Below are 70,419 nucleotides of genomic sequence, written 5' to 3' on the forward strand. Positions count from 1 at the left end.
AAATATATACTCCCTCCTTCCCAATATACGTTTCCTCTTTTGATTTTCGATACTGTTCACGGTAAGCAATTGACTACTAATTTACGACTAATATATAATATCAAACATAATCATGAGTGCTCTCGTTGGATTCGTATTTATCAGTAATTTAATACAGTGAAATTTTTATATTTAATACTAATACAGATTTAAAGATATTAACAATCAAAAGTGTGCATTGGCAAATATATACAACACAAAAAAGAAACGTTTTTAGGGACGAGGAAGTATAAAAAAAGCGGAAAAGAACAAAAGGAGATGATTAATAAACTGCCACGAGCCTCGTGAACGGCAGTAGCAATCTCAGCCCCACAAATATTAGGCCAAGATAGGCCTTGTATTCCACTCATGTTTATTTAAGATTTTTCTTCCCTCCTAGAAAATATATGCATAGCCCGTTCATCGGGACTCCCTCCATTTCGTATTATATATCTTAGTTTAATTAATGTATCATCAATTTTTATATTTTAATCATAAATTACACTTTTTTATCATAATAAATTCGTAGCCGTTATCCTTCGTATGCGTACTCGATAAATCTCACGGGTTCATGTAATAATATGCAAACACCAAGTAAATTACACTTTGTTTATAATTAAATATGATTCAAAACTTGTATCAATAGAAAAATATTTCATTCGTCCTAATTTATCTGTCATGTTTGATTTTTTGCGGTCAAATTGACAAAATTTTGACTGAAAATTTCATATATTATACAATCGAAAAAAATTATAAAAATTATATCATTAAAAAGTACACGTAATCTAATTCAATGTGTATTCTTCGGTTTTTCAAAATAATGAAAGATTGAAATTTAATTTATGGTCAAAGTGGAGTCAATTTGATCACAAAAAGTTAAATAGGACGGATAAATTGGGACGGAAGGAGTACCTAATACCCTTAAAATTGTATTTTTTAATATTTTAAAATAATATATAAATTTGTCTTAATTGTCAGTCAAAATGTAGTCTATCTGACTACATAATAATCAAAACAAGACCCATAATATGAGATGGAGGTAGTATATGTAAGAGGTATAATACAGATGTTAAGAAAAAAGTATAATTTAGTGGAAAAAAAGTAAGAAAAGTGGATAAAATGATGAAACCGATTAATATTTAATGTATAAAATGGATATAGTGGAAAGAGCAGTGAAAGAAAATAATGGATGTAAGTTAGTGTAATAATTTTTAATATTATTAAAGTTCACTATTTTTTGAAACACATACAGTTGAGAGAAACGTTAAAAAAACTGTATATAATTGAACGAAAATGTTATTCTCAAAAATTTTTTATTTCCAAAATAAAATAGTGTGTAATTACCAAATTATCCATATCTTAACTTTTTTACGTTTACTATTTGTGAAGGCATGAGGATAATTTGATTTTTTCACTCTTTTGCTGCTCTGAAAATGAAAAACTAACTCTAAAAATAATATTTTCCTTTTTATTTAACTCCAAATTTACATTGTGAAATATATTATTGCGTACGAACAATAATGGATTTATACCGTATATAACAAAATTTAATTATGTTGGATATCAGTTAATTTTTTTATTAATTAATTACACACGCATATGTTGGGAGTCAAATTCCTGAACTCACGGTATCAGTTTTCATATGATCAATTTTCAGGGTATCAGTTTTCACGGTTTCACGCATACGCTCCGATTATAAATGGAGCGGATATGAATTTAGGTTGATCTGATCCGTTAATAACCAGATCCGGTTTGTATATATATATATATATATATATATATAATATAAGTATTTTTTAATAATTCTAATTTTAAACGTATTATCATCGAGTGAAGTCCCATTATCTATATTTCGTTCGATTCAGTCTCTATAGTCTAGTCTATTTCCAGAATCCTACTTCTTTTACCTTTAAAAACCGCATAACACAAGTCTCAATTCACATAACCCTTTTATTTCCAAGTCAAGTCATATTATCTGTATTTCGATCGGTTCGATTTCTATAGTCTAGTCCATTTCTATAACTCAACAGTATGTTTGAATTAAAATACTGTACAACCCAATAGTATGTTTGTTTCAAAAAGCGAATTTTATTTCGTAATTTATCTTTAGACTTCGTTATATTCTACTTGTATTTTAATATTTTTCGAAATTATTAATTTTACATTTTTTTGTAATAATTTGAAGTTAAACAAAATATACATAAATGGAGCGGATATCCGATCCGAAATCCGTAATCCGAACGGATCCGAATATGGATCGCCTATAAAAAATCCGGAGCTGATCTGATCCGAATCCAGAAAAATAAATAGATATGGATATAAATTTAGACCGATCCGATCCCATCCAAACCCGATCCATTGACGGGCGTAATTAGGGGTATCATCTCAACATAATTCGGATTAACATATTCATGCATCAGAGAATCTTGGACGAGACGGTCCCAAGCAATACTACATTACTAGAACATACGTAGCCAGTTATAGCAACATTGTTGGTTAGAGCATCCAAAGCATATCCAAATGTGGGGCCTACTCACTCACAATGGTCCCAATAATTTGTTGATTTTTAATAATAGTGTGTGTGCATATTCACGAATCAATCACTGCACCGCATTAACCGTTCCTGGGTCGAAACTTCCCAACTTCCAAACAATTTGTCACGGTATCCTATCATTTAGATTCTCACTATCCACTTAACTATTGCCACCTCATTTTATTCTTATACTATCATCAATCCAATATATTTGGAGGGTTAAATTTGAGGAATAATCATATATCTACTTATTATTAAGCAAGGCTGTAATTTGAGACTGCTCGAGTTCTCGAGCTCGAGTTCGAACTCGAGTAAGTTCGACTGAGCAGCTCATATATAAACTTGATTAGCTCGATTAGAACTTCGAAAACTCGATTTCATTCAATTACTTATTAAAATTATTATAAATTCTAGATAGAAAAGGTACTAGGAAATCATGAAGGTCATTTTATGTGATGTTTTGAGTTAACGAATGAAATCGGTTTATTTCAAAAAGAATTATAAAAATATTTTTATATATCCTACGATATTGGCAGTAATTCGAGCCAAGCACCTCGAAATCGAACTCATTTAATTGAATTCGACTCGACATATATACGAATTCGATTAGAATCGAGTATCACCGAACTCGGTTAAAACAGTTCAGTTACTTATTTGAAAAGAATAGTATAAATGTAATTTTGCCTAATTATAACTTGATTAATCATTTGCCTATAAATGTAATTTTGCCTAATAACTTGATTAATCATTGCCTAAGCACCCCATGATTAAGTCAGATTCCCATTTTTTACAACACCACAATACATGCACTAGCCACAAAGCATAAAATTCAAATTTGGCCAACCTAAAATCAGAGTCAAAGTCAATAGGTCAAAGAGGTCTACCCCAAAGAAGCAACAACTACATGAACGACCAAACTCTCTCTGTCAAGAAAGAAAAAAAAAAGTGTTTAAAAAACATGCAGTGAAGCAACTCATATACGCCACTCTACGATGGCTAATTTAAGTCTTGGATGTTACTGATTTTTCATTTTCATGTGCAAGGAGGAGCCTAGCTACCCCTCACTAGTCGCGAATATGTGTGTAGGTTTGGTGTTTACCACGACATTAGTACCATGTGTTTTGAAAATTGAATCTGGCTTAAGAAATACTACCTCTGTTCCGGCAGGTTATATACGTTTATTATTTACACATATTTTGAACCTTTTATAAAATATAGTTTCATAATATTTTTTTATTTTTTTTAATAAAATAATATGGCATTAGTATTACCGGTATTCTTAAAATCGGTTAACTTGGACGATTATTTGAATGAGTACTCGGAAATCGAAGGCGAGCCGAATCAAATATAAGCGAACTCTGTTGATTACTCGAATACTAAAAATGAGTATTTCAAAAACCAATCGAGTCAAGTAAATATTGACTGTATATATGATCTTCGAGTTTTACAATATGAGGTATTACTAATTTAACAATTTGGTCCCAAATAGGGTTGCACAGAATTCCGGTCTGGACCTGTAATCCGGACCGAACCGGGTCTACCGGTCCAAGACCCGGACCTACCTGATCCGGTCCCCGGTCCTTATAATTGAAAAAATTATGTCTTCGGTCCGGTCCGGTCCAAGACTTGAAAAAATCCGGTCCAGACCAGAATGAAATTGAATTCATATATATAATTATTTTCCCTTTAATTCATGTCTTATAAGATCATATATAAATATTAAATATTCATCCATATCATATTTTATTGATCCAAATTAATAGATAATAAATTCATATAATAAAATAGATCGATACTACACTTTAAATTACTAAAATTCGTAATTCATGTAATAAAATATTGATATCCATACTCTTAAGATTTTATATTTACTTTTAAAATAATAAAATATGTATTTACTTTTAAATTTTTATTGACGTATCAAGTAACAAAAATTTTAATGTATACAAATTTGAAAAAAAAAATTAAAATAAAATTATATAAATAATTTTTTTATATAAATATTAATTAAACCAGTCCAAATCGGTCCGGTCCCGGTCCAATCCGGGTTTTTTCGGTCCGATCCTTAATTCTGAAAAAATTCAGTCTTCGGTCCAGTTTTGTCCGGTTTTTAACCTTTGTGCAGTCTTAATCCCAAGTCATATCAAAACCGATAATTAATATTATATTAAATAATAGAGAAAACTGGACCTAAGGACAACCTCAAGATCTAGCCTGAGGTTATAAGTATTTTGAGTACAATTTTAAATGTGTAATTTTACTTGTATTTACAAAAATACCTTTATAAGGAAATGGAAATCTAATTAACTCAGGTACGACCCTGAATACAATTTCAAGACACATCAATTCTTAAATAATATTATTTTCTAAACTCCGTATATTAGGCGTGATAGAATAATTCAAGTGATCGGAGATTATATATATCTCATCATTCATATACTATGTACTTGATTTAATTTTTATTCTCACTTCGTAATTATTTGTCACCGGAGACGGATCCAGGCATCCAGAGGGGTCCTGGCCCCCCCTGAAATTTGAATATAGTTACCTAGTTAGTAGTTTTAATATATAGCTCTTGCAGATTAGTTGGTTAGGTAATGTGTCTCTTACAATCAAGACGAGAGTTCAATTCCTCTTTACTGCCAGAATTTAGTTACTATTTTTGTTCTTAACATCTTATAGAGTTCTAGTTACTATTTTTTTTTCTGCTATTAAATCACAAAAAATGAAATGGAGATGAGATGGTGTTATGTTTTTAACGAGAGTTCGAATGTGATTAAAATTATCTACACTAAACTATAAATTTCAGGAAAAATTAATAAGTTTTTAAATTCAGAACGGTATTATTATATCGCAAATAAAATTTGAACCCCCTAAATATTATTTCTGCATCCGCCACTGTTTATCACAACAAATACGTATTGTATGGCATACAAATGTTATTATTTAAAAAATTTGTAGCAAGAGATGAGAACCCTATCTCAACAACAATAGGACACGCCGAAAAAACAAAATAGGATGCATGCAGAACACAGTGAAATGCCGAGGAACAAGAAACGTAAGCGCAATCTACGGCAGTGGGGTCCATCTTAGATTCCCGAATAAACCTAGCTCAGGTAATACCCAGCTTTGATGTGAAATTACCAAATGGTCCAACTTTCCCGCATTTCCAAGTCTCTTAACGCGTGCTCTGCGCGTCTATTCTCGTCCAATGTGTCGTATTTCACTTGCACACAACACATATGCTACCCAATTTTTCCTCAGTCCTGACAATTTTTTTATACTTTCTTTTTTAATGTAATATTCAATTCTTTATATTTTAAAATTTACCCAAAATAGTTAATGGGTCCACCACTTTCCCACTTTTTCTCCCTTTTCACGCTATTTTTACTTCACTATTTCCCTTTTATATATTAAAAATCAATGAGTTTCACCACTTCACTCACTTTTTTTTTCTCTTTTTCACTATTTTATATATATTTGTTAGTCTCTGTGTCCAAAACGGAGGGAGTATTAAATTAACTTTTTCAAAATTAGCGACATGGGCTTAAATTATAATTTTATTTTACCTATTGTAATGGTGTTCGAGTTGAAATTGCTCGAGTCCATTTACAATTCACGTTATTTTGTAATATTTATTTAAAGTAAATAAGTTAGTACTTTCACAATCAACTTCTACCGTAAGTGATTTTAGAGGTGGTTTGGTTGACATCTTAATACCCAAAAAGTATTATTTGACGGAGTTGTTTAATGATTACCGACATGACAATCAAACAATGTTATACTCCCTCTGTCCCATCCATTTCTTTACAGTTACTATTTTGGGCCGTCTCATACATTTCTTTACATTTCAAAAATAGTAAATTTTTAATAATATAAAACACTATTACACCCACTAACTTCCTCCACTCTCTCAAATCTATTATTAAATATTAATATGTCTCACTACTTTAACCACTTTTCATCATTTTTTATTAGTTTACCTACTTTTATATATATATATTGGTCTCCGTGCCCACCAGAGATGTAAATGTCCTGGTGGGATGGAGGGAGTATGCTTTTTAACTATTATAATTTTCATAAAAAATATAAATTATTTGATAAATAACTTCCTAATGTCAATTAAACAAGCACTTGTTTTGATATTTTGTTTTTTCCTTTAATGATTTTTTATTTTTATTTCCTAAATCATTACGGTGGCCGTGGCAGCCGCAAGTCAGCAACAAAGTCCATCAGATTCAGATCATCATAAAACAGCGATCACTTTATGTCCAACCATTCGTTACACGCGGCAACTCGATGCTGATCAACAAAAAGTTCTATATATCTACTTTATTTATTCTCACCGATAAATTATTCTATTTTAAAAAAATAACCCGATAAATCATAAATCGATAACTCAGCTAATTAGATAACAGATTACTAGATTATTTATGGAGTGGGTAGGGTATATTTATTTTATTTCGAACAGATAAATTTAATATAATTTTATAATATCAAGAGGTGTAAATAAGCTAAATTGTTCGTGAGTTATTCGAGTTCGGCTTGTAAATAATTCGAATTATTTTCGAGCTGAGCTCGAACTTTTTGATTTTTTAACCGAGTGTAGTTCGAACTTCAAATTATTCGGTTCGTAAGGTTAACGGACCTTATCGTGCCTCTGTTATTATTTTTATTTTAAATATATTACATATAACTATTTAATTTTTTTCATATTATTTATTTTTTATCGAATCGAAATCGAGCCGAACTTGAACCAAATCGATCATATTTCGAGTTTTTTTTACTATTCAGTGAAAATTAATTCGAGATTTCCATCCGAACTCGATCCTACCAAAAAATATGCGAGCCGAGTTTCGAACTTGTAATTGAAGTTTTGATTGAGTTTTAGCTCAAATTCGAGCCCGAACTATTTTAATCGAGTTCGAGCCGAGCCTGACCGACTCGGCTCGCCTCCATGTCACCCTAATTTATGTACACAAGAGCATCTTCAACCATCTTCACCTGTTAGCTAAAAAGTCTGGGTGGCACAATTATATACATATTATCTAAAAAATATAGTACTCCAGCCATGATACCTGTTAGCAACAAATTTACATATCATGTATCCCATCTTCTATATTTGTTGATCCCGTAGCCATTAGCTAAAAAATCAACGTTATCTGTCAATTTTTTTGTCTTATTTTAACCTAAATTTGCACATCAATACACACATATATTCATATTATATTTATATTTAATATATAATTATGTGATCAAATTTGTATTTCATATTTAATATTTTAACTTTATGTTATATTAAGTGTCAAGATATGATTTTCTTATTGACCAATTTTTACTAATTATTTTAATAAACATTACATATTTATAAAAATTATAATAAATCTAATATAATATAGTAAAATATAAATAGAAAATTTTATTATACATAAAAGTATATGTTTTTAACACATATAAATATTTTATTTTTTTTAAACATGTGAAATTTTCATATATATAAAATAATTAAAAAATACATATAACATACTATTGTTAAATTTACCTAATCAATATAGCTAATAACACTTGAGCAAATAACCTTACAAATTTAACAAAATTTTAGATGATGATGATTTAGCTAACAATTTTAGATATCATGGGAGCATCTCCACGGGTAACATTTAAAATTAGAGCTGTAAACGAACCGAGCTGTTCGTTAAGCTCGTCCGGTTCGTTCGAATTCGAGCTCGATAAGCTCGTCCGATAAGCTTATCGAACTCGAGTTCGAACAACATTTTCTGTCCGATAATCTTAGCGACCCGAACTTTTAAGGTGTTCGACTTGAGTTCGGTTCGTGTTCGGTTCGAGTTCGGTTTATTCGTTAAACTCGAGTTCGGTTCGAAAAAAAATAGTATATTTATAATATTATATGTATAAATAATATATATTATTAATAATATATATATTAAATATATTTTATAATTATTTTAAATAAATATTGTATTTATAAAAAATATATATAATTAATAGTTTGACCTTATTTTTTACTTAAAATAAAATTTAAAATTATTTTAAAAATAATACAAAAGATGTTCGCGAACAGTTCGTGTTCATTTGTGATCGGTTCGGTTCGATATGTTCGCGAACAGTTCGTGTTCGGTTCGAATATTACCGAACTCGAGTTCGGACAAGAAATCTTTTCCGATAAGCTTATCGAACAGTGTTCGATACGTTAAGATTTTGTCCGAGTTCGTTAAAAGTTTGTCCTAGTTCAGTTCGTTTACAGCTCTATTTAAAACTGTTAGCTAAAACATGGTTAGCTAAAGTTTTATTGAACCTATAAGCATTTTTATATTATAGATGATGGGTGAACAATCAATAAATGTGGCGTGATTATTTTTCGTTATCTAAATTTATATCTAACACGTTTTCTCATTGAAGTATTTCATTTTTTACATATTAGGTATAATAGTATTACACGTAGATATTATACCTAACATGTGCAGAGTGCTGGAGATGCTCGGAGTAAATTAAATTCTTGTTCCCAAAATATTGCTTTATCTCAGTGGTGCAGTGACCAAGTACGAGTAATATTTCTTTCTTAAAGCAGTTACACGCCTCCTGCAAAAATGGAGCAGTTCAAAAAAAAAAAAACTCATTTCATTTAAAGCTCATTCAAACACAATTACAAAAATATTCTAAATTAGTAAATTCCCAAAATATTAAACAAAAAACAAACTGGGCCCCACACTCAAAACATTTTGCTATATAAACACCCTCCCACCCTCATGCAATTCTCGCTCACTCAACAATCTCACACCCCCTCATCTCTTATAAAACCCTAATTTCTCCTCCCGCCGTTTTAATTTCCCGGCCATTTATCCGGCAACTCCCCACATTTCCGACCAATCTGCATGGTGGCGTTTGTACTCGTTTCCTAGATCTATACAGCACCCTCATTTTCTGTTTTGTTTGAAGTATTGAGATTTGTAATCCTGTTGTTCTGAACTAGGTGTGGGGATATTAGTGTGTGAATTTGGGCATTTAGGGTTTCGTTTCGGGTTTTTTCGGGTTTTTTCTGCCCTCTTTTGACGGGGGTAGCCGGGGCTCCGGCCTCGGCGGGTTTTAAAACCCCCATCTATTACACCAATTACACACAAACCCTAACAATTACACACACAAAACACATTTTACCCTAACCTATACATACAGATCTTTTGTATCTATATTCTATTCTTTCATTCTTTTTTATAATTTCACTCTAATTTTACAATATGCCTGCACTCGCGTGTTGTGTAGACGCCGCCGTAGCCCCGCCGCCTTTCACCGCCATGGACATCAGTTTTCCGTCGCCGGAAAAGCTTTTCTCCGATGAGATTCCGGCAGATTCGCATTGGTCTCCGTCCATGTCATCTGCTCTGTACCGGATTGACCGTTGGGGTGGGCCCTACTTCTCGGTGAATTCGTCCGGTAACGTTTCGATTCACCCGCACGGGCCGAATACGATGGCTCATCAGGAGATTGATTTGATGAAGATTGTGAAGAAAGTTTCGGATGCGAAAGCTGACGGGGGGCTGGGGTTGCAGCTTCCGGTTATAATTCGATTGCCTGATGTGTTGAAAAGCAGGGTGGAGTCATTGCAATTGGCTTTCGAGTTTGCGATTAATTCGCAAGGGTATGGTAGTCATTACCAGGGTGTTTATCCTGTGAAATGTAATCAGGACAAGTTTGTCGTTGATGATATTGTGAAATTTGGGGCTGGTTTTCGGTTTGGGCTCGAAGCTGGGTCGAAACCCGAGCTTTTGTTGGCTATGAGTTGTCTTTGTAAAGGAAGTTCTGAGGCATTTCTTGTTTGTAATGGATTTAAGGATGCTGAGTATATAACTCTTGCTTTGGTGGGGAGGAAGCTGAATTTCAATACTGTGATTGTGCTTGAATTGGAGGAGGAGGTTGATTTGGTGATTGATTTGAGCCGAAAGCTCGGGGTTAGGCCGGTTATTGGGATGAGGGCTAAGTTGAGGACGAAGCATGAGGGGCATTTTGGATCGACTTCGGGCGAGAAAGGTAAGTTTGGGCTTACTACTAGTCAAATATTGCGTGTTGTTAAGAAGTTAGATCAATGTGGAATGTTGGATTGTTTGCAATTGTTGCATTTTCATATTGGTTCTCAAATTCCTACTACGGCTTTGTTGGCTGATGGGGTAGGGGAAGCTGCTCAGGTTTATTGTGAATTAGTTCGCCTTGGTGCGAGAATGGGAGTTATTGATATTGGCGGGGGTTTGGGAATTGATTACGATGGTTCAAAATCGCCTAATTCAGATGTTTCGGTTGGTTATACTTTGGAGGAATATGCAGCAGCTGTTGTAAGGGCGGTTAGGTCTGCCTGTGACCGGAAGATGGTTAAGCATCCTGTGATATGTAGTGAAAGTGGGAGGGCAATTGTTTCTCATCATTCAATTCTGGTTTTCGAGGCTGTATCTGCCAGTAAGAATAATGTGCCTCAGATGACTTCGGGAGACCTTAACTACTTGATTGAGAGGCTCCCCGCGGATGCTATTGTTGATTACCAGAAGTTATCTGCAGCTGCCATGGGTGGTGACCATGAAACATGCTTACAGTATTCTGATCAACTGAAGCAGAAATGTGTTGAACAGTTCAAGGATGGGTCTTTTGATCTTGAACAACTTGCTGCTGTTGATGGATTGTGTGACTTGGTATACAAGGCAATTGGGGCTTCTGATCCTGTAAGGACCTATCATGTCAACTTGTCCGTTTTTACATCCATACCTGATTTCTGGGGTATTGGCCAGCTGTTTCCGATTATGCCTATTCATCGCCTTGAAGAAAAGCCGGTGGTGAAGGGTATATTGTCTGACTTAACCTGTGACAGTGATGGGAAGGTTGAGAAGTTTATTGGAGGTGAAGAGAGCTTGCCACTTCATGAAATTGGAGGTGGCGGAGGAAGTTACTACCTGGGGATGTTTCTTGGCGGTGCTTATGAGGAGGCGCTTGGGAGTATTCATAATCTGTTTGGTGGACCGAGTGTTGTCCGTGTCTCGCAGAGCGATGGTCCTCATAGTTTTGCAGTGACACGAGCTGTTCCCGGGCCTTCCAGCGCTGATGTTTTGCGGGTTATGCAGCATGAGCCAGAGATGATGTTTGAGGTACTCAAGCACCGTGCTGAGGAGTATGTGCTCGATGAGGGTGGCCATGGTTTGGACCATGATGCTATTACAAATGGGCTTGCATGTTCTTTCCATAACATGCCTTATCTTGTTAATTCCTCTTGCAGCTTGACTGCTGCAAATGGTAACGGCTACTATTCTTCTGATGTTGACAACTACAGCACAGTTACGGATTCCGATGCAGCTGAGGATGAGCAGTGGTCCTACTGCTGTGCTTGAGATTTGTCTTGGCATCAGCAAACTAGAAGCATCTCTTCCTATTTGGTAGTTTGTCCTGTGAGGTCGTCTGTTTTTAATTATGCACTTTTAGTTATCTCTGTTTGAGTTCATGAATAATAATGAACAATAATATGTAAGATTAGACAATCATTTGCATTTGCAAAAGAGACAAGTGGGAACTTGGTCGGATTACCCTATGTTCGGTATCGTAATCCCACTTTTCTGTAGTATTTCATCTACCTATAGTAACGTTTTTGTAGACTTCTTTAACTTGAACCAAATTTGACATATCTGTTTGTACTTTGCATTTACACACCTGCTTTCAATTTTGTTTGTATGGAATCCTTGAAAGACTTTCACTGAAAATTAGCTTTTAATTCGGCTAACCTGAAAATATACACGGTTCCCTTCAATTGCCTCCGTTCTAATGTAGCTTTTGGGGTCTGAAGGAAATTAACATTAGTTAGTGACTGTTTTCTAATTTATAATATGAATTACACATCTTGTTTATGGATTGTAAACAGCCATAGTTTTATTATATTAGTTTGCTTATCCTTGAGACCTAAGAAGTCTGCTGGTGCATCCGGGGAAGTTCTTGTTTTGGTAATTAGATATGGGGAAGTTCTTGTTTTGGTAATTAAAGGTGTCTGGAGGAGCCTATCTTGTGCTAACGTAGGTTTTTTTTTGCCAAGTTCTTGTAGGGTACTCGAGGTGTGGTACCCTTTTTTTTTGTTAAAGCAGCCTGATGAATATAGGTGCTTATTTGTGACTTCTGAGAAACACCAGGAATTGTGACTCTTGCACATCCAATGGTAGTGATACTCGTGAGAACACGGTAGTTACTGATAATTACAAAAGGGTATTGGTAGTCTATAATACAAAGTTAGTAATTTGTGGATTATTATTCTATTAATCATTAATATTTTTTCTGTTTGTATAATATTGTATAATGCATTTAGGAAGAGGTGGACAATTTTGTAACCTCCTATGAGAAATTCATAGAAGTGCACATCTCATTTGAGTATTATAACTGGAGACACTACTTTCCAAATTATCCAAGTTGATGACTTTAGTCTTTAGCCCTCTTTTAACTCTGCCCCCTGCTGCTTCTAAGAAGCTAGCTCTCTGTTGAATGAGAGCCATGCTGGCAGGGAAATCTAATACATGGTTGAAAATGGATTGATGACGGTGCATGATAATTTGTCATGGCACTTTCAGGACAACTTGCTAGGGGTGTACATCCTGTGGTTGTTACTTGACTGTTGTTGGTGGAATAAACCATATAAGACTAACATAGGATTCAATTGCTCCTAACTTTTAGTAGAATCAAAATTCCCCAGCTACACACAATATATGGTTCTCATTATCCTTTTAAGAGGCTGTGGTTTGACCCTGTTACTGATATCCTCATCAGGTATGACTCAGTAAACGATTAGGTTTAATAAAAAGATTCTTGTCACAGACATGAATAAATGATATTGATCAGTGTTTTCTTCATTTGGATTGAACTGATGTCATAATTGAATAAATACCCAGAGTTTGCTATCAGTAAGACACCGACTCATAGACCCTGAACTATCATTCTTCATGAGATTTTTTTGTCCTAACAATAGCATATTCATTGTGTTGATTAATTATTTACACTTTGCACTACACAATAGTGGTTTGTTTAATAGGAAGAAGTGTAATGGGGAATTTCATTTATGTTGAAAGTTTTGCCTTTAAATAAATAATCATTAACCTCTGTGCTCAGATAAACTCCTTTGATATATATAGTCAGTATATTGAAACTCTTTTTCTTACCGTGTTTTTAACATAATTCTTGTGCAATCATGTTTCTGGTTAATTCATTGGCGGACGGTTGGCTATGCAGTATGATAGTTTAAGCAATCCTCTCATCATATATAGAATTCCTACGTCTCTCTCTAACGTGGTTTTTTATGCAACATGAGCATTGGAGTATTTTTGGTTGTAGTCCAGATATGCTGCTTTTTTTTCTTGCTCATTAATCCTGTCAAGGATCAGGCTTACTAATTTGAAATTTAACATTTCGTATGCCATGTACATTGTTTTCAACTCGTAGGATTGGATTAATGCAGGGCTGCAGAAAGTCATATAGATGGAGGGGCAGAGGCCACTGTTTGAGATAATCCAGACTGTGAGACCAGAAAGGAATTTGCAGAGATTAAGCACTTCAATGGAAAAAAAGTGTTGAACGCAAAGAGGAATAAAAAGAAAGTGGAAATTTTTGTTGTTAACCTGCAGCTGATTATGGATCAAAACTATCTTTTGCAGGACATGAAGCTGATCCCCTTTAACTTGCACGGACACGTTGCTAAACAATCCTTCTTGGCATTCTAAAGTCTGCGGCAAGGTGAACAAAGCCTGTTGGGGCAATATACTTCGTAGCATGTTCGTGTTTAGGTGAACACAGTATGTGGTGGTTCTTCCAATGCACCTTCCATAACTACCCTGGTAATCTATATACATACCTGTGGAACATACTTGACTTGTTCTTATCTAACTAGTTGATTAGATCATTTTATTTTATTTTTATAGATAAGCGTTATGAATAGGTGCTTGGATTTCCATGTCTTTGGTTGACCCTATTGGCATATCACTTCAGTCGTCGATGTTATTTTGTGGAAAATACACTAGCTAGAATGATACTTCAGTACCTACGAATAGAAGGGTTGTGTACAAGTAATCAAGTTCCTTTCGTTTGTAGAACAATTAAATTACAGAACTTACCCTGGGGTGAGGTTTTGCAGAGTAAATATGAAGAAGATATAAGATGTCCTAACTTACATGATTGGGTATGCTCAGTGAACCTCTTTTCCTTTTTGCCTGCCTGGGAGTATGTCAGTAGTTGTAGTGAACATCTGATGATCTTGGAAGTTGATGGAAATATTTTTCGCTGATTAAATGTTGTATTACATGAGAACATGCTCAATATTCATTTTACTTTCCTGTTCTCGTGACCTCATTTCTGTTTCATTTGATCCTCTTTTACATTAACATGGTATTCAAGAACTGACTACTGTGCTGATTGGCAGGACAGTAGAAACTAAGATATGGATATATATCACATACTAATCCCAGTTTGATGTATCTTGGTTTGGTGCATCCACTTACTTGACTCTCATTTTAATGGTTTTCTTATTCGTCATTTCCCAGAAGAACATTCTTTTTATATATTTCTTCGCCATCCCCTGAAACCCTGAAATTTCCAGATCACGCTCATTCTCAAGCACAAGACGGATCCTGGCTCAGAAGGCGAGACATACAAGTTTAAGCGTATTCGAGTTTCCTCTATTTCCAGAGAAAGTAAGTGCAGAGAAAGGTTTTCTTCTTCCCATCACTCATGTATTGCAATATGCAGCATCTCTGGAGTATAGTTTCGTAAATAGTTTTTAATTTTTTTTTTTCTGAATAAAAATTTGATATTTGAATTTTAATATTCACCTTAAAATACGTGTCGAGTATTAAAAAAACTGTATACAATTGGATGAGAAGAGGGAGTAGCAAGTCTGCAATGACAGTACCCAGACTAATAATCTTTTGCTCTGTCCTACCTAAAATCTTAAATCAGATCGATCTAGTTATGTAATCCAATTAATTTTATTTTTCATATTCAGTTTACTTTGAAAAGTAGGCAAGAAATCGGAAACTTTGAGCATTTCTCGCATTTTAATTAGCAAAAAAAAAATTGGTGCTAGAATTTCGACCAAATTTTTTGATGGCCCGTTTGGAAAACTGGATTTCATTTGAAATTTTGAATTTGATCAAATATGCTGTTTGGAAATTTGGATTTGGATTTCATTTGAAATCCATGATATTCAAATATAAATATTAGTATAAACATGACAATTTGAAATGATAACTCAAATTCTGTCATTTGAAATCTCTCCTCTGAAAGTATTTTTGGAAAGTCTGATTCTAAAATAAAAACTTGATTGGACTGTGCAAGTTACACGGTATTACATTTTGTATTTATTTGATTCTAATCCTAAGGTTTGAATTTACCTTTTTTAATTAAACAAGAATATGTTAAATTTCGTATTTACGATAAAGTAAACTTTGATCGCTTCTCATCATAATTAAAAAATATATTTATCCTGACTATTGACATTCCGAAATCGAATTATGGACGTCTTTAAAATGATCACCAAAAATAGGATATGATTAACTTTGACGCTATTTAGATCACGTATTTTTACTGGTTTAATAAGAGTGTGAATGATGTTCTAATAAATTTTTATAATAAAATATCATTTACAATTCCGGGAAGGGATTGAAATTCCATTATTCAAACATCACTTTATAGTTGTTGGAAAATTGAATCACGTGAGGATTGAATTTTCCGAAAATAATAAAGAAAATTGACAAACAAAATAACAAGTTAAATAATAGTAGTGAGTATGGTTATAGAAAACGGTCGATTTTTAAAAATTGTCGATAAATTATTCTAACCGAGTTTCAATAAATTATTGATAAATTATCAAATTTTTAAAAATCGTCAAATAAATCGTAAATCAATACCTTAACCGAATGATTCCAATTTTTCCGATTTCTAAATTATCTAGTAAGTAATTATTGTTCGAAGAAAAACAAAATACCAGTTTTTGAACCAAAAAACGGGGCAAAGTGGTGGGCCAAGGCCTTAACATCTTCCTCTACATGGGCCTTCACACAAACCCAAAACGCATACGTGTCAACAAACCAGAAAACGTGTCCATTACGCACCCGGCGCACTTTAGCCCATTTCTTCTCTCCCAAACCAAACACACCCTTATATATATTCACATTCTTCACTAAAATTAAATTTTCACGCTTCGAATCTCCAAAAAGATTTAATCTTTACACTCCCCTCGTCAATTTAGGTAACCCCTTTTCATCAAAATTGAATCTTTTTTGTTTTCTTGCTATCTTTATGTTTAATTTTAATTATATATAGCATTGTTTTAAGAATTTAATTAGGTGGTTGTTCTTGATTTTGATCACTTAAAGTAATAGTTGTATTGGTATATTAGAATATAAATTTCGGGTGGGCGAGAATCGAACACAAAGACGTTTAATTTGTATATGTGTTTATTCTTAATGTACATTTGTTTAGTATGTTTATATACTATGTGTTATGCAAGTTAGGTGATTTACAATTTTACTATTGATATTAGTTATTTTGATCACTTAAGTAATTGTTGTATTGGTATATTAGCATTAGAATTTAAATTTCGGGTGAGCGAGAATCGAACCCAAATACATTTAATCTGTATATGTGTTTATTCTTAATGTACATTTGTTTAGTATGTTTATATACTATGTGTTATGCAAGTTAGGTGATTTGCAATTTTATTATTGATATTAGTTATTTTTGTTTGTGATTTGGGTTTTTTTGTTTTATGTAATGCAAGTTTGGTATACTTGTTTGAGTTTAGAGATTAATATTTTGTTTTTTGGGTATTAGGAGCTGCGGTGAGTGAATCAGGAGACAGTAATATGGTATGTTATTTTGTTGCTTATTAACCTTGTTTTATTGTTTTTGAATTGAGGTAGCTAGTAATTGTCGGGGTGTAGAGCTCTGTTTATTAGATCGTTATGATCCTAGGATGCTTTATGAATTCCCTAATGAATACTTGTGAACGTGTACTAGTTATTTTTGCTTAATGATTTATTAGTTTATCGCTTGATGGTTTAGCTATACTTGACCTGATTATATATATATATGTTGCAATGCTTAACCTTTCATTTGGTGCAACTGATGCTAGTCCTTAGTGATTAAAAAGAGAACTAATTGTAACGTTTGTTTGAGTCGTGTATGTGTAGATTCCTGTTCTTTTATTCTTTTTACGTGTACTACTTTTGTTCTAGTGAATTCTAGTTATGTGCTTGCTTTCCTAAAATGGTTTCATAAAGTTTTGCTAGTGTTGTTAACTTGGTTCTTAAAAGTGCGATTATGTGTTAAGCAAAGTTGAAGTGTATCACACGTGCTACTGCTGGGAAACCTGATAAAAAAAACGAGACAAAGAACCATTTTTTAGTATTCTTCTTGCGTGAAGCAAAGTTTTGTGGTTATGCCTCTTTCTTTGTAAATTGCATAAAAACTTTATAAATATGAAATCTAATTATATTTTTGTCTTTAACAATTTGTTATCTGTTTCCCTTTCTCTCATCACATGTTGTTTTGCAGTTTTTTGACGGTTATGGATATCATGGAACATCATTCGAACAAACATATAGATGCTATCCAGCATCATTTATTGATAAGGTAGAAGACTTTGTTGTTTTATTGAAACACCAATAATCTGCAAAAAAATTGCTAATTTATAAATATGTGATTTTTATTTCAAGGAAATTTACTTTTTCCTTCCTCGACCCTCTGTCTTCTTTTTCTTTTTTCTCTTGGAGTTTCCTGGATGGGAGGAGATTGGTAAGGTGGGGTATAATGGGCTTGGTGATGAAAGAAAAGAAGGAACCCTTAATATTTGTTGCCTGTTAATACACATTTGTGCAAAACCAATTGCATATTATGTATGTTATTACTTTGGATTCTAACACCGCCTTTCATTTCCATTCTTGCAGCCGCAGCTGGAAAACGGTGACAAAAGTGAGCTGGAAATTTTGTTTTTTTTTTAATTATATTTTATTCAATCCTAGCAAGCACTTAATATGTGGTTTTCCTTTTTAATTTTGTTTCAGTTATAATGCCGCCTTCAGCACTTGACCGACTTGGTTAGTGAAGTAGTTAGATCTTATTTCATGATCATCTTTTCTTTTACTCTAATCATCTCATGTTTCCTGAATGTAATATATTGATATAGTCTCTTAATGCAATTGTGCTTGTAAATTGCCAAATCCTGCAGCCTCCCTGCACATTGACTATCCTATGTTGTTCGAGCTTCAAAATGCTGCTGCTGATCGAGTTTCTCATTGTGGGGTCTTGGAGTTCATTGCAGAAGAAGGCATGATATATATGCCATACTGGGTAAGTATCCACCACTACTTTTTTCAATTGATCTGTGTATTTAAGTTACCAGTAAATCTTTGCCAGTAGACCTTCGGCATTGTCTATTTTTTACAACGAATACCTTAAATTTATTCCATGCAGATGATGGAAAATTTGCTCCTCCAAGAAGGAGATATTGTACGAATAAAAAATGCGACTCTTCCTAAGGGCACATATGTGAAATTGCAACCTCACACAAAAGACTTTCTGGACATTTCCAACCCGAAGGCCATGTATACATTCACCCTAATTTGGTTTTATCATGTTTATATGATTTACTTGTTTGTATTCCTATTGTAAAATGCAAGCTATACCTGATGGTGTAAGTTGAATATCTACTCGCATATTAAATATAAAAGTATGAAAATCTAACTGTTATAGTTGTTCCCTTGTGCAGCTTAGAGACAACACTGAGGAACTTTTCTTGCCTAACCACAGGGGATAGTATTATGGTGGCCTACAACAATAAAAAATATTACATAGATATTATTGAATCAAAGCCTTCTAGTGCCATCAGTATTATTGAGACTGACTGTGAAGTGGACTTTGCTCCTCCACTTGATTATAAAGAACCGGAAAGACCTACAGCGCCTGTGCCTCGAGGAAACACAGCAGCTCAAGGTAAATTTTCTGCTTCCCTCACATGGTCTATATATCTGTGGTCATGTATTAGAGCAAATAATTGTAATTGTCTTAAGTACCCAAAAAAGGAAGGCAGAGTGTGCACTCACCCTGCACATAACTTAGGTAAAAAAATGGAAAGATCGGAACATGGGAATAGATCGGCCAAGTGCACACTCACCCTGCGCATAACTTAGGCCAAGTGCACGCTCAACCTGCATTTGTTTTTGCTATACACACTCACGCACCCACCTTCAAAGTTTGAAGTTCGAACCCTCAACATTCTGTAACGGGAGCGAGGTAGATGCCACCACACCAAGAGGTGTTGGGTCGCCCTGCAAAAACTTAAGAGAGATGAAAAGACATTTGCTCTAATTCTAAGTTTTCTTTTAATCTTCCGAGCTTTGCTAATATGCTAAGCTTCCATTGGACTGATGGCCAGAGATGTATCTGAGAAACCACATGTTAGTTAAATTTCGATATTTCCCTTCGTTTTTAATGGTCAAAGCTCGTTACATGATCATATAAAGCAAATTAACATGATATGAAAATGTGAAATGGAAATGTACAGTCTTTTCTGTTTCAATATTATTTTTGACTTGATATTAATCGTATAGCCACTTGCAAATTGCTGCGATCAACAGATCTGGGTTGTATATCAGCTTCTATAAATGTTTTTAGCTGTGAAATTTGTTCAGCGACCATGCATGTAGCCAGATAGGAATTATTAGTCTTCTAGTACATTCATTTAGTCTTTTGTGCAGTCTCTAGTCGATTATTTTCCCTTTCCCCTCTTCTTCCACGGTGTAGCGAAACATTTGGTGTTGCATAGTCCATAAAGTTGGACAAAAATTCGATTAAATGTGTCATTTGACGTGTATCAGTTATGTTTGTTTTTTTACCAAAGAAAATTAAATCGGAGCATGTAGTAATTGGTACTCCTTGTAGTTGTTTTTGATTACTGTACAGGCTTGTAAAGCCCACATTAGACAAATGAGTATCAGTATAACTACACGTAAAATTAACTTGTTTGCTATAAACTCAGGTGAAGAAGCTCCCGCAGAGGCCGAACCAAAGTTCAATCCCTTCACTGGTGCAGGAAGACGGTTGGATGGGAAGCCATTGAAGTATGGGCCTGAAACAACTCCTTCCCCTGGGTCCAAAGACAAGAGAACTCCGGTTTCCAATGGTAAAGAACAATCTTCTGCTGGATCTAGCTCACCAAGCACCTCTCGTCAGTCTCAGGGGAAGCTTGTGTTTGGATCAAACCCAGGTCAATCCACAGGCACAAAAAAGGTACTTCATGTAGCTCTCATTATGAACTTTCCGAACTAGTGTCTATGTTTTAAACGTGACCAGAGAATTTTTCTTGCGCGTAGGAAGCTACAAAGGAGACTAAACCCGATGAGCCTGCTAAAGAAGAGCCAAAATTCCAAGCTTTCACCGGAAAGAAGTATTCATTAAAGGGTTGATGGGGGAAGATGTATCATATAATAAATTATGGCCTGTCTGACTCTTCTGAAACTCTATGTTATTGTGTAAATTGGCCTGTGAATGTTGTATAATATAACCTTGGCTCCATATTTATTGAGATATTGTCAACCCAGTTTCAAATGTTATTAAACTTAGGGGTCATTTGTTAAATCTGAACGATATTTTCTGAATGAATATGAATATGAATGAATGAGTAATCTGAATTATGAACGAGAAATGTTGTTTGACAAAAAAAGTATATAAATTTCTGAATGAATATTTTTTAAATTTAATTTAATTTCTTTAAAGTTTTTATAGCATGTAATGTTATAATAGTTTGAACATTAGGCCATTTGTTTTGCTAAATAAAACATTACACATATTTAATTGTTTAGATATTTAAATTTATTATATTTTAATTAAATTAGTGTCATATTATTATGACCAACTAAAAAATAAATCATCAAAAATTCAATACTTCAACTACATAAATTACAGTATTAATGGCATAGATACGAGTAATGATTAATTTATTAAATCAAAAATACTTTTTTTTAATTTTTTTTGAATTAAAAAAATTTAGATATTGTGTACCTTTATAGGATAATTAATTTTAATTGATATCAAACAAATATTTATTACCTTCTATTTGTTTAGCTTTTCAAAAAATGAAAAGGAATAATATTACTACTTTTTATCAATTATTTGAGTAACAGCTAATTTTTGAAGTAAAAAAAGAGTGAGTATTGGCCATAGGAGATGCACTGAGTGATTTGAATGGTTCAGCTGGATTTCAAAGGAGGATTCGTCCAGAAAAAATCAGGTGTCGTCCAGATTAAAAATTCATTCACAAACGGTCTGAATGATTATTTCATGCATAGTTCAGTTCATTCTCTTCCATTCATCTATTAACAAATGGCCCCTTAATTGCAAAACTTAAATCAAGTATACTAACGTTAATATGTGGAACCCCTCGAGGGTTCAACATGTAAAGTCTCAAAAGAATACCACAATTGTAGTCAGTCGGTCGGTATTTGCCGAAATTATTTAATTACCCTTGCTTTATTAATTTTATTAAACTAATTGATATTCAAAAAACTCTTATTCTAATTTAATCACCCCACCAACGGCCCGTTCCACGCCCATTCTCATCAACACCCCTTGAGACTTCCTCCTAACAACCCCGTAAAAACATTTTTCCGTGAAACGAAATCTAAATTCATTCCTATATTTCAAATCCCCGAAATTCAAATCATTTTATATATTAACAAATGCAAAGAATGATACGGTGGTGCGTCAAAGAGATTTTCATTCTGGAATTGTGAAGGAGAAATGCACCACCAAGAAAAGTGCTCCAATTTTTAAAATTAGATCGAATAATGTAAATCACGATAAAGTGTCATCGAAAATATGAAATTGTTGCGAACTGTGCTTTCTAAAATATTTGAGAAGTGTGTTCCTGAAAAATGATAATGATAGAAGCATATAACTTCAAAATAAGAGTGTATAAGATAATTCTGAGATTGATCAAAGTGTCGAACAAATTTAATTTCGATAAATCTGTAGTCAAGGGAATGGGCATTCTAATCCCTATAATTTATAGTCAAAACTGTAAACTATGAATGTGCATATAGATATTCTTAAGAATACACCACTAGTTTCTTCTCATATAGTAACATTTCCACAAATTTACGTTATTATTCTATAAAATTTGACATTGCTAAGATGCCAGAAAATGTTGGCCATAGACTTCAATTCGAAAATAAAAATAAAACAGGCAAACTTTAGTTCTTTAGCATCAGAGTCAAATATAATAAAAGATCGATAAAGCACAGATATTGAAATGTATGTAGCTTCTAAGCGATCGCGATTAGGACAAGTACAAACAAGATGGTTGTTTATCTTTCCACCTTTAAGTTGATATGCCACATCAAACCTACAACGGGAACAGAAAAATCAGGAAACTGGAAATACTTTAACTTGTAAATACTAAAGGAGCTGATTGTAATTGCAGGTTCATTTGCATTTCAGCTGTAATATTACAGTAATTAAAAATATTTTATGTGCAAACACAAAGCACAAACAAAATGGTCATTTCCTAATAAAACAAGTTCCATGTTTAGGTTTCGTGTTCATTAAGGTGATCGTATTAAGATCCCCTTTGCTAACCCTTAATTAATTGCACTGTCAACTACAGACAAAGTATAGCAACAAGATTGCTGCATGATGGCAACTATGTACCTTTATTTGTTGCACGACGGAAATGATCAGATTGCCCCCTCCTCGGGTTCTTGTCCATAATTGTAAACTATCTCGATCTGCATGAGTAGCCAGGAATATTAGTTGGGCAAACAGCAGATCATGGAGCAAAACATGGAGTGACTCGTAGCAGTATTTAATCCAATCGTTTAGTATCAATATTTAAATGACTATCACAATTTGGAGATAAAAGGCCCAAAATCTCACAAGTGCGGGAATATGGCCTTCTCTATCACTCAGAAACGCAATTTTTTTTGCGTTTTTATCCAAAATAAATAACGCAATTATTTCTTGCGTTTACTGCTGAAAATTGATTTTATTGATGTATGAATTAATGCAGAAAACGCATTTAAATTTTGCATTAACAGTTAAACGCATTTGTTTCATGCGTTTGTCTAAAAGAAAACGCAAAATTAGTTTGCGTTGCTGTTGGTTCAAAAAATTAATTTGGTGTCCAGGGGATTTGAACCCCGATTATTCAGCGCACAAAGCTCCCAAATCGACCGCCCAACTACTGAGCTAGCACTATCATTATGTATTAACTATTAACGCAAGTATTAGTAACGTTTAAGTGATAAAAAAAGGCCATATTATAGCACCTGTGAGATTTTGGGCCTTCTCCCTCCAAATTGTGAGAATAAGGGCCATAACTCAAACAATATCAAACCTATGGATATTACTAAAGCAATTAACATTTTACATTTGACTCTTTCCTTGTACACTCTTTCCAAACAAAAAGAAGCAAGTGTCAATGATGTATTAGTCTGATGGAGTGATGGTTTATACATAGTACCCCAAGTATCAAGTTCTCTCTTACTCCATATGTGTTGCTTGTATTCATCACTCAAATGATACAAACGTTGTTTCCGACTATGAGACTATACATACTAGTATATCGTTTTTGTAAGTAACAATAGAAATAAGTAATTCTCTTAAATTATTGATATAATATAGAATCAGATAAAGGTCAATACTATATTACTATTTTTAAAGGAGTAAGTGTCTGGGATCAAAACATCATAGATTTAGGCCAAATCTCCATCCCAAATCTTTGGTCTCAAGCTTCTAGATATCCAACACTTCATCCAGATGGAGTGTCCCAAATCTTTGGTCTCAAGCTTCTAGATATCCAACACTTCATCCAGATGGAGTGTATAGTTTGTATATTACACACATTTGGGGAGGAAACCACAATATGTTAAGATGCCTTTAAAGTATAGGCACATCTAAAAACTTCAAATTTATCTAGTGATTCAAAACTCTCGATTGGTGTATGTAGAACTATAAAATTTTGTAAAGTGAACTCTCAACTGAAAATTTACAAAGTTAACTTGTGAGAAGCCATCATCTTGATTAATCTCATGAACATGAAGGCTTATAAATTACACGGCAAGATTGTTGTCAGACAGTCGAACCAATATACAAATAACAGAAAAAATATACAATTCAATGATAATCCAATTTATTTTGTTATAAAAGATTCAAGTCTTAACTATGTTCAACATATCATAATTCTATTAAAAAGACATAGTGAAGGTTCGAATTACCCCAGAAGGCGGTATTGGATTCCTTGTAAACTTGGAGCCACCAGGAGCCCATGGAACTGTCCAAGAAAGATTGGTGAGCTTTGAACTACATGATGATTAACATCTTGACAAACAGAGAATAAACCTCGAAAATATTTAACACATTTCATGCAAGAGAGGTCTAAATAAGCTTTTAATGTCTGTTGCATTGAATTGAAGATTACATGTGCCCTACATGAAATCATGAAAGAGACCAGAGAGAGTTGACTGGCATCACAAAGTCATAAGGTAGCATAACAATGTTCTAAAACACAATACAGTATAATAGAAGTAAATGGCCAACATAGATTTCAATCATTAACCTTAAAATGTATCAGCCAATAATCTATTGTGATGACTGATGATGCTGCAATTTAAAATCTAAATTTCCACCAACAGATTTTTTTTCTTATTAGGTAAACATAATGCTTCTATAAGCATATATCTTAGAGAATGTACAGTAACAATTGTTTCACAACTCAATCCGATCATATTATTTTATGAAATGCAGCAGCGATCTTGGCTGTATATTACTTTCAGGTAAATATTAAGTGCCCTATACAATTAATATCCTACTGTCCGATTTCAATAATTAAATCTCCCCTCCTCTCGCTTCTAACAAAAAAAATTCTGGTTAGCACATACCAATATAAGGATCAGGGTGGCGCCACTTGTTATGGGCTGCTTCTCCATCAGCTATCAATCTATCAATCATATTGATATCTTCCTGAAAACTCAACGAAAGTTTTTTAAACTTGTAAAAATAACTTACATTAAACATAATAAAATTTTCAGTAATACAGAGGATGGAAAGATTCTGCCCTATGCAAGAAAAAATGACCGCAAAACACTCAAAATCAGCAACAATGAACCATGTTTTTTGAGTTGCAAATTGTTAGTATCAGGGTATAAATATCACTAGCTAGCTACATTTGCATATTTATATCACAAAGGCTTTCCAGGATCTTATACATCTTCAAGTAGTCATCTAGATACATCACTAAACACTTAACTTCTTATCAGAGTTTTATACAACATAATTAAAAACACAACACATCAATACACTTTTCCAACACTTACGGAATCAGTGATATCCTAGTTAATAATATCATAAGTTTGAATCGCCAATCCCCTCCCCTTTCTATGTCCACAAAACTTCCAACTCACCCAGAAATACGTAAAATACCAACAACAAAAGGCAGCTAAATACAACAACAACCTAACACATTTCCTCAATCGATACGAATAAGATCCAAACTAATAACTCAAATTTAAGCTAAACATAAATTACAAAGTAAAAAACCCGAAAACACGAAAACGAAGAACAAAGAAGAGAACTGGGGAAAATATACCACGTCCTTGTTAGCATCGAACCGCTTTCGCAAATCATCAGCCTACAAAAACAAATAATCAAATGAAATGTAAACATTAAACATTAATTACTAATAATAATAATAAAAAAGGAAGCAATTGAGAAGCCTAGAGAAATGTGTGTTTACATACATCTGGATAGAAGAGATGGCGATGAACGGCCCAATTGAGAGTTTCTTTGAGAGCGCGTCGATACAGAATGCGCACTCTCTCCTTTTGAGCTGCTCTTCTAGCTAAGTATGCTGATACTCCGCTCATTTCTTCAATCTCTCTCTCTCTCTCGCTCAGATTTCTACGACTTTATCGGTCATTTTGGGGCTCAGAGTATGCAAACGGCGTCGTTTAAGTTATTTTCCTTGCCCAACCTACCCCTAGATACTTCGTTTGAATAAAATTTAGAAAAAATTACCAAAATGTTCTTTTCAATTTTATTTTATTTTGGGAAAATTTTGTAACTAAAAGTACCCAGATTCAATTTGAAAAACAATTAAATTTAAGGCGCTTATTCAATTCAAATTTTAGAGGATTTATAACAATTCATTAATTTTGAATGATTGTTGCCGATTTTAGTTGTACGCGGATTTTAGCGGATTTGTTGAATAAATCTCGTGGAGTCGTGCTGATTTGAATAGTGATTTCTATAAATACATCAAAATCTCTTGGATTTTGCTAAGATTTTATAAAATACAAAAAAAATCCATCGATATTTGAATACCGCCAAATTCTAATAAACTTTTTAAAATATAAATTGAATATAATCAGATTCTAATGAATTTTTTAAAATATAAACTGAATATCCCAAATTTTAAAGAATATTTTTCAAATACCATCATATTTTAAAAAAAAAAATTAAAATCCAAATTGAATACACCTTAAATTTTCAAAATTAAAAAAAAAATTAAAATTCAAATTGAATACATCCCTCTAATCTAATTTTGTTGCATTCGAACTTGCATTTGGGTGCGTGAGTTACAATTTTTACAAAGTTTTTTTTTGGCATTTGACGAGTGTGTGTTCGGTGAGATGGATAAAAAATATTTACACTCAACACAACTATAGAACAACCGATATTTCTCTCAATTGATGGTAGAATTCCAGTTTGATAATCGTTCTCAAGATACAGTAGAGTAACACACCTTCGTACACATTAGAAGTTAGATTTTCGACATCGTTCTAAACTACTAGACCAATCAAACATTTTACACTATTATCAGTAATATTACCAATGGTTACTAATCGTCCACAATCACCAATCACTATCACTGCCTTGCGAATATGTGAAGCTCAGTAGAGAGGCGCAGTGCTCTGCTTCCATCCAAAAGATGATCTCCTCACCATACGTGGCGGAGTGAAGCTAAGGCCAAATATTTCTTTTGGCGCCTGTCCTTGCTCCGAGAACCTAACAAGCCTTGCGACGATTGCAGCACTATCCATAATGTGGTTCATATCCTTTGTGTCACTCCACAGACGTAGAATCAGCTGCAGCCGCCTCCTTTTTGAATCCAAACTGATATCCCACTTCTCATAGATCCTGTTTCGTTCTTCTTCTGAGAACCTTTTGTACATTAACCTGCTCAGCATATCTCGTTCACGACGAAGAGCTTTCAAGCTGATTTACCAAAAATAATATTAGTACTCGTAGATAGATTTCTATATACTATACAATCAGACAAAAATCATAATCAGACTTGTAGATGCATTCTTTCACGAGATATCTCCTGCTTCTTGAGATTACAAAAATCATACTATTTTGCACATAAAGGTCTTAATTTAGCTGCACACATGCCTCTAGAGTACAGGCCAGGTCTTCAACTTAATACCCACACAGAAGTTGAAATACATGAGCATAAGGAAAATGTTGCAAGATCTGTAGTTCAATAGAAAATAGACAAACTCGGCAAAAAACTGTAGCCAGTAAGGAAAATAGTCCTTTAATATACATATATACCTAACACACCTATAATACAGAGACAAAGGGAAAGGGAAGGACCTTGAAGCCAATGTAAGAGTCCGACCATCTTCCACAGCTGGACCTCCCTTTAAAAATGTTTCTTTGAGGAAGGAAAGTCTTCGAAGCTCTACTTCCATGTAAATGGAATCCTTGGGATCACCTTTGAAGAGCAGAACAAAATATGTCCTATGAATCAGTGAAACATTGCAAGTTTCCCAAAGTTCAAGTATCGACCTCTTCTGCCTCTCAAATTCCAAAGGCCAGTCTGTAAGAGTTCCCATCACATCCTGCATTGGGTCCAAACCAATATCTTTGACATTCTTCGCAAACATTTTAACCTTCAAATCTGTCTCCCCTGCCTAAATGCAAACAAGAGATCATGTCAATGCACCATAGAAGCTGCAAGTCTGCAACAACTTGCAACGTTCAATGTTGAGAACTCTGTGGTTAGTAAAAAACATATATGGAGCGGAAAAACATATTTCAGTTAAATAACACAAAAAATGTCACTGCACAATAAGAGTCTGCAGCTGGTCCACAATTCTTGAACAAAATGATGAAAAAAAATCATCAGAATGATGTGGTCTTTGTAATATCATTCAGCACATAACTTGAAAATTTTAAAAAGAAACTTAGGTTTCCATGCAGACATCAAACTAATCAGTAAAATATTATTATTATCCCTGCCTCACCACTGGTGCAATCCCCTCTCATCTTTGTAGCAAGAAGACAATGGTTTTAGACTCGTTACTAGCAACTAAATATCTGCACTTGGCCATGTCCAACACACACACAAATTTCATACTAGGAAAAAACCAGATAAATGATGCGGAAACCGTAGAAGAAAAGGTACTAGCCTGATTATTGCCAGATTTTTTCTCATACTGAAGCTTGGCCATTTCATTCATTCCAGCAACGAATGTGTCAATGCTAGGGATATCTTCATCTCCAGGTAACCTGTTCTGACCTTTAAGCTCATCCAATAAAACACTTCCCACAGAGGATTGGGAATCATTTCTTGAAAGCCTCTTAGTGTTGTCATTATAATTTAGTGGAGGAATCCTCCTCTGGGAGTGTGCTGGTCTTCCAGGAAAAAAATTTGCTGATTGATTAGGCGGGGTTTTCTCATTTGATTGTAACATCTCATAATAGCCAGGTGAAGATGAGCCAATCATGAGATTAGGTCTACAACTAGAGCTCCTACCTAACTTTGGGCTTCCAGAACTAGACATATCTGTTGCGAGGGACCACGGAGATGTTTCAGCAGGGTAAGTGCCAAATAAAGTATCAATGGTCTTTTGCACATCTTGAACTTTCTGCTCCAGTGCATTGTAGTTGTAGGAGTTTTGGGGGTGACTTACTTCTCTAGGTAATGTTGAAATCATTTCCTCATCTTCTAAGTCTCCAACACCAGATTCTGTTAATGCTGGCACTCGCCCGTCGTCCTGACCAGCTGACAGGGGAAGAGGTTCAGAAGTTCCATCCTTGCTGGACTCATCCATTTCAATGCATAGAACATCTTTGCAGATGGCGTCAGAGTCATGACCAGTTTGCAGCGGCAACTCTTCCAGGCCATGATGCGCCCCAGATCTAACAAACTTCCTTCTATTTGAAACTGATGGAGAGGTGCCATCAGATAAGTCTTCTTCATCATCTGAAAGCTGGTTAATTGCCATATCACTCCGGTTGCCTTGGTGAGAAGACCGGCCATTTTGAATCTCTCGTAATGCGTCCTCAAGCTTGGCTTGAGCAAGATCACGTTGCTTACTTATCTCTTTGACCTCTCTTTCTAACTACAAACAAAACAAAACAAGAAAACCTTATCAGTGGCAGTATAGGAAAAAATATGCTACTTACTGAGGTAACTTCTACAAAATGTAAATTAGACACTAGAATGATGGGCTAATTAACATTTAGTCCTATTGTAACATAAAGAAACATTTCACTTAATTAGCAGCAGCTCCATATTTTTCTCACAATTAAGACATTTATAGGTGGATGGGAATTGAGGAGTGACCTTAAAAGAAAGAATTACCTTCTCAATCTGAAGATCTTTCTTTCTCAGCAATACTGTATGATCAGAAGTTGAAGTAGGGGCAGGAGCTCTTAACTCGCTCTCTAATCGAGCCAACTCCTTTTGCAACTGCTTAACTAAGGCTTTATCTGACATTACAACATTGACCTGAGCATTTGTAGTTACTTCTTTTGCACAACTGGCAAACAGGAGAGTATTTCTGGATTGCTCAACATGACTTAGAGAAGGGCTCAAGGTGCAAATAATGGCAGTTCTTGCATTGCCACCCAAGCAGGGTTGTAGAATTCGGGTTAGTTTAGAGTCCCTGTAATTCACATGTCCATGTCTTCCCTTACTGCATAAAGTCGTAATAATCAGCATACAAGCATGTGTACATATCACATACTACATTATATTCCTTGAATTGCATGTAGTGACTAAAAAGGAAAGGTGTGAAAGAATATCAGAGGAAGGCATACATAATAGTCTTCATGGTTTATTGAAAATAAAGTTAACATTTAACAGTGTTACTTGCATAATTTGCATAGCATTATTTTTGAGGTTTCCAATTCATTCTAATGGCGTTGTGATATCACTTCTGAATTGTCCGTAGTACTATTTGAGTAAGAATATTAAATATATACACTATTTCATAACCCAACACAATCCTACTGTATATGAAAACATGAAATTGGGGTATAGTAGGAACAATGACAGATATAGTAAAGAAAAATTTACAGATTATTTCATGAGTACTAGTCAACCTTAGCTTGCGAATAACAGTTGACAGTGTCAGTAGACTACGATTGATATGACAGCCTTCTTTAAGTCTCTGTCCACTTGATAATGCCTGTGACGCACGCTCACTCCCCGCCAGATCAATAAAGTTCTGTATGAACAAGAATAAATTAAATTAAGGACAGATTTAAGAGTGTCACAATATACAATACTAAGGAAAGTAATCAAACAGATAGCTAATCATACCACACTGGCCGCCAAAGTTGTGGACTTGCCTTTTCCTACAAACTCACGAGCGGAGCTCTCAATTGTCTGCAGGAGACAATTAGATGGATTATGTTATCTTAAAAAATTGTAAAAATAAACCTCTAAATAGATAATCAGGGACACAAGGGGATACCAATCTGAGAATTTGATGGGATCTAGAGCTTGTTTCATTCAGGGATGTCTCCCCCACTTGTCTCTGAGCTGTAAAAATAGAATAAAAACAACATAAAAATACATAAAAACAACATCATCATTGTTGCAAAAAGGCCATACCTTCACAGACGGAAAGAAGCTCCTTGAGATGCTTCTGGTCCCTCAAAGTTTCTTCTGTGAGTTTCTCGACAACCGTCCCTTTCTAGAACACACAGTATGTTAGTAGAATACATACTACAAAAGTGGGAACTCAAAAATCATGATAATACCTCTGGGTCATCTAAGAGCCTAAGTGGAATATTTTCTGTGCTAAGGAGGTCTCTAACGACTTCATTGTAGATCTCCATTGCAGAGAACTTCAGAACAAATGCTCTTTCTTCATGCTAGGAAAAAAAGGAAGACATTTGTTTATAAGCAGTCATAATCGAAGAAATTGATTGAATATAACACAATTTCACTAAAGTTATAATTACCCGTTGTATGTAGTCATATATATCTGCAACTGTATACTCGGTTATTCCAAGCATGGTGTATGTTTTTCCGCTACTTGTTTGCCCATATGCAAATATACTTGCTGAACAATTGTTTTCACATTAAAATATATTGAATATTCGCTCAAGCCTCAAGGACTAATTAAGGTCACAATATCATCCAGAAGAAGCAATATCATCAAGAAGAAGCAAGGGTACTGCACTTACAGTTTATACCACTGACAACTGAAAGGGCAATCTCTTTTGCTCCTGAATCATACACTTGCCTTGTCGAACAGTCACCCCCAAATACTCTGTCTATCCCAATGTAATTACCAAGGCAAAAAAAGAGGGGTAGATTAGATAACAATATGCATATATGCATCCAGAAGTACCACTATTCCGACACATCTATTCATGGACACCGTGAATTAATATGATCCAAAAAAAGCTTCAATCAGTCACTTGTCTCTACTCTCTATATGATAGTGTAAAGTCATATCCATAATAAAAATTGAAGGGCACAGTTTACACGGAAATTACATGTGTGGACTATAGTGAAGAAGTTTTATCACTCTACTTTAAAAAATACATGTATATAGTTCAGGTTCATCTTTGAACTTAAGGACATACATGTACATAATTAAGCATTTATCATACCCAGAAAAATATTTAGAATTTCATAATTTTAGAACCTAATGTTAGTCAATAATGTGCCATATTTTTAAAGTACATAGTACTGGAAAAAGTTAATATCTATAGAATTGGAAAACAAATACATATAGCGCTCAAGTAAACCCCAAGAAATAACCCACAATTCCAGTTTTTAACCAAAAACAAAATATACAACAATTTTAAAGAAATGAGAAAATGCTCAATCATATCCTTACCATATGTATACGCTGTAGGAAACATAGACCGTTCTTGGAGGCTGTTCCGGAACAATATGCTGGTCTCATTAATGCATTCCCAATCCGATACTTCATTCCTTGCGATCTCCTTGTCACTCAACGGCCTCAACCTCACCAACACAAGAATCTTCTCTTCACGGGCACTTCCTGCTCCTTGCATCTTATCCCATTTCATCAACTCTTCTTCACCAATTGCCCCCATCTCTAACCCTCCTAGCTTCTTACCTCTGTTCTCCCTCAAATCCGCAAACACTTACAACAAAAACAAATTTGTCATAACTCAAACAAACCCCAAATCAAGCATTACCCTCAACATACCATCTCCTATCCAAAACAAACCAATCCAATCCAGTTAAAAACTAAAAAAACAAGGTAGTTGTGCCTAAAAAAACAGTATGTCCCACGTTTTCATTACTGTGTCATTTCGAAACAAAAAGCTAATTATGAAATACAATTAAACAAGTAACAACCAACTACATAAAAGAAAAGAGGTAAAATCAAAAAGGTTAGTTGAGTGATTAAGCAGTTTGCTTAATCTTTGGTCAAAAGGCTCGAAAAATAACCCAAATATTCCATTCCAAGGTTTCTATACTTGAATATGAAGTAACAATGCCCTTTATCACACTCACACAACAAAAAGGAAATATCACACAATGGGGCCCATCATCATATCACATACAAATTCATACTTACATATGCATACATTATACGTACATTGAGCTAAATGAAGAGATTATTTATAATATACATATTTATACTTTAAAATTTTAATAAAAACTTGTTGATTTTTGGTTCCGTGAGGCACGTGTCCCGCTGACCCCTACATAATCTGTCATCGCATACATTGAGCAAAAATGAAGAGATTATTCATTATTTTACCTTGTGTGTTTTTTTCAGCATCAGATTTCCATTAGAAGCTTCTCCACTGTTTATAAAAATAAATGAGAAAAACTCCAAAAATAAGAATATACAGAAACACACACATACTGACACACAAACAAATAAATCCAGAAACGTAACGTACACACACAAGCATCTAATTTAATGCTTATTTACCGTTCGTTAACCGTAGATACTAACGGTAAATGCTTTAAAATGCAACAAATCAACCTAATTAATTATATCACCAATGTATTTACTCTTAATTTCATAACCTAAATCTAACTAATTATTAAATGTGCGCGCGGGCGTAATTCGACAAATTAGCAACAAATCGCCCGCGCGCACGAATTAAATCAAACAAATTAGCAACAAAATCAACAAACTGAATCAGACTAAAAATGTACACACACATAATATAGTTGTGAAGATGTTTTATGAGAAGAAGAGCTCAAACACATGATTTTACGGAGAATAAAAGCTCGAAAAATCGAGAAAAACAGAGTGAATAAATCGAATGAAACAGGAACAATTCGAGATGACATACACAGTAAGATAGAGAGAGAGAGAGAGAGAGAGAGAGAGAGAGCTAACACAAAACACACATTACTTTCTCTCTCTAACACAAAACAAACAAATTACATATGAAATTGAAAATCCGAAGTTAATTAGGATTAACACTCTACTTACACATACACACACAAGCACTAGTTTCTCTCTCTAAAACTGAGAGAGTAACATACTCACTTTCTCTCTCTAGAAGTGATGTGATTTTGAGTTTCTCTCTCTAGAATCACGCTGAGTTTCTCTATCTAGAAATGGTAAAAGAGAGAGAGAGAGAGAGAGAGAGAGAGAGAGAGAGAGAGCGGTGATCTGAAACGGGGAAGGAGTTGCTGGGCGTGGAAGTTTTTGAAAAGGTGGCGGTGAAATTACGGTTTTGCCCTGGGGGTTTGTGCTTAAAGTCAGGGGATAGGTCACGTGATGCTCTGAATATTGGTAAGCTTTTTCTTTTTTCTTTTTTTCTTTTAATGAGAAATGCTGATATGTCTATTTATAGGATCCTCACATCATGTAGATGTGTTATTTTAGACCGTTGGATGAGATCTCGAAAGAGACTATGGCTCCTAAAAACGTTCTCGAAAATGTTACGGAATGTTGAGTTGTTATTGGGGTATTAAAATTTTATGCAAAGACTTATTATCACATACTTATATTATTTTTGATAAAATTTTAAACTTTAATATCACTGTGTCAATTAACAAATATTCGAATACTCGATATCTCGTAAGAGAGCGGAAGAGAAATCGTTGCATATAATATTTTAAATATTTTATCAGGAGGCAGAAGCAATATTTTATCATACATTGTATCAACTTAAGACGTGAGAAGCTTGACAGTTTGACAAATAATAAAAGTAAAGAAACTTAAACGTGGGTAGCATTATGTTTTAAAAATCTGACTAAAAAGCAATTCTCAGGTTCTTTGCAATTTGCATCATTTATTTTTATAATATGACCAGGACGCTTCAACAACACTGTCCACCGACTGTTTAATGTAGCATAATTATGTTTAATCTTGTTTATTGAATTATGTTTTCTAAAGATTATTATTTTAACTTAAAAAAAAGGATTGTTTATTTTTATTTTATTTTTTATCATAGTTAATCCGCAGCTGTAAATCTCCGGGTACGCACTGGGTAAATCATACGGGCTCACGCAATACCCTACAAAACACGTGAACTGAGATATATTGAAAGTTTGATTGATTGATTTATATTTCGTAAGTAAAACGAGTAAAACGGTTCTTGTTCAGCTTATAGCTTAATAAATATGATAGAACATACGGTGAATAATAATAATTTTAACATTTTTAATAAAATAATAATATATACTCTGTAAAATATTAAGATTCGTATTATGTAATTGCATTTGCGATAATATTAATAATCATTATAAAATATCTTTTAAATAAAGAACTTGGTTAATTATCAAGTTAGTCATTAAAGTGAACGTTATAATGTATCAAATTGATTATCGAACTGACAAAAAAATATTTATTTGGTACTAAGTGACAAAAATACATGTTATCAACATTTTGACCATTTTTATTAATAAAATACTCATTCTCAGATTGAATATCTCAAAAAAATTTATTTTCTTATTTTTTTGTGTAAAAATATATTTTTCAAAAAAAAATGGTTAAAATATTCGAGGATATACCCAATCTGAGAAAATATATTTCATTTTTTTTTAAATGGTTGAAATACCCAGTCTGAAAATGGGTATCCGAACATATACCAAATCTGGGAAAACGTATTTCGTCAGTATTTTTGCCGCATTTCACCAATTTTAAAAAACATGATATTTTTTACCATCATCCGAACATGAAATATAAAACCGTATAATTAATTATTATTCTAACGGGGCACGCCGACTGAACATAAAATAAAGAACCGGAAGGTCATAATAGTAATTGAGTAATACTATGTGCCTTTTTTCCTCCACGGCTCCACTAGATCAACATTGTTAAGTGTGGTTAAATAGGTCAATTAGAACAACCTTATTAATTATAATACTCTTAACTTTTATAGATGAGGGTCAAATCAAGCAACATAAAGAATCTTATTTGATGATAGCTAGAAAGACTGAAATAGAGATTACTTTAATCACGTAGCTTAGGAGTATTAATTTATGATTAGAATTTGAAAATATTATTATTTTATTTGTCAGATAAATCTTCAACAACCCGATCCCACTTGAAACTACTCTAGGTTTTGTTGGTGGGACAAAATAGGGTAGAGCGTGGCTGGTTCGGTTTGGTTTTGGGATAAAATCAGAATCGTAACAATCTTTTTTTGGCTTTTAAAATTGAAAATCGCAAACAACGGTTTGATTATATTTATTTATTAATATTAGTAATTGGTACGGTAACTGGAACCAAGTTATTTAAATCAATTCAGTATTCTTTTCGGTTTCGGATCAAATTTATCCAGATTTATTTTGTGCGGTTTTTCCCGATTTCGGTTCGTTTCGATTTTAATCGGTTTTTTGCTCAGCTCTAACACAAACTACCCAATTTTACCATTATCCTACCTAAAATTCGGGTGAAATAATCGGTTTTATGGTCACTTTAACCGTTTCGGGACGGAAACCGGAAATAATCTATTAAATTTGAATCGAATACACAACCAATCTGAAATTAGAAAAAGTGAAATGTTAGAGCCAAAATGATTCCTAAAACTATTGCCCACGTGTGTAAGATGCATATTTGGGGTAGCTAACATTATTTAAAAATAGAAATAAGAAATTGAATCGATTTAAATATTTAAATTTCGATAATAGATCCCAGCTGAATTGGAAAAACCAAAATAATTTGGGCCTTGTTTAGTAGTTGCCTAGTTGGGCCTTGGTCCAAAGCAAAATGAGTACTCTTGTCTTGTGGTTGCCTCTGCTGGTGTATTTTCTTGTGTATGTTCAATAGATATCTGGGTAGCCTCATTACTATGTTATATATTTGAACTCATACTAGTATTATCAGTTTCCAAACCGAGCCGAACCGAAACGTGCTTTCTCCCGATTTTTATCCGTACTTATTTGACTGCTCATTTCAGCTGAACATTGTCAAATTAGAGCAACTTCAATGTAAGATGCAAAGTACCTATAGTTATTGCTATAATTTGGCACCAAAAGGTGTCTTTCGATGCTAAAATAAAATTTCAACTTCGCATTTTGAAACCAAATACATTCTAATTTACCTAAATTTTATCATCATCCCCTGAGTTTCATTTAAAACATAACAACATTCATATCATTTGTAATAGTATGATGATGTGGCTAGATGCATAAATGTATCTTTGTTTTCAAATTTAGAACCAATAATGTATATATGCATATTTGCATTTAACTATAGAACTCATTTAGAGTTAAAATTTTTTACATTTGATTTCAAATTATAGAAATGGCACCACTTATAGCATTGCATTGGACTTGCTCTTATAACAGGTAAAACTGTAGCTCTAAGCTTTATGAGAAGCTTCACAAAAATAGATTTAGTAAAGACATCTGCAACCTCGAGGTTTTAGAGCGACTAGTTCCTTAACAGATTAAATCATCGTTATAATCTTGTACATTGACTTGCAGCTATCAGAAGTGTAGACTGTTTCTGATCTGATCACTCACAAATTGAAGTTGTTATGATATGTAATGCAATGACATTCAAAGGAACCTTAAAAGAGTCGAAAGAGAATCGTTAAACATGGAGAAAATATCGAAAATACACATTATAATCATGAAACAGTCTGAGATATGGAGTATCAAGGATGGTAACTGGTACACACTAACTAATCTCCTTGAAGAGAAGCTTTATATTATGAAGTGGTTGAGATTCAGGTAAGGAAACAAAAATAGTCTTCACATCTATTATCTTAATAAGTTGAGAGAAAAATTATTTTATCGTCTTCATAGATTTGCCTTAATCTCTGCTGTTTCTGCCAAGGAAAATTTTATGCGATATCTTGATTAGTACACATAGCCCTTGACAAACATTCCCTTCTTTGCTTCCTCTGATTCGCCTTCACCAGTGTACTTTCCAAGTTGAGCGAGGGAGTTAGCCTTGGCCCTCACGAGCAATGCCTCTTGAGCTGCAGCCACGTTCTCTGGGCGACCTCCCCATGTCTTCAGGCAGGTGTTCTGAAGAGCCCTGGCGTAGGAGAATGACACGTGCCACGGGTTGGGAGATTGGTTCATGGCGTTCAAGTTGAGGGTTGCTTCGACTTCAGATTGTCCTCCTGACAGAAACTGCTCAACCACAACCAATCAACAAATTAGTACATAATTATATAACCAAGTTTGTGTAATGTGTATGTTTACTACTCACTAGCTACTCCCTTCAAATGTCGTGAATTGAGAGTATAATTCAAAATATACGTACCATGATTCCAGGGACAGCGGGAGGGATTCTTCTATGAAGAAGTTTCAAAGTGTAGTCAGCAACTTGTTCAGGAGTGGCTCTTTCCTTGCATTCTGCACCAGGGGTAACCATGCTAGGCTTGAGGAGGATACCTTCATAGAGGACATTGTTCTGAGCAAGATAAAAGAAGACTTCAGCCCAAACTGCTTGAGCCACTTCAAATGTCCTGGCAATGCCATGTTCACCATCAAGCATGATTTCAGGCTCCACGATTGGTACCAACCCGTTATCCTGAAGTTTCAAAAGTTATTCAGCCATTACTCAAGTGAAAGGTTATATGTGTGTGCGTGCTAAAGAACACTATCACGCACTAAAGAAAACTACTTTTATGACAGTAATCACTCTTCTACTCATATATCTGAGGTTGTCATACCTGAGAGATTGCAGCATAGCGAGCAAGGCCCCAAGCAGCTTCTTTCACTGCCAATGCAGATGGACCATTGGGAATGCTCACAACGGTACGCCTGATTGATCACAGATAGGTTATGTTGCTATATATGAACATCAAATTGCGATACCACTTAATTTATTTATTTTTTGTATATAGGAATAGTTTGAGGAATCTATATAAAGCCGCACCATTTGCAAAACCGAGCTCCCTGTTGATAGTAAGCAGCACTGCGTGAAGCGAGACCATCAAGACCTTGGCACCAGGATTCATCATTTGAACCAGCTAGGGGGACTAAACCCTGTTGAAAAAGTATTTTACATCTCAATCACCATTTTTGTTTCAAGGGTCATAGTTATAATACTTAAATCCATATAGAAATTGTATGATTATTTCAGTAGTTCACTAGCTCAGTCTTACAGTCTTGATAATATATCTGACACTACAGCTGAATTCATACTAGTGGTTGGATTAACATTATGTCGTAAATTTTAGATAATCGTTATACCTAGCTGAACGTTAAATAGTTGACCACTGAATAGATTTGATGTTCATTCTTATTCGAACCATTGTGTGCTTGGTTTATTATAACTCTGAGGGCTGACACAACTCACAAGCCACTACTCCTAGCTATTACATATTAGTAGGAAATTATTATAGTTCGAGATGTAGAATTGTGTACCTTGTCGGTTTTGATACCAGGAACAATGTTCTGCTCCTTGAGAACATCAACAATCTTCTTGCCATCAACTGTTGACTGGTAAAGAGTTTCCTCAAACAGGATAGCACCAGAGATGTAGTTACCTAGTCCTGGAACCGAGACCAGGAGGGTACGGTATGCTTGGCGGTTGGCCTCTGTGTTCTCGAGGCCAATTGAGGCTAACCGCTTTCCACATGTAGCATTTGACTCATCCATGGCCAAAATCCCACGTCCAGGTGATGCAATAGTTTTCTATAAACACAAGATTAAGACAAATAACTCATATTAACGACTCCTGTTTACTCGTTACATATGTCTGCATTATTCAACTTATCAGCTTATAAGTTGTAAATTCAACTTATAAGTTGGATCAACAAACACTCGTCAATAAGCTGTTACGGGCTTATAAGTCAATAAGCCAACTTATCAGATTTGCCAAACAGATCCATTATGTTAAATGAGCCCTCAAGGAAAGTTAATAAAAATCAAGAACTTACCGCAGTCTTAACAAGCTCATCGGCATAGGAAGCTCTGATGTTTAAGGCTGAGGCCGCGGTAGGGTGGCAACGGACAACAGAGACCGAGGGCTGGCGGAGGGTCCGACCCTTAACCCACTCTGACTTATCAAGAACAGTAGAGGACTTGAGGAGGGATGCAGAGGCCATTGTATGTTATTGTTATGTTCAAGAAGAATGACTGTATATGACCTCTTAAAAACAAAACACTAGTAGCCTTAGGCCTTCACTTATCTTATCTCCTCTCAAGCTATCTCTGCTTCTCAATACCACTCATTGCAACTTCACTCAATCATTCTATTTATAATTGTCATTTGCATATCACTACAGATGTCTCATTTGAGGCTGCAATAGATTGACAAATCATGAGTTGCCATGTAGATAACAGTTTGCCTACTTGGCATTTGTTGAACAAGTGGCTGAAAAGTAAATTTGAGGCTCTAATCTTATGTTAATCTTGTCTCTGTTATGTAAGCTACCTGTAATGGATTAGTGGCCATTGTCTAATCCCTGGTTTTGATGAGATAGCTTCCACAACAACGGTGGACAACTAGCCAAATAAGTCACTCAATGTAAAAGTTTTCATCTTTAGAATATTTTTTTGGCATGAGTGAACCTTATCGTCCGAGTAATTTTGCTCGGTTTTCTAATATGTGCCCGGGGACACGTAATAAACACCAACTTTCATGAGTTCAGAGCATTTTTACTGGACTTCAAATCATAAATATGATGGACCATCCTGCATGCACAACAATTTCACCAATAAAAATGCTCCAACTTATTGTGTGCCTTTGGTCACACATCAGAAAGACCCTTAATTGCAACTACATATGTTGATTACAAGTTCGAATTTCCTTGAAAGCATTCTCTACAAATAGTATACAAAAACCAAGACAAGTCATGCCTAGGAAAATCCGCAGACTTCTCTAGGCATTAGCATCGCCAAATGTGGCGAGGCCTGATAATATCGCATACTCTTTCCAACCAAGGCACTTCGAAAAATCTTATAAAATTTCACCAAACCAAAATAAAAGGAGTTGTTGCACTGTTTTCTACACTATCAGATTTGGCTGTAAGCTGTCCTGGACATTGCAAGGATTAACTGAACCAAAGTCCAAGCTCACCCTTGCAACCATGCATCAATATCTCACTTACAAATTTCACTTGCATTGGCCAACTCAGATCAGTACCAAAAAACTATTTATACTGATACAGAACTTATAAAAAAGAAATCTTAAGCATGGTGAATTTATTTAATTTGACTTCCGTGATTCAAACTAGGAGTTCATGAAGCAGAAGATCCATTCAAAGACAGGTCAGAAACTCCAGAAATAAGATCATCAATTGACAGGTCAATATATCCGGCTACAAGATCATCAATAGACTGTCCCCTCGATGCTTCCCACACCCCAGTGTCATCAATACTTGAAGGATCTGCTTCTGAAGTATCACCGCCTGAGAGGATTTTGCCCAACTGTTTGGTAAGCTCATCTTCCTCCTCTGGAATGTCTATATCCCACTCCTTAAAGATACTTTCGTTTCTTTGCTCCATCACATATACTGGAAATTCAGCATCAAATTCAGCAACAAAATCATCAAGTGCTTTCATTCCTTCCTTGTAGATTGGAAGAAACAAATTTTCATAAGTACTATCCAAGGGCGAGGCATCACTTTGGTCATCTATTGGGTATTTATCACTGTTCTTTTTTAATTTGTTTTTAGCCGGAATAGATGCAGAATCGAAGGCAGTTGTTTCCGCAGAGACCAAGGGTTCAGTTTCTTTACTGGTAGGTACAGATGCAATGTCAACTCCTCCTGTCAACGCATCACTTTCAGATGCTGAACTAGCAGGTGCATAAGAACGGGAACTAAGAGTCTCCGCTAAGGCATCCAACAAGGATGTCCAATTCGGATCTGAATTTTCAGCATCGCTAACGAAACAGGACTCTGCCCAATTTACATCTTCCAGGGAAGGCACATCTCTATCCTGCTTGGATTTTGTAGGACTGGCAGTAAGAGATGGAGAAGAATCTTCTACCATGTCATCGTCCGCATTCAAGGCTTGAAAGATGGTTTCCAGGGCATCGTGAGTAACTAATGTCATAAGAGTGTGTTGGGGGATAGCACTTCTGAAAGACAACAAATCAGAATAATTACTACATACCAAACTAGACTCTTTCCATATGTTGACTATCCTTGCATCTTATGAAATATGTATGCAAATTGCAAAGAGAATGATCAGATAAGTATGATTTTCCAGTATTATATTCCAACTATGTCCCTATTAGATAATTAATGGTATCTTAATTTTTTTCTGAGTAGTGTGTTTGACTACTAAGGATAATCTTGTAAAACATACAATTAACTATGTTAACATTTGAGATAACAAATGAGATATTGGTTAGTGTGCTACAACCTTAAAAAGCAAATATTTGAGAACAATCATTCTTCATTTCTTTTTGCAGTTTTATACGCTTTTTTATAAGATAAATAAGGGTTAGATTTGTTGGTGTAGACCATATTTCTAAAGGGAAAACAGTAATGTTGAATAAAGTTTAGTAGAAAAACTAGTAATGACCATGTATATAGGATTTATGGAAGAATATTAAAATACATAATATAGCCATATAGGTATTTCTGAAACAAAATCTTTTTTAGGGAACAAAATGCCAAAAAAATTAAAGACATTAGCAAAAATATTACTTTTTTAAACGTATTTGCAACTCTGCTACCTTCCTAGAAATATTTGCAGAAATCTATTGAAGATTTGAAAGGCCAAAACTTAAAGGGGGTAGAAACTTACGTATTGCACTCTAAGCTCACTCCATTATTCTTCTTTTTGAAAAAATGACATATATGACTTGTTTTCAGAAATTTTAACAAAACTAACCGCTTTAGAAAATTTGGCCAATTGTAGCCTTTTTAATACCCCTTTATCGATTGCTTAATGTTGTCTGCTCTTTGCTACTGGGGAAAGAGAACACGAAAGGTGAAAAGCCGAAAACTCTCACATGTGATGTCAGATGGCTAGTGCAGGCTGGTGCTCTAATAATAAGCTTACGCATTCAATGAATGCTTATTAGAGTGGAATACGCATTCAAGGAATGCTTAACTAATATAATACTCCGACCCCACTTGCGTATTCAATAAAATAATATATATATAATACAGATTACTCTTATGACAGGTGCGTATTATATATATTACCCTATTCTCAAATGCGTATATCACCGGCTAAAGTTGGCCACTTTTTTGAATGTGGTTAGTTTTGTCATTCTCTTATTAAAGATGGGCTATGTTTGTCACTCACCCCTTCTTTTTAGCCTCATCTTCCGTATATCATTTTATTTTTTGGGAAAACAATTCTTAATACTTAAAACTCCATTTTTAAATGACAAACTGATTGAACTAATTCTTCGAAAAAACATCTTTTAAGAGATCAAGTTACCTTATATTCGGATTTAATAAATCATATATTAGGTCCGTCCAAGTTCTAAATTGAACAGTTCAAGAATAAACAACAACACATACAATACAACATAACTACAGTGCTATTTAAAAAAAACATCTTTTGAGCTAACAATGTCATGATTCGAAAAACCCCAAAGTAATTTTTTTTATAAAAAACCAATCTCGGGCTTTGACTAAAACAAACACATACAGACATATGAACAATTTAACAGAGCCACGATAACCAAACTAAATGAGAGTACCTATCTTGCTCAATTTTAAAACTCAAGAATAACTGTTGTAAATAAATGAATAATTGAGCTAAATTTTATAAGATTAATTATACATGGTGGGATTATTCTATAAAGTAACCGCAAGGGCATAAACAGATAGCTACAACACACACACACACAATGGATGAGAGAGAGAGAGGCAGGGAGAGAGAGAGGGGGAGGGAGAGAGAGAGAGAGAGAGAGAGAGAGAGAGAGAGAGAGAGAGAGAGAGAGAGAGAGAGAGAGAGAGAGAGAGAGAGAGAGAGAGAGAGAGAGAGAGAGAGAGAGAGAGAGAGAGAGAGAGAGAGAGAGAGAGAGAGAGAGAGAGACGGGAGAGACGGGAGAGAGACGTCAGAGAGAGAGAGAGAGGGAGAAAATCAGTACCTTTGAAGCAGCGAGGAAATGCCGAATTAGGGTTTGAGAAAGGAGAAATCTTTTTGAAGAAAACTGATAAAGCTCAATTTTGGTGTTTTGATTTTCAAGACTGCTCCGTGAAGGATTCTTGTGTTTTTTTATTCGGCTCCAAGCAAAGTTATTTTTGAAAATAAAAATTGTTTCATTATACAATTTTAAAAATTAAAAAAAAAATAAAAGAACTTCTCGTAAATGTAAAATCTCCACATTTTTCCTTGAACGCTTACATTCACAATGCTCAAGATACAAATTTGGAATAGATTTTATGTTTTTTTTCCTGAAAGTAATGGCATATGTATTTTAAAAAATAAAAAATTGATATGCACTTGTTATCTTGGTATTCTCAAAATATTTTCTTTATATCAATCAATGACTTAATATATTAACTCATATTAGAAACCATTAATTAAAAACGATTTATCTATGCCCACATGCACATTATAAGTACAGAAACTTGTAATTTTGGGTCAATTTGATTGGTGTAGTTAATGTGAATGCACGAAGTCCACCACTATTATAAAAAATGAACCAATCAATATACACTACAATTTTTACAATTTTAAGTTTTCGCGCTTATCATATGTTCATAAGCGCATAACAGAAATCAAGTCTGCAGTCGTGGTATCTATTAACACAAAAAAATACAGGCCAGCAGAATGACAGTATGCCACATTGTCATGAAACTAGCCATAAAACCTAAATCAATACACTCCTTGAAGGTGATCCCACAACTATATCAGTACAAACCAAAAATTTCAACCAAAAACACATTTAATATAGATCCAGAATGAGTTATCAAGACTTAATCCAGTACATCAAAATATAGTTGTTGTAGGAACAAACCAGGGAAAGATACCAAATAGTCTATTATTCTAAAATCTGAAATTTATCACCACCAAGTGCAAATCAAAAACAACTACCAGCCATTTAATACTGCAACAATATTTCGGCAATCAGTATCGCCTAGGATAACGGTCCATCCGCTCCATGCGATCCATGCGGTCCATACGGTCCATGCGATCCATAAACCTCCCTGATGGGCACTCAAATGCCAAGTGTCCTCGGCCCCCACAGTTGTGGCAAATTATCAAGGCTACACAGTCACGGCTCATATGGCCCACCTGCTGGCAGTTACGACATACAATATCACGATAACCACCACCACCACGACTGCCGCCTCTCTCATCAATCACATTACCTTTCGGGCAGTCTCTAGCAACATGGCCCGATATGTTGCACATGTTGCAAACAGGATCATTCTGACAATCACGAGCCAAGTGGCCCGTCTTCCTACAGTTCTTGCATGCCTTGTCATTTGTACAGTCCACTGCGATATGACCTTGCTTAAAGCAATTATTACACAGCCTCAGATCACCTGGAGGCAGCTGGGGAGCTGAACAGTCCCTGGCACGGTGACCTGTCTTACCACATGTGTGGCAAATTCCCTCATTTGGACAGTTTCCAGCCATGTGTCCAGGCTCCCGGCAATTCCAGCATAGAGACTTTGTGCTGCACTCCGATGCAATATGCCTGATTAACAGCTTAGTTAGTGACTATGATGACAACTAACAATTACTGTGTTAAGGTTCAACTTAAAACAACCACAGCCTTTACTTTTTTTCTCTTTTTCCATTTAAAGAGTTGCAAGAAGGATATGGTTGCAATTAAGAACTTGGAAAGACCAGTGACGATAATAAGCATTACCAAATTGTATAGTAATTGATTCAAGTTGACGACTACAAACACATGAAGGGAAATAAATCATTATAAAATTTCGAACACAGGCAACTGTACTTCGAGCAAAGGCAACAGTGCAAAAGTGGGACATACAAAAAAGTCAAGCATTGTGCAGTGTTTCTCTTTGGACATAATGGCAGGTTAAAGTATTAAGATTTAGTTGCACCATGTTTCTCTTTGGACATTATAGAAGGTTAAAGTATCAAACAATGCAGTCAACATGGCATGTAGCAAACCATGTATCAATTTCTAGAACTAGACCAAATTGTATACATTTAATAATGCATATGCATCATAGGCATAGTCATAATGCACATTAACAAAATGTATCAATTTCTAGAACTAAACCAAATTGTAACACAAGAATAAAACTCATTATGAAGCTAGCACTTTGTTATGAAGCAAACCTAAAGGCCCAATTAATGTTGCAAAGTCAAAGAGCATATCGCAAGCATCCTTACCCAGGAAGGCCACAGTTGTGACAAATGGCCACATTAGAGCATTCCCTCGCAAAATGGCCTGGCTTTTTGCAGTTCTTGCAAAGGTTGTTCTGGCTGGAGATAAAAAGAACAAGTGTTAGTATTTAAATGGAAACACACTTGCATAAGGAGAGGGAAAGAAAAAAAAGGACAAATATTTGAAACAGATGACTTTGACAGGCTCCGCTGCATTAAGCATCGCAATGAGAGACTAATCTAGTTTCTGCATTGAAAGACTACAAACTATCATGTATTATTACAAATTATTATATGTTCTGGTGTAAGCCTAAGCTTTTGCTTATAAGAATGCAGACATATCAGGCATCCAAAAAGGCAAGTGCAGATTGATATATTTACCCGCTCACAGTTGTATCTTTTATGTGTGCAGAACTAACAAGAAACCCAAAACTTGCTCGTATATTGTTCAGACTTCAGGTAACAGTAGTTGTACAAGGAATAACAAAGGGAAAAAATATAATTTAATACATACTCCCTCCGTCCCACCCAATTCTTTACATTGGGGGACGGGGGCTTGGCACACACTTTAAGATTCTTATGAAATATAGTTGCCTAAATTTTTTTAAATTTTTTTCTTCTAAATAAAAATATAATGTTCAAATTATTATACAAAAAAAAGGAAATTTCAAAAATAAATTATGCAACTTTACTTTATAGTAGCCTTAAAATGCGTGTCAAGGACTCAAGCATGAGAAAAAAACTGAAATGAGTTGGGTCGGAGGGATTAGATCATTTAATTTCAGTACGTATTCAGAAGTATGGCAACAAAATGTAGCAGAATCGTATATTATTGACTGGTTTTCTACATAATTAAATGTACAGATGTTTACGCAGTGATTAAAGAACTAAAAAACAGAGAACCTGAAACCCCGCCGTGCATCCCTCCTGTATGGTGCATCTCGATAAGAGTAGCGTTCAGTACGGATCTTGCGATCCATTGGACTCCTGCTTCGGCTTCTGCTGTTGCTTCGGCTCCTGCTGATTGAACTCATTTTCAAACACACACTCTTCAAACCAACCACCACCGCACAGCAAAATTACTACCACCACAGTGCTGCCTCCTCCCTGTCCATTACAACCACACCGATTACCACATCCATGAGTCCAATCCAGTCCATATTTTACCCTTCATGACATTATACACCCACCCAACACTACAGAATATATTCAGCATGCATACAACCTCAACCAATATAAAAATCATTCTAATCAGCACCAAAACTCGGTTTGCAACAACATCCTCCAAAAGGTATTTACAATCATCGTGGTTATGAGCCGATGCCATTGACACATACAATACCTAAGTAGTTGTAAATGATCAGGCAAACAGGTCACCCAAACTCCAACATCTATAATAAATGAATGAAATTTTATCTTTATCCAATCCAAGATCTAGATGCAATCAATATGATTACAAAAGTCTGTTACAACATTTGTAAGAATTGAAGCTCAGAAGCTTCAGCTTCCATTCAAGAGGACTTGTGTATGTCAAGATCTCTGATTAGAAACACCTATAAGGGATCCATAACTAATCTATAACTTTGCAAGACAATAACAATCGCAGTTTATCTGGCACACAAGACATGGACTTCCCTTTTTAATTAACTAGGCGAGTATTCGTTGCAAGAGAAAACGAACAATATGAGGATGGATAAAGTCAAGCTAGAAGCTTAGAACAAAATCATAAGTTCAAAGAATAGCTGACATTTCAGTATACATACATAAAAAGACCCGGATACAAATATTCATATAGCCTACTTAAAGCCATAACCCATATCCATAATCATAATCCATCTACATCTATCATGATTAATTATCCAAAAACAAATTACATGGCTTCACATTTATTAATATTGTATGTATATACATAAGAACACACATCTTGTATTAATCAATTTCATTTTTATATTTACGAAAACAGTTAACATAATATTGTGCATGGACATAACTATCAGTTTAGAAAGGATGTATCCCCATATATATACACAGAAAGAGGGAAGTTTTATCAATAATGAAATTGTCCAAAAGTTAATAAATGACTCACCTAGATTTCAACGCAAGGGGCAACATGGACTAGCTATTTGTCCATGAAAATCAAAGACGTGCGATTTAAAAAGCGCAATAAATACTTAATAGTGTCCCTCTACTCGAGGTGCTTGTGAACATAGTCAATGGCACAAAGCATAGATATTACAAGGCTTAACTTTTAAATCTAACAAGACCAAATGCCTTTCTTTCTATGCAGAGTGTCATAATCCTAAATGAGGATCTAAATGCATAATTACATACGCCAGATTCAGAAATCTATCAATATATATCCCCAAGTTGAACTTGCGATCTATTTGCCTGTTATAAAATGTAAAGTATTTTGGAAACACTCAAATTCTTAACTTTTGTTTTTAAATCCAATTACCATCTTGTTAACAAGTTGCAAGTCAAATCCAAACACAAAACTCCACCCTCATTCCACTAAAAAGTCTGATTTTCAACCGCCGAAAATATATAGTAAGAAAATTACAAAAAAAAATGAAAACAAAAACATTTCTAAAAAAATTAAGCATTTGATTTATATCCTTATTGCTAAACTTATGCCGTTTTGCACAAAGAGAGTGCTGATTTACAACTGTGGCAATCCAACATTCCTCCGCATACGAATCTTTTGTCCTAAATCAATCCGCATACAAAAAAAACACCTTATTTTAACATAAATCTCATTAATTAACCTCTTTAACTTTCCGGTACTCCATATTCTATATACAAAAAACATCCAATCGAAAATGTGGAACTCCTCATTCCAAACGGATACATCAATCAATTAGAAGCCTGTTCAAACATATAAATGTACATATACAAATATTATACAACAGTAAACAAATCAAAAAGTGATCATTTAAAAAGCATATTACACACACACAAATAAAACAATACAAAGTCGATTCGAAACGCATTCGTACACAGATACATGTATTTTACAACAATTGCTGCAAATCTCAACCAATTAAAAGCGCACTCACATACATACACATATATTATACGAAATTACACTTAAATTACACAGTTTTGAGATCGCAACACACAAAAACAAACACATCTAGAATAATAAGATATAAATACAGCAATTACAAACCAAAGTATAGAGATCTAACAATAAAACACACAGAAACGAGCACTCGAATCGAGCGAGCGAGCGAGCGAGCGAGAGAGACAGAGAGAGAGAGAGAGAGAGAGAGAGAGAGAGAGAGAGGGAGGGAGGGAGCGAGGGAGCGAGAGAGAGAGAGAGAGAGAGAGAGAGAGAGAGAGAGAGAGAGAGAGAGAGAGAGAGAGAGAGAGAGAGACCTTGTTCGTCGCGGCAATATTGACCGTCCGATAGCTCCGTCAGCGCAGATCTAAGTGAAGATTATCTCCGTACGGAGTTGTGTGAGAAGAGCATGTAAGTAGTTGTATGTATAAATCTAAAACCTATCAACAAATGCAGCGGTCACGCTTTTGTTACTTTCCCGTATTACCCCTCGAGTCAAATTACTTCTAAATTGTTTCATTCATTATTTTGATTAATGACAAATCATGTACGAGATAACGATACCGGGGTTATAACATTTTCTCATATAAATACAAGAGGGTAAATTTATAATTTTAGAATAAATTACTAATATTTATAAAAATGCCATTAAATTTATATGGGAGAAGTTTATAAGCTCTAGGGAGTTACGTCAGGTCATCCTCATGTTATTTACGTATTTTTATTTTTATTTTATATAATTTTATTAAAATTTTATATAACTAATTAAATACTAAATAATAATTATATAATTATAATTTTATTGTGTATAATTTCAAGTTGAGTTCAAATAGTATATGATTGATGAGATTTTATTCATAAATAATAATGTAAATGTTTGTTGTTGATGAGATTCGAACAAAACTTATATGAATCTTTATAAATAATAATATAAATGTTTGTTGTTGACGGGATTCGGACTTGAGAACTTGTGAAGTGTATTTTTTTAGTATTTGGATCTAACGGCTCTGATTATTTGATGAAAAAGATCTGACGGTCGTAATGAAAAGGAATAACCAAACTGAGGAGTTAATCAAACTACAAATTATACCTCATTCTGATTATTATAGTATAGTATAGATGTCATGTTACCGAGTTTTTAAAAAGATGAAAACAAAATAAAGGAACTAAGGAGACATTTGGATGCAGCGTGAAAATGGGAATCGGGATTGGGAATGGAGGGTATGAGAACGAGGGGTAACTGGAATATGAATTAAATGGAAACCCAGGGATTGTGATGGATTTAATTTACCCACCAAGAGGTAATGAGGTTTCCATTCCCCGCTTGACCTGGCTCGGGGGGATCTCATCCCACTCCAAGAATGCTTCCTTCTTCCGCCTCGTATTGCCTGCCACATCATTGAACTCGTGAATGAGCTATTCTCTACCTTGGACATCATGGTGTTGATTTCAATCACTGGTTGTCGAGCCCTTCTAGATAGGCTAAGACCGTCTGTCCATCAATAGGTTCTGGTGGTGGCGGTGGCGCCTGGTTCTTCAGGGGCGTTTGTTCTAACCCGTTAGAGGTTCCCTTCTTGTTACCACTTCCTAATACTACCACCGACTTGTCCTTTTTAGTCATCTTTTCTCCCTAAGATGAAACCCCCCTCATTATAGCGCCAAATGTTAAAGGTAGAATTTCATTTAACAGTGTTTTGGAGGTTAATGGCCAGAATAAAGATCAATTGTGGTGTTTTTAGGGCGGGGGATGGTTGTGTTGAAAGGAATACGTCCCAAGTCCAATCATGTATAAGGATTTAGGGATAACTTTTTATGTAATATGTTTTGATTTCATTGATATTAATAAAAGACTTGTTTTATTTTTATTACGGGCTCTATCTATTTAAGTGTTTGAATAAGATATACCATAGTTTAGAGTAAAGTTTTTTATGGATTATGATGAGATCATAATAGTGAGACCTAAAAGATGATAACTCTAAACTTAAATAGTTCCTGGTCATAGGATTACTAACTGGTAATTAATAATCCGCAAAGATCGGTACATACTATGCTTGCTTCATTATGAAGGATGTTTGTTCTCATAGACATTTGTGTGGTGACACTATAGCTAGTATGTAGGTGCTTATTATAGAATAAGTTCACTAAACATGACTCGCACAGCTGAACAACTGATGGAGTTCACTCACGTGTCAGCAGTTGTTCACATAGTGATAGTTGTACAAGTATCCTTAGACTTGAGGTCATCATAGTCATCTTGTGTACACTGAACTATGCTTTGGTTTAGTTCTTAGTCTCCAGGGACAATTTTTAGGGCTCTAATGGGTATAGGAATTTGTACACGAAGATAGTGTATGATCAATAAAGGATCTACCCCTTCCAGTGAAGGAAGCGAATGTTCAAGGCTGATCCACTTATGCTAGTTCAGGAATCTCTGGCCAGAGTGAATGAAATTAGAAAGGAGTTTCTAATTTGCATAGAACTACGCATAGTAAATGGTAAGCAAGTGATTGAATTAGATAGGCTTGACACGAGAACCATGCCTTGTATTTAATCGGGACATTGTAGGGTAGAAGGAGTTTATTGTACGGTAACTATTCACTGAATAGGTTCTTGGTATTCTAAGCAGTGAATTCATATTATTCGGATAGTCGCGATATGCTGAGAAGTATCCCTCACGATGTAGAATAAATGTGATTAATTAATTCATCATATTTAATAAATTAGAGAATTTATATAAATAATGATAAAATAGTTTTATTATTATTTATTTCTACTACCGGCTTAATATTGAACCTACAGGGTCACACCATAAAAAGAGAATGATTTAATGGTGGAGGAATTAATTAATAATGGCTAATAATTATTTATTTGTGAAATAAATAATTAATTGGCAAATTTAATAATTGATTAAATGAGATTTAATTGATTATAAATTAATTAAGAAAAGTTCTTAATATTATTAATTAAAGAATTTAATTTTTGGAAATTAAATCAAGAGAGATAATTATTTCTAAAGTGTTTAGAAAAAGGATTAATAATTAAAAGGTATTTTAATTATTAATGAGAATAATAAATGAGATAATAATAATAATATTTATGGGAAAATTTCAGCTGAAAATTTTGTCTATATATACACTATTATAGACCCTATTTTCATTCGAACCCCAAAACCCAAAAAGTTAGGAAAACCCAATTCTCTCCACCTCCTTCCTCCTCCTTAACATCGTTTTCTTGGTGGATACCGGTGGAGTGCTTCACACTTGAGGAGCAACTGCTAAGGATCTCTGATCGTTGTCTCCGAATTATTTTAAAGGTTAGATTCGATCCCTCGAATTTTTATTCATGATCTGTATGCTTTTATTTGGATTTTATGTGTGTAAAAGTGTTTTGTCATGCCCCCGCTACGATTAAAATCCAACATGTGTATGGTGGGGGATGAGCTTGTATGATGACTCATCAATAAGAATAAGGTTTTTTTATTCTTCATCAAAGGTCAACTCATCCCTCATACAAGTGTTATATAGAGATCAAGTCTCCCGTAATTTTTAGGGAACAAGTTACCTGGGCTAGGGGCCGAGTTTTTCTACCCATGCCACCAAAACCCATTTCTTAGTTAAGGCCTTTAGCCAATTAGCCACGCAAATCCCGACCGACCCCGCACACTTCCTACAATCTCGTGGCATCTCCGCATTTCTTCCCGTGATTATAGGAATATCCCGTGTCGTCCCCGAAATTTACGAATAACCCAGTCATATATTAGTCATTTTCCATAATGAAGCTATAATATACATTATGTGAGCTGACCTGGTCTCTACTTTGTTTGTCAATTAACTTATTTTCATGGCCTTTCCGCGTGATGCGAACTCATGGCCCAGCTCGCATGAAGCAGCCCTCCCTTAGTCAAACTTGTGCCCTGTTCATAAGCGATGCGAGCTCGTGTTCTTTGTAGAAGGTTTGTCATATCGTAGGCCTGCAACTAGAGGTGGCCAAACAAGCGGGTCGGTCGAGTCGTGTCGGTTCACCGGTAGGCCGGTTTGGCTACTTCAAGACTCATGAACGACGCATATAAGTTTGAGAACCGTGCCGAGTTCGGGCCGATTCAAAACAGTAAGCTCGTGTACAGCTTGCGAGTTACACGAGTTAGTTGGCTGAGTGTATAAATTTGCGAGCCAAGGCGAGTTTCGTGTGTGTATACATGTAATTTTAGTCTCAAGTCTTAACTAAAGTAGGCATGCAAGGCAAGACTCTAGTATTTTAATATTATTTTAATGTTTCGTGGATTATTGTAACTAACATAATAACCCGTGCGAGGCACGAGTCATTTTCTAGAGTTTTTTTATACATCATGCAATTATAATGTTTGTAGAGCAACTCCAATAATATCCATATATTGTCTCTTAGTCAAATTTTGAAGAAATGGAGATAAAATTTCTCTCCAACAAGCTCCATGTCCTCCTCTATACATTAGGAGCTTCAAATGCTTCCTCACTTTTAGGAGTGAATATCCCCTCAACTATTATTATGTTATAATTTTCTTACCTGTTATTTTATATTTAATGAATGAATATAAACAAGGTAGTAAGTGTACGTTTAAAACAAAACGATTAAACTTAATCTGTAGAATGTCGTTAGTATGTTTACAAATAAAAAGCTACAAATTAACATATATGTTGAATACAAAGTTGACCAATTCGAATCCCACGAGAGGAGAATTTATGATTATGCCTCCTGAGTCAGAGCATGTCGCTTAAATGCAGTTTACATTGGTTCACGTGGTTTGCAGGCTATTGCGTGAGCCCGTATGGTTTACCCAATGCGCACCCGAAGGGTAGCGGCTGCGGGTTACCTACGATAAAAAAAATCTTGAATTTTATTTAAATAAACTATATGTACTGCTCTAAATTATTACTGAGTTCACTACTAACTTACAATTAATTTACTCAATTTAAAAAGATAAAAAATGCATAACTGAAGTCAGAATGACTTGCAATCATAATATACAATAATGTAAAATTTACATTATTGTTAATATTAAAGTTGATTTTAATGAAAAATATTAGTTTTTGAAATTTAACGTATGTATGTATGGAAAAATGTTAGTTTTTTATTTACATAACTGTTAACAGAGTAAGATTAAGTTATATGTATGTGTGTGTATTAGCATGCAAATTATTGTATGTTACATCTCTTAGTAAATTATGATGGTTTCGATTATTTATATGCTAAATATCTGATTTATGTACATGTATAATCATTATTAACATTTAGCGAGATAATTGATTACTTAAATAACATGCATTTATAATTATTCAAAAATTAAACTTATGTAATAAATAAATTGCTATGATTTATATATGGTATTCACATTATCACTGACAAACAATCCATATCTATTTTTTATGCAACTGGGTATCAATCATGGTTGTAACATAAAAATGAATTATATATTTTTAAGACTTATTATTGATATTTATGATTTTTTTCAATAATTTGAAAGAAAATTTGTATTTATATCGTTATTTAAACCGTTTTTAAGTTTCTTTCATTACCACTTTAATATTTCTTCATATAATAATTTGATAACATTTTATACTATTCTTCAAAAATTAAAAATTTTCAGTTCGATAAAGTTTTATAAATATCAGTTCAACTCGTTAATTCTTTCAAATTATTGAACAGTGTATGTTTTTTTCCTTAAATAATATAAAATGCATCGAATCAAATGCTACAATATAGTATAAATATAACTTTTATTTGAATAATTCAAAATATTAAAATAATTCAAAATATTTGTACAATATTATCTTGATCAATGAATATTGTTGATCTAGAAGAATTCTTTTTAAAAAAATTATTTTTTTAAAAACTGAAAAATAAAAAATAATTCAATTTAATATATCACCGTAGTTTTAACAAATCTAGTGAGATCTCAATTTAAATTTCAAATATTCTTAAAATTGGGACAAATCCCAAAAATAATAAGGCGTTGCTAGTGAAGTTAGTAATTTTAATATAAATAATCAATTGACTTAATACTATAAAAACTCAAACACATTAATTTATATTAACGTAAGATATTAAAAAAAAATCACATTATTGGTAAGATATTCTCGCCGAGCTTGTAATTTAAATTTACTAAACGTAGAATGTGACGATGTTTTTCGGCCTGGTCATGTAGTCAAATTTCGAGTATTTTTTGAACAATGGGCCAAGTTCTAAAATGTATTGACTCATTATAATTCAAACTTATCTAAATATGTAATACCAATATAGATTATTTATATATAAGCGATTCTATTTTCAATATTTTTTAAAAAAATTATATATGTACATTTTAATTACTTTTTATAATAAAAAATATGTTAGAAATATATGAGATATTTTCAAACTAAAAAATGATTAATAAATAAGATAATAATCCATTTATGTACTATGCCTAATTTTATACTTGAAATTCAATTTTTTAAAATTAACTGTACAAATATTCAACTAACTATCCTTTTTTTGCGGAATTCAAGTAAGTATCTTTAAAGTTAAATAAAATATTTATTTAGCACACTTACATATTATGTGTATGATAAAAGCACATGTGACAATATGGTGTAGTCCTAAGAAGTTGTATAGTTGAATGAAATAACTTTAGTTCGATTCCCACAAAACACGTTTTTTATATAAATATTATAAATATGGGTAATTTAGTCTTTTCAGTGAGACTTTTTAATCTCATGAAATTATACTCTTGTTCTCCTATTATATATAGAAGAGATATACTAGCATAAATTAGATAATGATCAAACTTAGAATGATTTGTGTTTGATTATGGAGACGTGTGTATTTTATATTTTATACTCCATATTTGGAGTAATTAAAGTGCATCACAGGCGATCTCGGGTTGTGCCGGACAAGCTGGAGACATGTTTGATTTATTGTCTTGTATTTTGACATGGTCTTTTAGTCTTGTGTTTATTAGTAATCTGTTTTTTCAACCATCGTTTCATAATCGTTTCATAATCAATCATGTCGAGCGCTATTGAGGATATCAGCCAGGCAATGAACAACATAGTATTAGAGGATGAAGAGGAGGGAGGCATAGCCACGGAAGAGGAAAATGGAGGAATAGGCGAAGGACCATACGTATGTGATGCGAAATTATGTCTGGTAGGGAGGTTTTTAAATGAAGGAATTCTGGATTTCTCAACCATGAAACAAACAATGGCAGCTATATGGAGACCTGGTAAAGGAGTTTTCATCAAGCAACTGGATACAAATCTATTCCTATTTCAGTTCTACCATGAATTGGATATAAGGAGAATAATTGAGGGTAGCTCGTGGTCCTTTAACAGGAAGGTGTTGTTAATATCAAGGATGAAGATAGGTGAAAATCCCAGAAGCATTAGTACTAACATCATTGATTTATGGGTCCATATACACGATTTGGTTCCAGGTTTCATGTCTGATAAAGTGATGGTATATGTGGGAAATCAGATTGGAAGACACGTAAGTTCATGTCCCAACAACTTCAAAGGTGTATGGAGGGAGTATATGAGGGTACGAGTCACTCTGGATATTGCGAAACCTTTGAAACGTCGTATGAAGCTTCGAAGAACGGGTAATGATTAGAGTTGGATAACTTTCAAATACGAAAACATCCCGACATTTTGTTTCATTTGTGGCATAATGGGTCATTTAGACAAGTATTGCAGTAGACTATTTGAAATGCCAGAAAGTGAGATTGTTAGGCCATATGGAGCATGGATGAGGGCACCATTTCGAAAATAATCCAATTTGATTGGGGCTAAGTGGCTGCGAAATGAGGCAGGTGAATTTTCCGGTAACGGAGGTGAAGGACACCGGAGATGGGGCGTTGACATTGCAGAAGGAAGAGAGAGGAAGGAGGATACGGTGCCTAAATTTTCGGGGGAGGGAGTGTATAGCGAAGAGAGCGGGGATGTGATAGCCAGGAATCATGCTGATAGCGGGATATCAGGACTTTCAAAAATACAAAATCAATTTGTTGGCGATATCAAAGTAACAAGCGGGTAGTTATTGTGTGGTGGAAAATAAAAAAAGGAGAACAGATGTGGGCTTGGAAATGCAAATGGGCCTTAATACAGAAATAGGAGTGGACTCAGACAAGGATGAGATGGAAGGAGTGGATCAAGATAACAACAATGTTTCAAAAAACGGATTTGGGGCGGGTTCCGAGGATCGGGCCCGCCTATCATTATGAGTATTCTGAGTTGGAATTGCCGCGGGCTTGGGACCCCGTGGGCCGGACAATTCCTAAAGGATGTAGTGATCCAAAAGAAACCCAATTTTATTTTTTTGTGTGAAACTTTATGTAAAAAAAATAGTTGAAAAAATTCAAAAACTAATAGATTTTGAAGGAATGTTTTCAGTCGTCTGTCAGGGGCAATCAGGGGGATAACTCTACTTTGGAGGATCAAGCATGAGGTGAAGCTAAGTACTTATAGTATTAATCATATTGATGTAATAATCACGGTGCAAGGGTGGAATCAATTCAGGTTAACTGGATTGTACGGGGAGCCGGATAGAACAAAGAGACGTGCAACATGGGATCTCATGCATAAACTGTCAGGAGATAGTGACAAACCGTGGTGTATTATAGGAGACATGAACAATATTCTAAACCAGTCAAAGAAAAAGGGTGGGAGGAGATATCCAAACTGGCTAGTGCAGGGCTTCAGAGATATAGTGGACGAGTGCAGGCTATCAGAACTAGACATGTAGGGGTATCCCTTTACTTAGGAAAGGGGGCCTGGTACCGAGGAGTGGGTGGAAATCAAACTGGACAGGGCCTTGGTCACGAAATCATGGACTGATATTTTCCAGTATGCTAAATTGACCAATATGGAGGTGTCAACCTCTGATCATACTCCTCTCTTTCTAGAACCTTTCATTACAAGACAAGTGGAAAGACATCGGGTTTTTAAGTTTGAAAACACATGGCTTCGGGAACCTATGTGTCAGAAGATTGTAGAGGATGTGTGGGAAAATCACAAGGATAAATCGCTGCCAGAGAAGTTAAAAAGATGTTCAAAAACTCTTAGTGTGTGGGGGAAGGAGATCACTGGCAGTTTCAGAACAAAAATAGCTCACAGCAACAGAATTATCAAGCGAACGAAGGGGCGCAGAGACGAGTTCTCAATAAATCAGTTCAGGGAAGAGAATAAAAAGATGACTGAGACATTGACTCAACAAGAGGTATTCTGGAAACAAAGATCAAAGCAGCTATGACTTAGAGAAGGGGATCAAAACAATAAATTTTTCCACTCTACGGCGAAAGCTAGAAGAAGGAAGAATCATATTACATCATTACTAGATGGGGAAGGGAGAGAAGTTGATTGGGAAACGGGTTTGTCAGAGACAATGGAAAATTATTTTAAGGATCTGTTCAGCGCTTCAGATACAGAGTGGACTGAGGTGGTTAATTATGTATCTAGTTCTATCACAACGGAGCAAAATGCAAATATGATTCGTGAAGTTGAGGGTACAGAAGTCAAGAATGCTCTTTTTCACATGCACCCGGACAAATCACCCGGTCCGGATGGAATGAGTGCGGGATTTTACCAGAAGCATTGGAGTATTGTTGGGGACGATATTACTAAGCTGGTTCAAGACTATTTTGAGACAGGTACATTTAATGAAAATCTTACGGACACGAACATAGTCTTAATTCCAAAGAAACAGAATCCTCGACATATGACAGAGCTCAGACCAATTTCTTTGTGTAACGTGGTGTACAAGATTGTATCGAAAGTGCTTGCCAACAGACTCAAAGAGGTAATAGATAAGATTATCTCTGAAACTCAAGTTGCATTTATTCCAGGAAGGCTAATTACGGACAACATCATGATATCTTACGAAGTAATGCACTATATGAAGAGAAAGAAGCTGGGAAAGAAGGGTTGGATGGCTCTTAAGTTGGATATGAGCAAAGCGTATGACCGGGTAGAATGGAGTTATCTTAGAGCGATAATGCATAAAATGGGGTTCGAGGAGAAAATTATAAACTTGTTCATGGGATGTGTCACATCAGCTAGATACAAAATCTCACACGCAGGAAGAGAATTTGGTAACATAATCCCAGAAAGAGGGCTCAGGCAGGGGGATCCAATCTCATCGTATTTGTTCTTGATATGCATTGAAGGGTTTACAGCTCTCATTAAAGAATATGAAAGAAGGAGGTTGATCAATGAGATTCAAGTAGCTAGGGGAGCTCCGGTAGTGTCTCACATGTTCTTTGCAGATGACAGTTACATATATTGCAAAACACATAAAGAAGAAGCTACTCAGATTGTTCATTTGCTAGCTGTTTTCGAAAAAGCATCTGGACAAAAGATAAATATAGATAAATCAAGTGCTTTTTTTAGTCGTAATATTTCTGTTGAGACAAGGCGCGAGGTGTGTGAGGTGTTACAGTTTAATGAAGCTGATGGTAGAAGTCTCTATCTGGGTCTTCCGAATCTTATGGGTAGAAACAAATCGGAGATGTTGGGATATTTAAAAGAAAGGGTTCGGGATTGTGTGCAAAGCTGTGATGGTAAAATGTTAACAAAAGGGGGAAATGAAATCTTGCTAAAGACTGTTACTCAAGCGATTACCAATTACGCAATGAATATTTTTTTTGTTGCCTCTTGAAATATGCAAAGATATGGAAAAAACTATGACGAAGTTTTGGTGGCGAACATCTTCTCAAAAAGAAAGGGGTATACACTGGATGAGTTGGGATAAGTTGTGTATTTCTAAGATGAAGGCAGGGATGGGATTTCGACATATACACGATTTTAACGTGGCTCTGTTGGGTAAGCAGTGATGGCGTCTTATGACCAATCCAGATAGCTTGGTAGCAAGAATCTATAAAGCAAGGTACTACCCTAACATAAATTTCTTAGCAGCATCTATTGGTGGGAGTCCCAGTTTCGTTTGGAGGAGTGTGATAGCAGCTCAGTATCTGTTATGGTTGGGCACAACGTGTAGAGTGGGTAGAGGAGAGACCATTAATATTGCAAATGATCCGTGGCTTCCGGATGTGGATAATCCTTGTGTCATTACTAACAGTGAAGCAGTGAGAAATAAGAATGTGGCTCATTTAATGATAACAGGGGAGAACAGATGGAACGAAGAGATGATCAGAGGTATGTTTGAAGAGAGAGACGTAAACCTAATCTTGTCTATCCCATTACGAGACTTAGATGTGGACACGAGGTACTGGAAAAATGAGAAATTGGGATATTACTCGGTGAAGTCAGCGTATAATCTTATCCAGGAGAACAAATCTAGTACAACTGGTATAGAATCAAAAAGTTTTTGGAGGAGGTTATGGAGTTTAAAAGTTCCTCCTAAAGTGAAGCATCACATGTGGAGAACAACTTCTGAGTGTCTTCCCACAAAAATGCATCTTCGTACAAAAAGAGTTGATGTGAATTCAATTTCTCCTATGTGCAATACTGAAGAGGAAAACATTCATCATGCTTTGATGCAGTGTTCTTTTGTTGAAGCCTATTGGAAGAAGCTGGGAATTAATAGCGATGCTCAATCTTACGATTCCTTTGCAGATTGGATGGAGAAGTATTTTAACAGTTGGGATGTAAAGAAAAGACATCTTGGTGCTATGATGTGTTGGTCGATATGAAAGGGTAGAAACGAGATGGTGTGGAATCAACGAGGGATGGAGGTTGAAGATGTTGTAATGTCTGCTAATGTGGTCCTTAGTCAATGGTATGGTGCTAAAGATAAATCTTTTGATCACTTCCTCGGGATGATAAACAAAGAGGATGGTGATGAGCAATGGGTCCTTCCAACAGTAAACAAGATTAAGGTTAATACAAACGCTGCAATATTTGAAGCTTCCGGATGTTATAGCTTCGCTTTTGTAGTAAGAAATCATGAAGGTAAGCTGGTTGAGGCTCGATCGAGGTGCTGCTCAGGGAATATATCCCCCGAAATTGCAGAGGCCATGGGTATTCGAGAAGCTTTAAGTTGGACGAAGGAACAAGATCGTACGGGAGTCGTAGTGGAAACTGATTGTCTGGTGGCGGTTCAAGCTATACGAGGTCCCTCGATACTTCTATCTTATTTCGGCATAACAATAGAGGATTGTGGGGTACTGCTAGAGGAGGTAAGGGGCAAGGAAGTTTCAGTTAAGTTTATTAAGCGGTCTGCGAACAACGTAGCTCACTCTATAGCGAGATATAGTAGTTCTATAGCTGATCGTATCTGGACGATGGATAATGTCCATCCAGAGTTCATCAATGTAATGTTGAACGACTTGAAGTAATGACATTTATTTCCCTTGGCAAAAAAAAGAAAAGGAAAATGATATATTAGAAGACAGTAGGCATCATTTTTTTATTAATGTACGAGTTGCTTTTGTTGGTGACAAGATTAAATATTTAGCTATTTGTAATGCTATTTTTCGTTTTCCCCCGAGGTTTTATTGTTTAAATTTTCGGCACCATCATAGATGACCTTTGGTTAAATAATAGATTCCGTTGTACAAAATAAACTCACTTTTATTGTATTTTGGTATAATTTATGTACGAGAATGTATCTCTTATCAACAATGTCCAATCTAGAAAAATTCATAGGTGCAAAAACTCAATTTTGTTCAACCCAACAAGAAGCACAAATTGGGCCGTATCGTTTTCACATAGCTAACACGGCCGACCCGATTTCTCAACCCGTTCAGTACCAAAGTCCATACATAAACATAACATAACCCCAATTTCATCTCTCTCTCTCTCTCTCTCTCTCTATAACATAAATAAAATCTTATTAATACTCAATTTATATGCAGTTTCTACACTGCACATACATACATATCTATTTATTTATTTATCAATTCAATCTAGGGTTAGGGTTTAGAAAGCTCGCTTCTTTTTAATTCGCTAACAGAAAGCTCGTGTTTTGATGGAGGAAAACGACGATAATTCGTCAATTAAATCTCCTGTTGCTGGAATTGATGTAGTTGATACGCAGGAGCTTAATGCGTTGAGTGATTGCGACGCGGTTGTTGAAAAAAGGAACGATTTTGAGTGTTTTGGTGGTGATTCGAAGGGTTTAGTTGAAGGCGAGGGTGCGATTAGTGCAGGTGTTGAGAAAAGGAATGATTTTGAGTGTTCTGGTGATGATTTGAAGGATGGAGTCAAAGCCGAGGGTTTGATTAGTGTAGGTGTGGAGAAAAGGAATGATTTTGAGGGTTTTGGTGATGATTCGAAGGATGTAATTGAAGCGGAGGAGAAGATTAGTGTGGTTGAGGAGGTGAATTGTGAAAATGATTGTGATGATAAGTGTGGTGATGTTGTGGCGAAAGAGGAGGGTTCGGTTAATGTGATTGAATCGCGGAATTTTGTAGAGGATAAGTGTAGTGATGGTGCTGTGTCTGACGTGGCGAAAGATGAGGTTTCGATTAGTAGTATTGTAGGTGTGGATAGTGAGTTTAGTGAAGGTGTAGTGGCTGATGTGGAGAAAGCTGAGGGATTGGAAAGGGAAGAGGAGGTGATTGGTGAGGGAATGATTAGTGGTGTCGGTGTGGATGCGAGTGGAATTGAGGTAAGAGAGGGTAAGGATGATGAATTGGAGGAGAAGGTTGTATGTGATGTTGAGGCGGTGGTTGAAGATGTGAGTGCTGAGGTAAAGGTGGAAACGATAGTAGATAATGAGGGGGATAATGATCAGGCAAAAGATAAAGATGTATGTGAGGCTGGTTTGGATAAGAACAAGGAAGATGAGTGCGTCGATGTAGTGGCGGAAAAGAAGGATGAATTGGAGGTTGAAGGTTATATGGGCGAGGAAGAGGAGTTGGGGGATAAAATTGTGCCCGAGAGTGAGATGAAAGATGAAGTTGGAGTTGAATTAGAGGCTAGGGTTGTATGTGAGGATGTCAATGAGGAGGAGCATAAAGATGATTGTGAAACTGAGGTAGTGGTGGAAGCTGTCTGTGAGGTTGGTAATGAGGCTGAGAACAAGAGTGAGATTGAGACTGAAGTGAGTCTGGAGCCTGATAAGAATGTTGATGATGTGGTGGAGGAGAAAGTGGAAATGGGATTTGTTGCGAGTGAGTCTTTGAATGAAGTGGAGGAAATGGCGGCTAAGCCTGAAGGTAATGCTGATAATAGTTCTGGCTTGATTGGTGTGGTTGAAGATACAGTCATGGAGGAAAGGAATCTGGTATTGGAGAATGAAAATAAGGAAAAAGATGATGAGACGGAGTCAGCTCCAGAGTCTGGTGATGAAGAAGATGATATGGAAACTGAAACAACAGCTGATGTGGACAAAGTTGAAGGAGAGGTGCCTCAACCAGATGATAATTCACAGTTGGCTGAAGATGAAGAAGATGAAAAATTGGCGGGGGGAGACGAGGAGATGCCCGCTGCAGATGTTGAAATGGAGACAGAAACTGATGCAGGTGATTCAGCTAAGATTAGTGGAGGGAAGCGGAAGAGAGGAAAGAATACAAAAGCTGCAGGCAAAGCTCAATTACTCAACATGGTCGGACTTCCGGTCGAGGAGGAGGATGTTTGTTTTGTTTGCTTTGATGGTGGAGACCTAGTGCTATGCGACCGAAAGTATGTTGTGCTTGTGATTCTAAATTGTTGTATTTTGGAAGATGTGTTTCCTTTCTGATTTTGTTTATCAAATATTTCATTTTTCAGGAACTGTCCTAAAGCATATCATCCTTCTTGTGTTAATCGTGATGAGAAATTCTTCCAAGCTAAGGGCCGTTGGAATTGTGGTTAGTTGCATGTTAATCCTTTTTGCATGTATCTACATAAATGAAAACAAATGACACCAAGTTTGCCACATAGTACATACACATAGCAACACCTTTGAAGTCTTACTTTATAATGTGAGAAGTTGGTCTGTGTGCTTTCTTGAATCCCTTTGTGTATAACCTAAATGCAGTTAGCCATTATGACAGTAATGCTTTGAATATATAACTTGTTTCATATCTTTTGTCTGCAAGACTTTTATCATATGATTAGTGTGAGTGTTAGCTAATACTCTGAGCCTAAAATAGCAGGAGTCATATGTTGTAATTATACGCTGTTAGTGTGTTACTAACTTGAAATGTGCAAAAATGTTGTGTTAATACCTGCCTCTTCTTTATGCAAAGTGTAAAATAATGTGTGTGTTGAAGAGGTAAGCAACCACATCGTAATTAAACTTGCTATTCATTTTATAAAATATGCATTGCAACTTTTATTTTGGTTATGGTTGATGAACAGTTCTCTTTTGAGATTTATGTATTATGATAAAAATCATGTTTACTGGGAGTTAAAATTTTGACATTAAATAACAAAGTTCTTCCTCTTGTTCCTGTAGGATATAATGATCAACATTTAATATCTAAAAAAGTTTTTTTGAAGGAAATCACATGTCCTTGTTTACAATATGACCTTGAAGACAGTATAAAATCATTTACCTCAAGCTTATAATAAATGATTTTCAAAGCCCTGAAATAATTTATTTCGGAGGTTATTTGATCAGTTTAGTGTTTTTTTGTAACAAGGCAGTCCATAATTAATTAATTTCCTAAAATTAATTAAATAACCACGGAGGTCGTCAAGTTCGTGATTGGCAACATGATGCAAGCACTTCATTTTTCAATATCTGCATTTTTTTAAATTTAACTTTTTTTTTTTTTTGCTAAATTAAATTTAACTTCTTGCTGTTGCTTAAACGTGTTTCGGAGGTTAAAAAAATCTTAGAGTGAGGAAACCATAGAGCTTTTATATAGTTGACATCACATGTGTATATTATTACTTAAAGCTGATACTTTCAACACGATGTGCATACAACTTTAGACATTGTTCTTTTTTTAATTTTTCCATGTAATTTTGGACATCTTTAGTACCAGAAGAGTAAATTGTAAGAAAAAGGATCTCTTACTGTAAATTAATGATACGCAGTTGTACTATTTCAAATATTTGATATAAATTTTGTTGATGGCTCTTCACTCCAAATTTTCAGGTTGGCACCAGTGCAGCCATACAAATTGTCAGAAAAATGCGCACTATATGTGCTATACATGTACTTTTTCATTGTGCAAGGGATGTATTAAGGATGCAGTTATATTATGTGTTAGAGGAAACAAAGGCTTTTGTGAAGCCTGCATTAAAATTGTGATGATGATAGAAGATAATGCACAAGGAAAGCAGGTATTAATTCATCCTCTTGATATTTCCACTTATGTTGAATGTGGCGGTCATAGGCATTGTTCAATACTTCACTAGTGCGAAGAATGATTTGTTTCTACAATACATCTAATGCAATTTCCAGGCAAATTGTTCGTAAATACTAAAGGAGCAATTTCAAGAGGGGAAGTATTTGTTTTTAGGAGATGTGGATTTACTTTTGATTCAATTTCTAGTGCCATTTTTTCTTAGTTATTATTTTAGTGTTACTTAACTTACTTTTCTATAAATCATTTCCAACTCTATGCTATTACTTTTTATTGGAATTTAATTTTTCTATTTGTTAGCCTTTAACAGAAGTTTAGTAATATTATAAGGGATGCCAGGAAAGCGTTTAAGATTTGTGTCTAAGATGATTCTTTTGAACTTGATATGTCGACATTCAAAAAATATGACCGTCTATGTTTTCTCACCCCCAAGTTATGTTATAACTTATAAATTTTGTATTGGGTCTTGGCCTCTTGGGGATACATGTGGTGCTTATTGAAGAGAATATTAAATAATTAATGCATTATACATCTGATCGTGGGTTTGATGCTGGCCAACTGCTAAACGATCCTGTGCCCCTTCTTATATTTTCCGTCTGCTTTGCTCTTTTCATTTGATTATCTAATAGACCCATCCAATTGTTTACATTTGGAATGGGCATGGAGGTTAAGAAAAGAGAGAAATGTGAGTAAAGTGGCGTGACCAATCAATATTTAACAAATACAGGTAAAATATTTAAAAAGGTGCAGGAAAGTAGTGGGTGTAATGGTTTCTATGTTGTTAAAGCTCTATTATTGGAAACCTTAGAAATGTAAAGAATTTGGAGGGATGTACCAAAATGGAAAACTTAAAGAATTGGCTGGGAGTATATATTTTCTCAGACGTGAAGCCCTTCTTTGTAACAGGAAGATGTATATATTACAGAGTTTAAACATCACCTTTGTCCTAGAGTTGACAAATAGCAGGATTCGTAGTTAAAATGTAGGTATCAGATTGTAGTGACTTAATGCCTGCCCATTTTTTAATATCCTTGTTTTCTCGTTATTCTTTCCCCAGGCACAAATAGATTTTGATGATAAGTCTAGCTGGGAGTTTCTCTTCAAGGATTATTGGATAGACCTCAAAGAAAAGCTATCCATTTCTGCAGTTGAAATTGCTAAGGCTAAAAATCCATGGAAAGGATCTGCTCTAGGGGCTGTCAAAAACGATTCTCCTAGTGAGCAGCTTGACATGAAGGATGACGTTGGTGTTGGAACTGATAATGCCTCTGATAATCCTGAAGCAACTAAACCTAAAAAAAGAAAGTACAGTAAACGTCTAAAGTCTCGTGCTACTAAGCAAGATGAGTTGACAAGTGAAGCAATAGCTTCTGGTGCAGAAGGAACGTCTACACCTAAAAGCACCGAGTGGGCATCAAGAGAGCTTTTAGAATTTGTTATGCACATGAGAGATGGGGATAAAACTGTTTTATCTCAGTTTGATGTTCAAGCCCTGTTGCTTGAATACATAAAAACAAATAAACTTCGCGATCCTCGTCGAAAAAGTCAAATCATTTGTGATGCTAGGCTTGAAAATATATTTGGAAAAGCACGCGTGGGACATTTTGAAATGTTAAAACTTCTTGAATCTCACTTTTTAATGAAGGAGGATACACAAATAGATGATGTTCAAGGAAGTGTTGTTGATACTGAAACTAACCACCTGGACGCTGATGGGAACACTGAATCTCTGACAAAAAGCGGAAAGGAAAGGAAACGTAAAACACGGAAGAAAGATGGACGAGGACGTCAATCTAATCTTGATGATTACGCAGCCATTGATATCCATAACATTAGCTTAATATACCTAAGACGAAAGTTGATGGAGGATCTACTGGAAGATATTGATACCTTTAGTGACAAAGTTGTTGATACTTTTGTGAGGATAAGAATTTCTGGTAGTAGTCAGAAGCAAGACATATACAGGCTAGTCCAAGTCAAAGGTGATTGTTTCTTACTATTTTCTCAGACTTTGCATGGACTGCACATGATAGTCATTGAGGGGGAATGTAATTTTTCTCCAATGTTTATACATGCAGGTACAACCAAAGTAGACGAGTTCTATAAAGTTGGAAAACGAACAACTAATCTGATGATAGAAATATTAAATCTTAACAAAACCGAGGTTATATCGATTGATAGCATTTCAAATCAGGAGTTCACTGAGGTAAGTAAGCATGCTGGCAAATATATAAACCTGACCAATTTATTTCAGTTGTTCGTATGCAGGATCAATGTTAATGCATCTGATACCCTTTTCTCTTTTTGTGAATGAGTGTTATGCATTACCATATTACCTGTCATATTTTTGATATTTTTGATTGTGGGCGTCTTGTCTATAAGATTTAGCCTTCTTGCATGCTATTTTGGAAAAGAAAACTACCTCTGTGTAAAGTTTTATTTTGGTGTTGAGGATTATAATTTATGTTATCAAACAAGTAGTGGAATACTAGCCAAAACTGATGTGTCATTCTTTTTTCTCCTAGGATGAATGCAAACGTTTACGCCAGAGTATAAAATGTGGACTTATTAAGAGCATGACTGTGGTAATTATGCACACCAACCTTTCTTCTATTTTTGATTCAACACATCTATTCTTCTTGTTCTTGTAAAATATTCTATGCTTTCTTGTAGGGAGAGATTTTAGACAAGGCCATGGAAGTCCAGGTTGCAAGAGTTAATGATGTAAGTGTTGCTCATTTGAAATATTAGTTCATGTGATTGGTTATGTCAATTTCGTATCTGATATAGGTGTAGCAGCTTTAAAAGTAGAATAATTATTTGGGGGAATTATTTTGTCAAAAGTGTTTTTTTTTATTTAGGACGCTGACTCCTGTAGCAGAGCGTTGATCACCCATCTATTACCACAATATTCTTTTATGAAAATATGCTTTCTTAATAACCTGTAAGCTTAAAATGTCATGGGATCTACTGTGTATGGCCGCATATCCTGTTCTTGCTCTCTATTTCTTTGTATTTGATTATTTTCCCTTGATATAAAATGAAGCATAAAAGGTAATTGGAGTTTGTTATATGTATATGCACCTAGAATTTATCCTTGATTAGTAATAGCATGATCTTCTCATTTGCCTTTGTTCGTCTGTGGACGTTTTTTTATTATAGTATAGTACCACTCCTATGGACCGCTCCTGCTTTACCACTACTTATAGGATAAGTTGAAGTGATGCAAGTGGCCACATACTTCGTGATGACACAAGGGGTTATTCTGGTCTTTCATAAGCTTTAATAGATTATTTTTCTTTGTATGCATGTTGTGGAATTACCACGAGTTTTCTAAGTCTCTTTAGGTTCCCTATTTGATGTTAGGTTCTGTTATATCTTTTGTTACTACTGTCCCATGATGATACTTTGTGTGTATAGTAGTTCTTGGCTTCTTTTATTTCGTAAACTGGTTGGTTGATGTGTAGCTTTCAATCCATGTTTCACCGTATATTGGTTTATTAAGAATAGTGACTTTACTAATTTGTAACATGTGGATCAGCTCTTTAATCCCGGACTAATTTGATCAGCTCTTTTCAGTTATATTGTTTTAACGCTTTATTCATATACTTGTACTTCTGTATAATGTTTATTACGCTCAATGATTGTGATGCAGTGGCTTGAATCAGAAGTGCAGCGGCTTACTCATCTCCGTGATAGAGCAAGTGATTTAGGCAAAAAGAAACAATATCCTTTGCTGTTGGATCTTTGTTTTATTCGGTCTATGGTTTTTGTTTTACGGCGAATATCGACACATCATATACAATCATTATGCTACAGATCTCTAATGACAACCTTGGTGGTTTACTGTATATAAAGTTTAATATTTACAATTGACCAGATAGTCATGCATCTCCAGTGTTTTAATTAACGTCTTACTGAAGTATATTAATCTTGAGATTTTAACCTTCTTGCGGGATGGGGGTGCAAAATTGTTTTCAAAAAAAAATGTTTTTGTAACCTTAGAGAAGGGATTCAGTAACAACAAATTATTTAGTAGTACAACTTACTATTGTTTTAGACTTATAGTCATTAGTGTTGTTGTATCTTCCTTTGCGGATCATATTTGAACTGTTGTAACTTGTACCCCCTTAACTGACAATCACGCTCAGAGAGTGTGTAGAGAGTTTACAGCTTCTGAGGACACCTGAAGAGCGTAGGCGCAGACTAGAAGATATTCCTGAGATACATGCAGACCCAAAGATGGACCCTGACTATGAGTCGGAAGATAATGATAGTGAACTTGACAGTAATAAACAAGGTTTGGTCTTCACTCTGTTGTCTGATGTATAAAAAATATTGAACTGTAGTCCTCTGTTAAAGTAATTTTTGTTTTGTTCAGAATTGTTTACGAGAGCCAGAGGTTCTGGCTTTAGCAAGAGAGGAAGGGAGCCAATATCCCCAGGAAGTGGTGATGCGAAAGAATCCTGGAATACTAGCAGGAACAATTCTGGTAGAGGTTGGGAACTTAACAGAAACTTGTCGGATAAAAATCTTGCTAGTACGGTTCAAGATGCTCCTCTTACTATTGGAGTATCTGCTGACAACTCATGGAATAATGGTAGAGGCAGCGAGACAGAAAAACCTACTATTTTGGAGAA

The 70,419-nt window shown here is 34.9% G+C and overlaps 10 protein-coding genes across 15 annotated transcripts in view; 5 read left to right on the top strand and 5 right to left on the bottom strand.

Annotated features, from left to right (window-relative positions):
- Positions 1–9,338: 9,338 nt before the first annotated feature.
- On the top strand, positions 9,339–12,222 carry LOC141686728 (arginine decarboxylase). The gene has a single exon (XM_074491777.1). The coding sequence runs from the start codon at positions 9,805–9,807 to the stop codon at positions 11,932–11,934; it is 2,130 nt and encodes a 709-aa protein (XP_074347878.1). The 5' UTR covers positions 9,339–9,804; the 3' UTR covers positions 11,935–12,222.
- A 1,288-nt stretch (positions 12,223–13,510) lies between these two features.
- Positions 13,511–21,167, top strand: LOC141686729 (uncharacterized). Of its 2 annotated transcripts, XM_074491779.1 has the most exons (11): positions 13,511–14,409; positions 15,168–15,261; positions 17,402–17,436; positions 18,125–18,202; positions 18,517–18,541; positions 18,634–18,666; positions 18,798–18,919; positions 19,043–19,173; positions 19,338–19,561; positions 20,607–20,857; positions 20,941–21,167. In XM_074491779.1, exons 3-11 carry the CDS (start codon positions 17,434–17,436, stop codon positions 21,031–21,033), a joined length of 960 nt encoding a protein of 319 aa, XP_074347880.1. In that variant the 5' UTR covers positions 13,511–14,409; positions 15,168–15,261; positions 17,402–17,433; the 3' UTR covers positions 21,034–21,167. The 2 variants fall into 2 exon arrangements, with proteins under 2 accessions (XP_074347880.1, XP_074347879.1); XM_074491778.1 differs by lacking the exons at positions 13,511–14,409; positions 15,168–15,261 and adding an exon at positions 16,697–16,817.
- A 1,477-nt stretch (positions 21,168–22,644) lies between these two features.
- On the bottom strand, positions 22,645–26,541 carry LOC141686940 (NADH dehydrogenase [ubiquinone] 1 beta subcomplex subunit 9). Its single transcript, XM_074492053.1, has 6 exons — positions 26,362–26,541; positions 26,211–26,252; positions 25,504–25,585; positions 24,841–24,896; positions 23,276–23,352; positions 22,645–22,970 (listed from the first exon to the last, which is right to left on the bottom strand). Exons 1-5 carry the CDS (start codon positions 26,485–26,487, stop codon positions 23,302–23,304), a joined length of 357 nt encoding a protein of 118 aa, XP_074348154.1. The 5' UTR covers positions 26,488–26,541; the 3' UTR covers positions 22,645–22,970; positions 23,276–23,301.
- Positions 26,542–27,285: 744 nt separating this feature from the next.
- Positions 27,286–34,538, bottom strand: LOC141683229 (kinesin-like protein KIN-7E). 5 transcript variants are annotated; one of them, XM_074487937.1, is made up of 14 exons: positions 34,360–34,538; positions 33,613–33,658; positions 32,713–32,985; positions 32,051–32,140; positions 31,826–31,926; positions 31,622–31,735; positions 31,473–31,554; positions 31,333–31,400; positions 31,179–31,244; positions 30,959–31,083; positions 30,216–30,549; positions 29,034–29,973; positions 28,220–28,535; positions 27,286–27,838 (listed from the first exon to the last, which is right to left on the bottom strand). In XM_074487937.1, exons 3-14 carry the CDS (start codon positions 32,933–32,935, stop codon positions 27,514–27,516), a joined length of 2,784 nt encoding a protein of 927 aa, XP_074344038.1. In that variant the 5' UTR covers positions 32,936–32,985; positions 33,613–33,658; positions 34,360–34,538; the 3' UTR covers positions 27,286–27,513. The 5 variants fall into 5 exon arrangements, with proteins under 5 accessions (XP_074344038.1, XP_074344034.1, XP_074344037.1 ...); XM_074487933.1 differs by having other exon boundaries at positions 28,220–28,539; positions 29,038–29,973; positions 34,360–34,536; XM_074487936.1 differs by having other exon boundaries at positions 28,220–28,539; positions 29,038–29,973; positions 32,713–33,057; positions 34,360–34,536.
- Positions 34,539–37,867: 3,329 nt separating this feature from the next.
- On the bottom strand, positions 37,868–40,461 carry LOC141683688 (fructose-bisphosphate aldolase 1, chloroplastic-like). The gene is made up of 6 exons (XM_074488444.1): positions 40,166–40,461; positions 39,651–39,920; positions 39,160–39,269; positions 38,954–39,044; positions 38,542–38,811; positions 37,868–38,408 (listed from the first exon to the last, which is right to left on the bottom strand). The coding sequence occupies exons 1-6, from the start codon at positions 40,331–40,333 to the stop codon at positions 38,130–38,132; spliced, it is 1,188 nt and encodes a 395-aa protein (XP_074344545.1). The 5' UTR covers positions 40,334–40,461; the 3' UTR covers positions 37,868–38,129.
- Positions 40,462–41,176: 715 nt separating this feature from the next.
- LOC141683689 (uncharacterized) lies at positions 41,177–44,426 on the bottom strand. Its single transcript, XM_074488445.1, has 2 exons — positions 44,290–44,426; positions 41,177–42,312 (listed from the first exon to the last, which is right to left on the bottom strand). Exon 2 carries the CDS (start codon positions 42,285–42,287, stop codon positions 41,469–41,471), a length of 819 nt encoding a protein of 272 aa, XP_074344546.1. The 5' UTR covers positions 42,288–42,312; positions 44,290–44,426; the 3' UTR covers positions 41,177–41,468.
- A 646-nt stretch (positions 44,427–45,072) lies between these two features.
- On the bottom strand, positions 45,073–50,040 carry LOC141683285 (uncharacterized). The gene is made up of 4 exons (XM_074487978.1): positions 49,890–50,040; positions 47,415–47,618; positions 46,518–46,610; positions 45,073–45,849 (listed from the first exon to the last, which is right to left on the bottom strand). The coding sequence occupies exons 2-4, from the start codon at positions 47,543–47,545 to the stop codon at positions 45,273–45,275; spliced, it is 801 nt and encodes a 266-aa protein (XP_074344079.1). The 5' UTR covers positions 47,546–47,618; positions 49,890–50,040; the 3' UTR covers positions 45,073–45,272.
- Positions 50,041–58,443: 8,403 nt separating this feature from the next.
- LOC141683595 (uncharacterized) lies at positions 58,444–58,830 on the top strand. The gene has a single exon (XM_074488334.1). The coding sequence runs from the start codon at positions 58,444–58,446 to the stop codon at positions 58,828–58,830; it is 387 nt and encodes a 128-aa protein (XP_074344435.1).
- Positions 58,831–61,243: 2,413 nt separating this feature from the next.
- Positions 61,244–61,873, top strand: LOC141683598 (uncharacterized). Its single transcript, XM_074488336.1, has one exon. It carries the CDS (start codon positions 61,244–61,246, stop codon positions 61,871–61,873), a length of 630 nt encoding a protein of 209 aa, XP_074344437.1.
- A 445-nt stretch (positions 61,874–62,318) lies between these two features.
- The window catches only part of LOC141683408 (zinc finger CCCH domain-containing protein 19-like), a 10,211-nt gene continuing 2,110 nt past the window's right edge, over positions 62,319–70,419 (top strand). The window contains exons 1-10 of the mRNA XM_074488114.1: positions 62,319–64,163; positions 64,251–64,330; positions 65,569–65,756; positions 66,837–67,761; positions 67,858–67,985; positions 68,305–68,364; positions 68,453–68,503; positions 69,435–69,505; positions 69,925–70,079; positions 70,161–70,419. The exon at positions 70,161–70,419 is cut by the window's right edge and continues 2,110 nt beyond it. Of these exons, the coding sequence (XP_074344215.1) occupies positions 62,506–64,163; positions 64,251–64,330; positions 65,569–65,756; positions 66,837–67,761; positions 67,858–67,985; positions 68,305–68,364; positions 68,453–68,503; positions 69,435–69,505; positions 69,925–70,079; positions 70,161–70,419 (3,575 nt within the window). The 5' untranslated portion in view covers positions 62,319–62,505. The remainder of the gene's footprint in view (positions 64,164–64,250; positions 64,331–65,568; positions 65,757–66,836; positions 67,762–67,857; positions 67,986–68,304; positions 68,365–68,452; positions 68,504–69,434; positions 69,506–69,924; positions 70,080–70,160) is intronic.

Source organism: Apium graveolens, chromosome 9 (assembly GCF_009905375.1).
Source record: "Apium graveolens cultivar Ventura chromosome 9, ASM990537v1, whole genome shotgun sequence".
NCBI lineage: Eukaryota > Viridiplantae > Streptophyta > Magnoliopsida > Apiales > Apiaceae > Apium > Apium graveolens.

Coding starts and splice junctions, on each gene's coding strand:
- LOC141686728 (XM_074491777.1), top strand. CDS start 9,805: ATGCCTGCACTCGCGTGTTGTGTAGACGCCGCCGTAGCCCCGCCGCCT.
- LOC141686729 (XM_074491779.1), top strand. Junction 18,920..19,042: donor TGATATATATGCCATACTGG/GTAAGTATCCAC, acceptor TATTCCATGCAG/ATGATGGAAAATTTGCTCCT. Junction 20,858..20,940: donor AATCCACAGGCACAAAAAAG/GTACTTCATGTA, acceptor TCTTGCGCGTAG/GAAGCTACAAAGGAGACTAA.
- LOC141686940 (XM_074492053.1), bottom strand. CDS start 26,487: ATGAGCGGAGTATCAGCATACTTAGCTAGAAGAGCAGCTCAAAAGGAG. Junction 24,897..25,503: donor CCACCCTGATCCTTATATTG/GTATGTGCTAAC, acceptor TTTCTTGGACAG/TTCCATGGGCTCCTGGTGGC. Junction 23,353..24,840: donor ATCCAATACCGCCTTCTGGG/GTAATTCGAACC, acceptor CTACTCATGCAG/ATCGAGATAGTTTACAATTA.
- LOC141683229 (XM_074487937.1), bottom strand. CDS start 32,935: ATGGGGGCAATTGGTGAAGAAGAGTTGATGAAATGGGATAAGATGCAA. Junction 32,141..32,712: donor TCCTACAGCGTATACATATG/GTAAGGATATGA, acceptor ACATTGGGATAG/ACAGAGTATTTGGGGGTGAC. Junction 29,974..30,215: donor AAGATCTTCAGATTGAGAAG/GTAATTCTTTCT, acceptor TTTTGTTTGTAG/TTAGAAAGAGAGGTCAAAGA.
- LOC141683688 (XM_074488444.1), bottom strand. CDS start 40,333: ATGGCCTCTGCATCCCTCCTCAAGTCCTCTACTGTTCTTGATAAGTCA. Junction 39,921..40,165: donor ATGAGCTTGTTAAGACTGCG/GTAAGTTCTTGA, acceptor TTGTGTTTATAG/AAAACTATTGCATCACCTGG. Junction 38,812..38,953: donor GCTATGCTGCAATCTCTCAG/GTATGACAACCT, acceptor TTGAAACTTCAG/GATAACGGGTTGGTACCAAT.
- LOC141683689 (XM_074488445.1), bottom strand. CDS start 42,287: ATGACATTAGTTACTCACGATGCCCTGGAAACCATCTTTCAAGCCTTG.
- LOC141683285 (XM_074487978.1), bottom strand. CDS start 47,545: ATGAGTTCAATCAGCAGGAGCCGAAGCAACAGCAGAAGCCGAAGCAGG. Junction 46,611..47,414: donor GATGCACGGCGGGGTTTCAG/GTTCTCTGTTTT, acceptor TTTTATCTCCAG/CCAGAACAACCTTTGCAAGA. Junction 45,850..46,517: donor CACAACTGTGGCCTTCCTGG/GTAAGGATGCTT, acceptor GCTGTTAATCAG/GCATATTGCATCGGAGTGCA.
- LOC141683595 (XM_074488334.1), top strand. CDS start 58,444: ATGGAGGTGTCAACCTCTGATCATACTCCTCTCTTTCTAGAACCTTTC.
- LOC141683598 (XM_074488336.1), top strand. CDS start 61,244: ATGGTGTGGAATCAACGAGGGATGGAGGTTGAAGATGTTGTAATGTCT.